Source organism: Carya illinoinensis, chromosome 1, assembly GCF_018687715.1.
Source record: "Carya illinoinensis cultivar Pawnee chromosome 1, C.illinoinensisPawnee_v1, whole genome shotgun sequence".
NCBI classification, from domain to species: domain Eukaryota; kingdom Viridiplantae; phylum Streptophyta; class Magnoliopsida; order Fagales; family Juglandaceae; genus Carya; species Carya illinoinensis.
The window spans coordinates 6,303,116-6,375,204 of NC_056752.1; the positions used below are offsets into that span (position 1 = coordinate 6,303,116).

The 72,089-nt window shown below is 36.8% G+C and overlaps 2 protein-coding genes and 5 long non-coding RNA genes across 12 annotated transcripts in view; 5 read left to right on the plus strand and 2 right to left on the minus strand.

Moving 5' to 3' along the window:
- The window catches only part of LOC122307968 (disease resistance protein At4g27190-like), a 3,735-nt gene extending 1,053 nt beyond the window's left edge, over positions 1–2,682 (plus strand). Inside the window, exons 1-3 of one of the 3 annotated variants that reach the window (XM_043121112.1) lie at positions 1–557; positions 648–1,544; positions 1,834–2,682. The exon at positions 1–557 is cut by the window's left edge and continues 1,053 nt beyond it. In XM_043121112.1, the coding sequence (XP_042977046.1) occupies positions 1–557; positions 648–1,544; positions 1,834–2,609 (2,230 nt within the window). In that variant the 3' untranslated portion in view covers positions 2,610–2,682. Of the gene's footprint in view, positions 1,545–1,833 lie in introns of all 3 variants that reach the window. The other 2 variants (XM_043121105.1, XM_043121121.1) reach the window with 2 other exon arrangements.
- A 6,981-nt stretch (positions 2,683–9,663) lies between these two features.
- Positions 9,664–12,137, plus strand: LOC122307984. 2 transcript variants are annotated; one of them, XR_006241882.1, is made up of 4 exons: positions 9,664–10,282; positions 10,407–10,495; positions 10,805–11,768; positions 11,895–12,137. It is a non-coding gene; the product is annotated as an uncharacterized LOC122307984 (long non-coding RNA). The 2 variants fall into 2 exon arrangements; XR_006241875.1 differs by lacking the exon at positions 10,407–10,495.
- Positions 12,138–14,192: 2,055 nt separating this feature from the next.
- Positions 14,193–16,385, plus strand: LOC122301615. The gene is made up of 2 exons (XR_006240212.1): positions 14,193–15,811; positions 16,164–16,385. It is a non-coding gene; the product is annotated as an uncharacterized LOC122301615 (long non-coding RNA).
- A 10,606-nt stretch (positions 16,386–26,991) lies between these two features.
- Positions 26,992–30,098, minus strand: LOC122307991. Of its 3 annotated transcripts, none has more exons than XR_006241887.1 (3): positions 29,029–30,083; positions 28,316–28,631; positions 26,992–27,713 (listed from the first exon to the last, which is right to left on the minus strand). It is a non-coding gene; the product is annotated as an uncharacterized LOC122307991 (long non-coding RNA). The 3 variants fall into 3 exon arrangements; XR_006241888.1 differs by having other exon boundaries at positions 28,578–28,631; positions 29,029–30,082; XR_006241883.1 differs by having other exon boundaries at positions 28,316–30,098.
- Positions 30,099–40,595: 10,497 nt separating this feature from the next.
- LOC122308001 lies at positions 40,596–42,478 on the plus strand. Its single transcript, XR_006241889.1, has 2 exons — positions 40,596–41,097; positions 42,161–42,478. It is a non-coding gene; the product is annotated as an uncharacterized LOC122308001 (long non-coding RNA).
- A 742-nt stretch (positions 42,479–43,220) lies between these two features.
- Positions 43,221–49,752, minus strand: LOC122308008. The gene is made up of 3 exons (XR_006241891.1): positions 49,356–49,752; positions 44,124–44,191; positions 43,221–43,610 (listed from the first exon to the last, which is right to left on the minus strand). It is a non-coding gene; the product is annotated as an uncharacterized LOC122308008 (long non-coding RNA).
- Positions 49,753–67,128: 17,376 nt separating this feature from the next.
- LOC122291574 lies at positions 67,129–67,965 on the plus strand. Its single transcript, XM_043099748.1, has one exon. It carries the CDS (start codon positions 67,129–67,131, stop codon positions 67,963–67,965), a length of 837 nt encoding a protein of 278 aa, XP_042955682.1.
- Positions 67,966–72,089: the final 4,124 nt, after the last annotated feature.

Here is a 72,089-nt window from a genome sequence, read left to right on the forward strand (position 1 = left end):
GTCCAAAAATTTGGACATAAAAATGGTCCAGATGAGAATAGCTTCCAGACTGCATTTGAATCTGGAAGAAAGTTCGGGAGCCGATGGAATGGCTATTCAACTTTATCAAAGACTAAAGGAGGAAAGTTTTCTTCTCATTCTCGATGATGTTTGGGAGAAAATTGATTTGGACAAATTGGGTGTCCCACGGCCTGAAGAACATAGGGGTAGTAAGATCATATTGACATGTAGATCTTTGGATGTATGTAGGGACATGGTTACTGATGTTGAAGTTAAAATGATGGTTTTGAGGGATGAAGACGCTTGGCAGCTATTTAGTCGGTATGCAAGGGATGTGGTTACTTCAGAACATATCAGACCACTTGCAGAGGCAATTTGTAGAGAGTGTCACGGATTGCCTTTGGCCATCGTCACCATGGGAGCTGCTATGAGAGGAAAGACGAAGCCTGAGTTGTGGAACCATGCTTTGAATCAGCTGCGAAGATCAGTGCCTTATGCGGCAGGAATTGAGGAGAAGCTCTATAAGCCTTTGAAGTGGAGTTACGACTCATTAGAAGGTAGATACTTGAAAAATTGTTTCCTTTACTGCTCTTTGTTTCCTGAGGACTTCTCAATTAATATAAGTGAACTGGTATGGTGCTGGCTAGTGGAAGGTTTAATAGATGAACGGGAAAACTATGAGGATTTCTTCAGTCGAGGAATTGCTTTGATTGAAAATCTTAAGGACTCCTGTTTGTTGGAAGATGGTTCCGGGGAGGGCACTGTGAAGATGCATGACGTTGTTCGTGATGTTAGCATATGGATTGCATCAACCTGCAGCGAGGATGGAAGTGAATTCCTCGTTCGTTCAGGGAATGGTTTGAAAGAGATTTCAGCTACTGAGCTATCAAATTCTCTTAGAAGAGTTTCTTTCATGAATAACGATTTAGAAAGACTACCTGATGACTCTGTGATACAATGTTCAGAGGCATCAACTTTGCTACTACAAGGTAATCGTCGCCTTGACCGAGTTCCTGCGAGATTTTTGGAAGGATTTGGAGCACTGAGACTCTTGAATATCAGTGGGACCCGCATCAAATCATTTCCTGATTCTCTTCTTCAACTGGATAACATTCGTGCTCTTCTTTTGAGTAATTGCCAGGATCTCGAAGAATTGCCCCCACTGGAAAGGCTCAGTAGACTTCAAGTGCTTGATCTCTCTTTGACTGGTATTAGAGAATTGCCAAGAGGGTTAGAGCAACTCAGCAACTTAAGGCATCTAAACTTAGGCAAGACTCGCCGACTGAAAGTGGTTCAAGCTGGAGTGATATCCAAGTTGTCCAGTTTAGAAGTTCTGGACCTGTCAAACAGTTGCTACATTTGGAAAGTGAAGGGAGCGGTACAAGAGAAGCAAGCATGTTTTGAAGAGCTCCAATGCCTAGAGCGGTTACAAGTTTTGTCCATCAGATTGATCCTGTGTTACAGTCCCCAAGATACAATTATTTCTTGGATAAATAGATTAAAAGCATTCGAAGTTGACATCGAATGGGGCTATTCCCATCTAGGTACTTTCAAGATATCTTACTTTTAAATATCATTCAAATAAAATTATTTTTAAATTTTTTATTTTAATTTGTTTAATTATTATCTTTTTATAAATTTTTAAATAAAATACAAAAAATTATAAAAGTTTTCAAATTTTAAAATAAAAATACTATTAAAAATTTATATTTGAATAATTTTTTAAAATTTTATAATATTTTTATTCAATATTTTCTTACCTCTCTCGAAATTTAATAAAATATATTGATTCAAAACATTTTATTATTATTTACTAACTACTTTTCACACCAGTTTTTCAGGAGTACAGGCGTTCAAAGTATATCAATTGTTCTAGCCTATACTCTCAATATTTACAAGTGCCATCTCTATCTCCACTCTCGGGTGCCCAAAGATGTGTGATTATGGAGGGGACCTATCTCTCAGGAGGACAGGTCGGGTGCTGGTTGAGTAAAGCAAGTTATCTATGCTTAAGTAGTTGTCGAGGACTGAATAAGATGCTACAAGACTTGATCATTAACAGTGTTGGCAGCTTTTCATATTTAAAAAAACTCGTGTTTTGTGACTCTGACTGCAGTTTTCGAACTGGAGGACGTGCAGCAGAGTATGACCTACTACCCAATTTGGAGGAACTTTGTCTAATACTAATGACATGCATTGAAAGCATTTCAGAACTAGCCAACCATCTCGGGCTGAGATTTCAAAGACTGAAAACAATAGATGTGATTTCCTGTGGGGAGATGAAATATCTTCTCTCCCTTGGGAACTCCATTCGCACAATGCCAAACCTAGAAGTAATCTGGGTACACAATTGTTCCAATTTAGAAGAGCTCTTCAATTATCTTCCATTGCAGAATATGACTAATCCAGATCCGATTACTCCAAACCTAAGGAAATTAGAATTGAATGACCTTCCCAACTTAAGGAGTCTTTGTAGTGACGAAAAGACTTGGCCGGGTATAGACCAGGTTGAGGTGATTAACTGCAATCTTTTTGAGACATTGAGCAAAAATAAGATGGGATTAAATGAGTTGGGGGAACGCATTGGAGCGGCATGCAAGCAGAACTAAATAATATTTTACGCAATTTTGTTGGAGTTATCGATGTGCAATATATATAAGATAAATTTTATGTATTTTGCTAGTGGCCAGCATTTGATGTAATGATTAGCTTTTTTATGTACATTAACTTTTGTTTTTAGAGTTAGGAGAAATGAAAATGCACCTCAACATATAGACGACGTTATAGATCTTAAATAAATAATAATATAGTATTTGCAACTAAATTAATATACATTGATTCATTAACTATGGAATAAATAGCATCTTTAAGAGAACTTGATGTCTAAATTTGGTTGAGCACCTTTTTTCTTCTGTTTTTTGAGAAAAATATCTACTTATATTAGCTGCATGCATGCTATAAAATAACGACTAATAAGTAAAAAACTTTCTCCTGGGCCAAACCGTATCAGTACCTTTCCCTTAGAAGTTAGAATACAACTCTTTTATAAACTTTTTACAATTATTATTATTTTTTTAATTTAGTGTTATCTTTACGACTATGCTTTATAAAAAAACAAAAATATATATATATATATATATATATATATCCTCGTTCCTTTTTATTTATTGATTTATTTATTGATAGTGAAACATTGTTTCATTCATTCATAAAATGAACAATTACAACTTCTGACCTGAAAAGTACAAACCAAATTCTAACATTTTCTCACTCGCCAATACACAAATTTCTTTATGGTTAACAGGTTCTTATTCAAAGCCTCCAGACTAACAGTCTAATAAACAAAAACTTTGTCTTTGACTACCGTTTAAGAAAACTCACACAACTCTCCATCTCATGGAGTGGAGTACAAACTTTATAGACCCTAAGTCCTAAAGACAATATTTCCTAATACTACTTATAACAAACTAAATAAATGAAAATACATGAAAATCACTCAAAAAACACACAAATTACACAATACATAGAAAAAAAACTAAAAACACATAGACTGAATAAAACACCTTGGGCCTCGCCCAAACAAAAAAAATCGAGCCTCTTTGCAAGTGGTAAGGCCCTAGTTTCATCTCTATCATTTTCGCCGCCCCCTTCCTTTCTTTTTTCTTTTTTCTTTTTTCTTTCTTTTCCTGCCACTCCTACGCCTGAGCTTCGTTACATTTATTTGCGTACCGTCGCCCGCCATGAGCGAACCGCATCCACCACCATAGGTTGAGCACGCAAGCCCAACACCCCTGCACGCCGAGAACCTCCAACTCCAAAAGCTGCCACCATCAACAGCAAGAGGAGTTTCCTACCGTAAAACATCAACCCCGACTGCACCCCAGCAACCTCTGTTTTTCTTAGTGGAACCAGAGCACTAGAAGGCATCTCTCTATGTTGCACTGCAACACCACTCACGCCGAGCACCACCATAGATGGACCACGCCACTCACTTTGAGGATCTCTAGCTCCATCAACGCTGCCACCCAGCCACCATTTCGGCTTCATAGTAGCAGAGTTGTTGCTCTCAGCCACAGCATAGTTGGTTCGTGGCGGGATGTGTTGGGAGCTGTTCTGACACAGAGACGATTCTAAATAAAGGAGGGACGAAATTTAACGTGATTCGGCAATTGCCTACGTCCACAGCTGCTGTAATTTCACTTATGAAAATAAATTTTACAGAAAAATTTTCTCTCTGTTCACCCACTCTCTTCCTCTCTTCTTTCTCTCTTCTGCGCTCCTTTGCTGCACTCTCCACATACTTAAGCTCTCCTATTTATAGGAGAGCAGATCAGTACTATGGAGTAATTTGCTGCATGATTTTAGGGAGGTGGGGAGGTGCCTAACAAAAGCACCGAACGGTGCCTTCGGTGCCTAATATGTCAAAATAGTAAACGGTGAGCCATGCACCGTTTACTTCTTTGTCTCCATCTGCAACAATCTCCCACTTGGAGACAAATGAGTCTACATATCTTCATAGCAATTATCACAGCAACTTCAAATCATGCCTTTAAGTACGGAGGCCAACTGAAGCTATACACAGCTTCAGTTTGTCAGCAGTAACTACTTTTGTAAACATCTCTGTTGGGTTTTCTGCTCCTCGAATCTTCTCAAGTATCAGCTGTCCACTATCGAGAAGAGATCGGATAAAATGGTATCGCAACTGTATGTGTTTTGTTCTGGAATGAAAGGCTGGATTCTTTGCAAGAAAAATAGCACTCTGACTATCACTGTGCAAAATGCCTTTTTCATTCTTCTTTCCCAATTCCTCCAAGAATGACTGCAACCAAACCATTTCCTTCCCTGCTTCAGTTATAGCAACGTATTCAGCTTCTGTAGTTGAGAGAGCAACTATCTTCTATAACTTAGAAGCCCACGATACACCTGTACCACCCAGCGTATACACAAATCCAGTAGTACTTTTTCTGCTGTCAACGTCACCTGCTAAATCAACATCTACATATCCCTGTAGTTTTAAACCTGCTTTTGTAAAGCATAGTGACGTATCTGAAGAGCCTTGTAGATATCTCAAAATCCACTTAACTGCTTCCCAATGCTGCTTTCCTGGATTACTCATGTACCTGCTCACAGCTCCCACTGCTTGTGCAATATCTGGCCTTGTACAGACCATGGCGTACATAAGACTACTAATAGCAGATGCATAGGGTATTCTGTTCATGCATTCTTGCTCTTCCTCCGTCTTTGGCGACTGATCCTTAGTTAGTCGAAAGTGACTAGCTAAGGGTGTGCTCACTGGTTTCGCCTTGTCCATGTTAAACCTTTTGAGCACCTTCTTCACATACTCCTCCTGCGAGAGCTTGAGAGTATCATTAGACCTGTCTCTAATAATTCTCATACCAAGGATTTGTTTTGCAGCACCCAAATCCTTCATCTCAAATCGCTTTGACAACTGCTTCTTCAGTTTATTGATCTCATCGATGCTTGACCCTGCAACGAGCATATCATCCACATATAACAGTAGGATAATATAAGAGTTGTCAAAGTTCTTCATATAGCAACAATGGTCGGCCTGCAGTCTTGTAAATCCATTACTGCACATGAAGTTGTCAAACTTCCGGTACCATTGTCGTGGAGCTTGTTTTAGGCCATACAAGCTCTTCTTCAATTTGCAAACTAGATTCTCTTTTCCCTTCATTGAGAATCCTTGTGGCTGGTGCATATAGATGTCTTCCTCCAAATCACCATGAAGGAATGCAGTCTTCACATCTAACTGCTCAAGATGTAGATTCTCTGCAGCCACAATTGCCAACACTAGCCTGATCGTTGTCAATTTTACAACTGGAGAGAAAATGTCTGTGTAGTCGACACCTTCTTTTTGTTAAAACCCCTTCACGACCATTCTGGCTTTGTAGCGCTTGCTACCATTGTGTTCTTCTTTAATTCTGTACACCCATTTATTGTGCAAAGCCTTCTTGCCTTTTGGAAGCTTAGTTAGCTCCCATGTCTGATTTGACATTAGTGACTCCATCTCATATTGCATGGCTTTCTCCCACTTGATTGAATCTTCAATTCGTAGAGCTTCGTCATAACTTTCCGGTTCACCACTATCTGTTAGCAAGATGTAGTATAGAGATGGTGAGAACCGCTGTGGTGGCCTAATTGTTCTTGAAGATCTTCGAGTAGCAGTGAGTGGTGTACGTTTTTCGATCTGTGTATCATCATTTTCTTGATCCTCGTTCTGATCAGTGTTGACTCAAGTAACATCAAAGTCAACAACCTCAGGTTTCTTTGGCTGTTCCTCAGATTCAGCTTGTGACTTAGCTTTGTACAGAATCTGCTCATTAAATATCACATTTCTACTTCTAATGATTTTGCGATTTTTATCATCCCAAAATCGATAGCCAAATTCTTCATCACCATAACCGATGAAAAAACATTTTCTAGATTTGGCTTCTAACTTGTTACGATCAGTAGAATCTATGTGAACATATGATAAATAGCCAAAAACTTTCAAATGGGAAAGATTTACCTTCTTTCCGCTCCAGACTTCCTCTGGTAGATCGAATTTTAAGGGAACTGAAGGTCCCCGATTAATCAAATAGGTTGCAGTGTTAATTGCATCAGCCCAAAAACATTCAGGCAATCCTGAATTCAGCCTCATGCTTCTGGCACGTTCGTTGAGAGTTCTGTTCATGCGTTCAGCTACGCCATTCTGCTGCGGTGTTCTGGGAATAGTCTTCTGAAATCTAATCCCATTTGCAGCACAGAATTCTTTGAACCCTCCGTCGATGTACTCTCCTCCATTGTCTGACCTCAGACATTTTAACTTCAAGCCTGTTTCATTTTCAACCATGGCTTTCCACTTCTTGAAAGTATCAAATGTGTCAGATTTATTTTTCAAAAAATAAACCCATACTTTCCTACTTGAGTCATCAATAAAAGAAACATAGTACCGCGATCCTCCAAGAGAAGCGACTGGGGATGGCCCCCACAAATCTGTGTGCACCAACTCCAACTTTGTAGATTTTGGAGTTCTACCATTTTTCAGGAAACTAACTTTTTTCTGTTTCCCAAAAATGCAACCTTCACACATGTTGAAATCAGTTGATTCCAACTTTGGTAACTTCCCCTTGGATAATAGTACTTTCATTCCTTTCTCACTCATATGACCAAGCCTTTGATGCCATAGGTTGGCATTTGCATCAGCAATTGCAATAGTATCTCTAATACTTGAAGTCATGTATAAAGTACCTGTTTTTGTGCCTCGAGCTACTACCATAGCTCCTTTTGTTATCTTCCACGTGCCACCGGTAAATAGTACCGAATGCCCATCAGCATCAAGTTGTCCTACAGAAATCAAGTTCCTCATGAGCTTAGGAACATGTCGCACCTTCTGTAGCAACCATGCACTTCCATTGGGCAGATTGATTGGTACATCTCCCATGCCTTCGATTTCCAACGCTTCACCATCTGCTAAGTATACCTTCCCGAAATCACCAGTGACATAATTCTGCATGATTTCTCGGTGTGCTGTAGTGTGGAACGAGGCTCCTGAATCTAACACCCAAGATTCAATTTGGTTGTCGACTGAAAGGAGTAAGGCATCTCGGAGCTTTTCTGTTGTGGCATTAACAGAGTCATGCTCATTCTTCTTCTTTGCTTCCTTGCAATTATTTTTGTAGTGGCCAATCTTACCACAATTCCAGCACTGTACTTGTTTTCCGGATCTTGATTTACTTCTGCCTCTTCGGGACTTCGATCTGCCCCGATTTGAACTTCTACTAGCTCCTTTACCTCTCGTCTCGAGGTTTAAGGCAGAACTGGAAGTTGATGCTTCTCCTGTATCTCTTCTGCGAACTTCCTCGCTAAGAATATGGTCCCGGATTTCTTGATACTTCATCTTTGTTTTGCCATAAGAATTGCTAATAGCTGTTCTCATGGCCTCCCAGCTTTTTGGCAATTGAGCCAGAGCAATCAGTGCACGTACTTCATCATCAAATTCAATCCCCACTGAAGCTAATTGATTGATGATGGTGTTGAACTCATTCAGATGCTGAATAACTGGAGTTCCTTCTGCCATTCTCAAGTAGAATAGCTTATACATCAAATGCACTTTGTTATTGGCTGATGGCTGCTCGTACATGTCCGATAGAGCTTTCATCAAATCCGCCGTGGTCTTTTCCTTTCCCACATTGTGTGCAACTGATCTTGACAGTGTTAGTCGAATGACTCCCAACACTTGTCTATCAAGGAGACTCCAATCTTCATTGCTCATGTCATCTGGCTTTCTTCCTAGGAGTGGAAGATGTAGTTTCTTCCCATAGAGATAATCCTCTATCTGCATTCTCCAGTAGCCAAAGTCTGTACCGTCAAATTTCTCGATACCAGCACCTTTAGCTTCTTCTCTAGCCATAACTTTACAAATGAGTTCAAATTTAAACAAACAAAGATCACCGCTGCTTCCGAAACACTCGAATTAGCTGGAAACGAGTCCGAAATGATCCAAATAGTTTGTCAGCACTATTTGATCGTCGCGATAGAACTCCAATTGGCGTGATCTAGTCCAAAATGATCTGCAACACGTGGATGGTTCAGATCCAATGTACTGATGCCGAATCTCAAATTTTCGACCGTACAGATGAGTCCGGAATGATCCAAATAGTTGGAAACCACTATTTGATCGTCGAAATCGGACTCCGAATGGCTTAGATCTAGCCAAAAACAGATCTGAAAAAAACGGACGGTTCTGATCTGTCTGGCGCGCGAGATACACGCACTGTACAGTGCGCGTGGGCAAGCGCGTGGCGCGTGAGATACACGCGCCTACAGTACTGTGCGCGTGGGGGAGCGTGGGCGCGTGTGTTACACGCGCCGAACCTCTCTAGGGCGCGTGTCACTCACGCGCCTTCAACCTCTGGCGTGCGTGGGGGCGCGTGAGCGCGTGTGGTGCACGCGTCTTCAACCTCTGGAGCGCGTGGGGCGCGTGGGTTGCAGCAGATGCACGCGCCTATCTTCTAGGGGCGCGTGTAGCCTCGTCCGACCTCCGTTTTCGATTCCGTTTGCGGCAACGGATTCGTCTCGACGCGAGGAACACCGTGGAGTTGTCAAAAATTGATTTTGAACAACTTGAATTTTTAGACAGCTCGAACCGGTGCTCTGATACCAGTTGTTGGGAGCTGTTCTGACACAGAGACGATTCTAAATAAAGGAGGGACGAAATTTAACGTGGTTCGGCAATTGCCTACGTCCACAGCTGCTGTAATTTCACTTATGAAAATAAATTTTACAGAAAAATTTTCTCTCTGTTCACCCACTCTCTTCCTCTCTTCTTTCTCTCTTCTGCGCTCCTTTGCTACACTCTCCACATACTTAAGCTCTCCTATTTATAGGAGAGCAGATCAGTACTATGCAGCAATTTGCTGCATGATTTTAGGGAGGTGGGGAGGTGCCTAACAAAAGCACCGAACGGTGCCTTCGGTGCCTAATATGTCAAAATAGTAAACGGTGAGCCATGCACCGTTTACTTCTTTGTCTCCATCTGCAACAAGATGGTCTTTAAAATGAAGCCTTTGGGGAAGTGGACTTGAGCCACGGTGCAACAGCCATGCAAACAGATACCTGTCGCCCTTAAGCCTCCATAACTGCAACCACCAAATGCCTTATTCTCAAGCACCTAAACAAAGCAAAAACAAAATAAACACTGGAGAAAAATCTGTAAAAAAACAAGGAAATAACGGGAAATGTGGGAGGGAGGGAGGAGCTGGGTAGCTTGAAAAATGCTACTCGCAACGGGGGTGGGGAACCCCCGCGGCAACGCCTCCTACGTGGCAAAATAGAAACGACGTTGTTTCTATTTTGCCAGCCAACGCTGTGTTTCAGCTCGAAATCCGTACTCATTTTAGTCTTCATCTTCTCCATCTCCACGATTCCGTATCTCGTCTTCTCCATCCCAAGCCGTATCTCGTCTTCTCCATCCCCACGAAGTGAAGTTCATTTTGATCTTCATCTTCTCCATCCTCACAAAGCCCCATCCCTATGAAGTCTTATGTTCTCCCACGAAGCCTCATTTCATTTCCCATTTTCCTTCTCCCCTGCTCATTCTCCCTTTATCCTTCACCTTCTCCTTCTCACCCTTCCTCTCTTTGCAAGATCTGTTCCTTCCCCCTTCTCCGAAATCCTAACCCTAACCCTAACCCCTTTATCCCAATCCCTAACCTAGCCCGTGGCTGTCTTCTTGGGTGTCGTCGTGGGTGCCCAGAGGTCATTCATGGGTGTCTTCGTGGTATGTTCATCTCACAATTATTTCCCCATTTTTTATTTCTTTATATTTTGTGTCTTGCAACAATGTTTTACAACCATTAGTTCTACAATTTATTTTTTTTAAGAAAAAAAATTCCTTCATACAGATGATTGAAAGTCTCAATACCGGATATTATTTTGATTGTGGCCAAAATAGTCCTTGTAGGTGGGTCAATACCAGCTTCTTGTGAGTAAGGTAGGGTCACAGAAGGATTTGTCTTTTGCTTGATTGATACGATTTTGAGATTATGTTGAGTTGATAGGGCTTTGAATGGAGGCATGCATCTTGACTTGCTTTTGGGTTCCCTAACTTCTTATATGTATAATGAGCAGTAATCATGCAACTTTACATAGGAAAGACACAAGCTCCATTAAAAAGTTAATGAAGGACTAATTCTTTTGTTTACATGCATCAACTTCGTGAATTATTGCTTGAGATTATGTTGAGTTGATAGGGCTACATGCTGCTATGGATTGAATATTTCTATTTAATTGCTCTGTGCAGGTTTGGGATCTGAGTTGTGAGCAGCTGCTTATAATAATATGTCCTCATAAATCATAACACAAATTTCTTTATGGTAAGATATTTGGGGGCAGGTATGCAAGTTTTGATCCCTTGGTGACTTTCAGTACACTTTTTGCATAGTTGGATTGTCCTGTTTAGATGATTGGATACTTGGATCAATGATTAGTTGGATTAGTTTGATTAGTTGGATTGCCATATATGCTCTCATTGATTGGATGCTTACACTAAGTGTAAGTATCAATTTGAGTAGTGTTTGTGTCACTTTGATTCTCACAGTGGGTTTATGAAGAGAAGCTTGTCGCACTTGAAGCCTGGACTTACTTGAAACCTGGAGTTTCCAACATTTTCTTTTGTGTTTGTGGTTCATTATCAATAAGGAGTTTCTCAAGGAGAGGCTCTTTTTCCAATCTACTTCCTGCCATGTTGTTTACCAGTGCTTCTAACATGGAACCCATGATAATGGCTCGACTAATGCATGTTGAAGGTAGCTGCAGAAGGTAGGAGTTGCAAATAACAAAAGCAATAGTCAAAATATCTAATAAATGTGAAGCTTCGGTGACAACACACCAATATAAAAGCACCTGCAAAAGAGGCTCATCCTCCTAGAGTAAAAACAGAATATCTACTTACCCAAGATATTAATTTCCCTTCCCAACTTTTTAAATTTCCCTTTTTTCCCACTTCTCCCTCCCTCTTTTTTTAAATTTCCGCTAAAACCAAAATTTAAGGTAAGCTTGTCATTTGCCATGTATATGTGATTTACTCTTTTTCGGTAGAAATCCACTTCATAAAGATTATCACAAAGAGGCAAATTTATAATATGAATCACAGCACATAACTGCAAGGAGAGAGGCAGAGACAGGAGATTTCAAGTTACCTGTGCATTCTGTGCAACCTTAAAACCAAAACTACTCTCTGAAACGCCAGTCGCAAGCTTATATAGGTAAGTCACATCTTCATGATCAGATTTTGAGTTTCTATATCCATGTCTTTATGTGAAGTCAAATATGAATTGATAGGGCTACATGCTGCTATGGATTGAATATTTCTATTTAATTGCTCTGTGCAGGCTTGAGATCTAAGTTGTGAGCAGCTGCTTATAATAATATTCTTGAGCAGCAAGCTGAAATAAGACTTTCACGCACACTACTCCTCACTACTCCGTATCTATTGGGCTTTTACCATTGTTGTTTCATGTTATTTGGTAGTATGTAAGTGATTTAGGACTAGTATTGATAGTATGTACTTCAAGTTAGATTGTGTATGTACTTCAAGTTAGTCAGATTGTGTATTTCCCCTGTTGTTCTGTGTATGTTATCTTAATCTTCATGTTTCCTAGAAACAAAAACATGACCCCCAATTCGATTTGAAGGCCAAAAAAAGCATCAGTAGTTTCGATTCGATGGCTGAAATTGATACATGAGTGAGTGGAGAGAATCTTTTAGAATTAAAATTGCATGACTTGAAGCAAGCAAAAATTTTACTTGTTAAAAAAAAAGCAAGCAAAATACAAGGTTAGGCTTTGCCGACCAAGGTAAGGTATCTGTGAAGAAATTTCAAAACAAAGAGGAAATTGCAGTTGATGCGCCTCTCACTGCTTTACATGTACTGGAAACAAACAAATGTCTACTTTTTCAAATAGTGGATGGAAAATTGAAGATGAGTATGTTACTTTGCAAATGAAAAACCATCTTATCAGACAAATAATTATGCAAAGATTGGTTTTGTAAATCTTCAGGAAATGCCCCAATTTTCCCTAATTCTGATATCACGCCAAGTGAGATGGAATGAAACCGAGAAACTCGTTCTCTAACTGCAACTGCAGTTCTATTCCCAAAAGATAGCTGCTTAAACCTGCAAGCAAATATTAATGCTCCGACAACTTAACTTTAAAAACCAAACTTTTCCGTGTACTCTCACAGTCTGCATTACTTTTTCCTCCATTACAACAAGTTGAGGGAGTTGAAGTTCAACCTGAATCTTTCTGCATATTATGGTTCATCCTATAAAAGTTTAACCTGAATCTTTTGGAGATTATAATACCAACATCATATTTCAACATATAAAAAAGTCTCATACCATCCAAAAATAACTACAAATAAAAAGCTATCCATCCAAAAAATAATTACAATAAAAAGCTATCCATCCAAAAAATACTTGCTTATTGACCAATATAATATAGCCATTGGTTGCAATAGCCTTTTAGATGTTCCAATACACAATACACAAAAATGTATATTTCCAATCGCTTGTTAGATGTGTCCATGAATTACATTCAAAGAATCCAAAAATAATTCTCGGAATATTTGCAACTAAACCATTTCATTACACCGATTGTGATCCATCCAGATCAACTTGCACCGGTTCTGATCCATCCAACCCAAATTGCATTTGTAACAAATAATATTTAAATATTAATGACGATATGGGTATTACTAGAGAATATTTTAAATTTTAGTGAACTTACACTTTCTTGACTCACAATCACGATATTGATATAAAAGTACTGATTTTTTAGGTTTGCAGCTCAACCCATGAATCTATTATTGCTCTCTTTTTAATTGATTATCAACTATTCCTATTTCTGCTACCCTTTGTAGAGTCAGTGAAATTATGGATTGAGCGAAAGGCCCTTAAGGAATTCAAGAATCAGAATGCAAAAACATCCAAAATACAAATGATAAAGAGAAATAGAATGCAATGCAGTTGGACCCTAAGGAATTTAAGAATCATGCAGAGGAATCTTTTATATGGAATATAAAAATTCAAATCATGCAGAGGAATCAAAAATCAAAAGTAGATGGACGAAATCTACATGAAGACGACGACGCGATCAGCTTCTGTCTTCCAGACCCAAAATCGCAGTTTCTCATCCCAGACCCACGCGATACAATATGTTGTCGCATGAAATAAACTATTCCGGTAAAAATATTTGTGGCCACAATATGTTGCCTCAAATAGAATATAAAATTTCAAAAAAAAAAGTAAAATTTATAAACTATAGAATCGATGAAATGAGAACAAGTCCAAAAATAGAAAAATAATGGCATAATATAAGCCTAAAAACATAAATATGAACGTAATGGAAATCTAAATTATGATATCCCATATTTACGTGTATTTTTATTGAATGATTATTTAAATTATTATAATTAATGGTTCTCTTATTTTAAATTAAATGTATTTTTTTTCGTTGTATTATTTTATAATTTTTAAATTGTGAGATTTAAATAATATACTTTATTGATATTAATAATTATTTTGTTTTTAAATTACTCTCTAACTTGAATTATTTTATTGTTGGGCTTTTAACTATTTTATAACTATTTTATCTTATTAATATTGAGTTGTAGTTGTTTTTAATTATCTTTTATTTATTTTATTGTGCATTTTTATTTCTTATATCCTTATTTTCGGATTTGCCTTTGTTTTAGTGGGTTTTTATCTTGTTTTGGGCCGAATTCTTTCATATTTCGGGCCCAGCCCATTGCACCCATGACCCAGCCCCCTTTCTCTTCTAAACGGCGTCGCTTTGCCTACCCCTCTTTTCTTCTCCTTCCTTCAATCTTCCTGCATGCCTCTTTCTTTCTTCAATTTCTTTTCCTCTTCTTCTCCTACACGCCGGCTGCTTCTTCTTCACTGGTAATATTTTCTTGCTTCTTTCTTCTTCTTCTTCTTCTTCTTCTTCTTCATTTGTTTCCCTTTTCTCCCCCTGCTGCGCCGACTATACTACTTCTTCCTTCGAAAATTTTTGCTTCGTCTTCGTGCTGTGTGCCAAAGCATCTTCCTCCATTTTCGTCCGGTATTGTTCCTCATTTCAAGCTCTTTAATTTTCGGGTTCCTCTTGCTGTAGAATCGTGTATTTCCTTCATTTATCTTGCATTTATTTCCTCTGTTTTTCTCCATTGTTGAGGTCTGGCTGAGCTTCTTTGTGTGTCTCATCCTCTTCTTTATTTCTTGTTTATTTCATGATATTTTGGTGTAAAACTCCTGCTATCTTCTTGGGTTGATCATGAATTTCTGCTCTGTTTTTATACCCGGAATTGCTCTGTTTTTCTTGGTCATTTTGTGTCCGGATTTTCCTCTTTTTATCTCTATTATTTTCGTGTACAAGATTTTGGGTAAAACCTTGTGATTTTCTGAAGTTTTTCTCTCCAACACCGTGATGTGTAGCTGGTCCTTGCCGTGCCCTGTTTTGCTCTTGTAGCCGAGGACTCCATTTATATTTCTTGTGAGCTTTTAGTTCAAACCGTGTGATACATTTCCAGGCATTTATCTCAAGCTTATTTTCAGTAAAAATCAACCCATTTTATTTCGAAAATTTCACTTTAAATCCCTTTGTTTTTTAAACCCATTTTAGTCTAAAAATATTGCAATATTTAGTCGTTTATTTTCAAGCTAGCTTTTGGGATTTAATCAGGTGCGTGATCTTTCAGAAATTAAAAGCATTGTAAGTATTTTCTTAACAAATTTTGTGATTTTGAATATATTTATGCTTTAACAAATAATCTGTAATTGGTTTGTTGTGCCGGACTGTGTCCGACGAGTTTGGAGGTCGGTTGGAATGGAAGATGGAATTGTTTGTTGATTGGATGATGTTGGGTTTGTTGGATATTTTTGTGTCTTGTCGTATGCATTACATGGTGCATGCATGTTCATGTTTGTAAATGAAAACTGGATTTTCATATGTTAAATAGATTTTTGGGTGCGTATGTATCACGACTCCAAGCCGAAATGTAGCATTATCTCAGTGGAGCTCCTCTGGTCACTCGTGAGTGGAATATACTGAGTGACATCTCCTGAGTTGTCGCTGGACGACAACGAGATTGGATGGGATAGTAATGCTCTCGTGCCGACTATGTGGCCCCTCTGTTGGCGCATGCTAGAGGATGCTGGGCTACGAACGCTTTGGGCTCGGAACTGGGCATCACTTATTACGAAGTCACACGCATGGTCGTTACCCATGGTGTGACGAAGGGAGCCAAGGTGTGCGGATTGTCCCTAAGGGAGATCATGGTGCATACAGATTAAATTTTGATATTGATTTTGATAATAGATAATGGGTCATTTTTTGAAAAATGACGAGATTGGATTAATGGTTTCTATGTTGGGCCATTTTCTGGGAAAATGATGTGACTGTTTTAATGGATTTGATTTTTGGCATAATGGAATTTTTGGCATGCGTGGAAAATTATTCATTTTTCAAGAAAATGATCATTTTTGGGGTCTCATACATATGACATCATATTCATGCATTTTGTTATTGCGTGAATGTATTTTTATCTTGAGATTTATTTGATTTATTACTTACCTGCGATACCATTTCTTGGTACCGTAGATTTTGTTGTAGATGACGAAGAGGTTGGGCCCGAGGAGGCGGCTTCATCAGAGGAGTAGATTGGCATCTCTGCTTATAATTGTTGGAGATTATTTTTTGCTTTTAAATTATGTATTTTGGATTATAACTTCATTACTTTAATTTGTAATATTTTTGGTACGCTTATTTTAAGCGACATTGTATTTAAATAATTTATTGTATTTAGTCGACTGACCTTATTTATCCGCTGTATTATTTTTATTGTACACTTCTTATATGTATGCACACTTGGCACTTGACAATGGGATACGTGACCCGGGTTGTCATCATTCCAACGTCTCGATTTCCACATGTTCATACGTGAGAGTTGGGAGCGTTACACAAATTGAGCAAAACGTACATCCTACAACAATTTCAAACAAACATGTACGAACTGTGCTACCAATTTCATCAACTCAATATTATCAAAACAACTTTGATCCATAAAAAAAATACTAAAATAACATAATTCACTAAGATTAAAGACCATGATAGGAGAATGATCTTCTAAAAAGTCTATAGCTGCCAGTAATCTTGTGATGTTCCTTTGGTATATTGCTCTTGCATGAACCGTGTTTATATTTGTATTGGCATCTTCTCAACACAAATATAAATTCACTTTGCATGGCAAAACATGACCTCCAAAATTTAGGAAACAAAGAGAAGCAATTACTAAATTGAGACATGCTTTATTTCTACATAGAGTCATTGAAAAAAAAGCACTTGGAGTAAAGACAAAGGCAACATACATACTTTATAGTCATTATTCTTGATCGGCATATCAATCTTGTGCAAAGAAAGCCAAAATCAAGTTTCCTAAAAGAGTGATTCTACTATTAGGCCACTTAAGTCTCCAACACCGCACACTAGCTGAGCTGGCTTTTATTTTTATTTTTATTTTTTTTAAAACCATTTGTTAGACTACTCTCCACATTTTCGACATTCTTCCCGAATCTTTCATTCAAATTTCTCCTCCCACATTCCCCTCTACACTTCCTTATTTGCTTTCCCCCCTCCCTTCCTTCTTTGCTCTCCCCCCTCCCTGCCGAAGCCCAACCAAATAACCTTTTTCTTGCATGACTTAAGATGCCAAAAACAAGCAATAGTAGAAAACGAAAAATAACGATTTCCTTTCATTGTTGTGCAGGGTTTCGTGTAACAGTTAATCCTTTAAAGAAGTTTTTATTCCCATTAAAAACAAAGCAGCAAGATGAGAATTTCACACCATATAGGCACCCAAACAACACCGTTTTTGTAGATTTTAAAGGGAAGGATGAAAGAAATTTTGGAGTTACCTTCAAAGTTTACACCTTTCGGAGAAAATAATCCATATGCAGAAGCCCAGAAACAGAGGAAAGGCACAAAACACACAGAAGCTTCTTTTCTTTTCAATGCCATTGATTTGAGATTTACTATGAGCAGAAACTCACAGATAGTAAAGCCTACTTATTTCTTTGTTCTCACTACTTCTTTTTAAGTAAAAAGTTCTAAGCGTGATAAAGATGAAAACTTTACGCTAATAGTTTCAGTGGTGTTCTTTTCTAGGTAAACCCAGACCAGTTGATTGTTCCATGTTAATGTCCTCCTCTTTCATCCCACTAGGTAATTTCTAATTGAAACTGTACAAGAGATTGGCAAGTGCAAGAGATTTGCCCCTTCACTACCCATGATTTAGGTGAAAAAAAAAGTCACAAAAGATCAAAACCACAAAAACCACCCATTTAAAACCTCACTAGTAATTACAGCTTGAACCAAAAAAATAAAATGCACAAAGGAGAAAACAGGCAACAAAAGAATAAAAACTTCAAACATTGTACTTGGGGCTCGTTTTCTCTCTCTTGAGTGATTGAGAAAGCAGGGGGTGGAAGAGAGAGGAAACTTGAGCATTAAATCGTTTTTAAGAAATCGGCTTTGCCGCATCATTAATATGTGGTGTTGGAGACAAGAACGGCCTAAGAGTAGATTTACTCTTCCTAAAAATGCTCCAAAGTTTTGTTAATCGAACAACTAAATATAAGTCCTAACTCTGTCTGCTATAACTTGCAATTATGCTCTTTGCTATGTTGTACTAGATTTCAATTATCCCCTGCATAAGAACATAAATTTATACATCTTATGGCACAAAAGAAAGCTATGAAAATCAAATTAACTAAGATGAACTTCTCAAATAACAAATGTTTCTGACGTGGTGTGTATTAAAAAATTATGGCAGCATGTAAGTTTCTAACATAGCAACTACAACTAACAAAAAAGAAACACTAGATTGTTAAAATTGTTAAAATATGATAAAAGATAAAGCCAGTGACATCATTTAAGAGTAAAAATGATGAAAGATATGCTTTCTATGAGACTAATGTGAAGATTGCCTCCCTATTTTGTTCAATTGGGTGGTTTGTAAAGCTCTAGTATTTCTACATCACACAACACACAATGTTTAAGGTACAATTAGAACTGAAACATATAAAAAAAAAAAATTGTCCAGGGTAACCATAACAACCAAGCCTTTTAAGTGATAAGTAACTCAAAAAAGGACATCTAACTATCACTTTTTGAGGCCACACTAAAGCTGAAGTTTCATGGTTAGTATGAATCCAAGGTCTAGACACTATACTAAATGAGCATATAGCCCGCGCAGTGCGCAGATCGTTATTTATGCTGAATTTTATAACTAAATGGTTCAACAACTACTAATAGAATGTATATCAATATATAAATTGGAACATGCATATATAAAAGAGTTCACTTTACCGATAAATATTTTATGGTCAATTTATAATATTAAAAATATAATATATATATATATATATATATATATATATGGTTGTTCAATATAAAACAATATAAAATAGATACAATTAGTATGAGACACGATTGTTCAATTAATTTTTTTTTTCTGGATTTTTCTCCTAATCTTGGATGATGTAGCCTGAGATTTATGATTCTCTTCCTTTGTATTTGAATTGATGTTGAGATCGATGTCTACAGTAATTTTTTGAAATAAAGTTAATATCGTTAATAAATGTCTATACATAAAACATTTTAATCATTATATTTCTAGTAAAGTATAATATAGCACTATACAGTTCACTAAATGATTGAACACCTTAACAAATGATAAATGATGTTAAATATAAGTCCACATCAATTCTACTAAAAAACAAATTATATAAGACTAAGATTCTAAATTCTATCAATTCTTCTCCTTTACCAAAGAAGAGTGAAGAGTCTCCTCTCTATTTTTCTCTCTAGGAAATAGAGGTGGTGTTTGATAGGGTTCATCAAGTTAGTTTGAGTGTGAGCGATGGAAAAACTTTAGGAGATGTGGGAAAACTTTTAGTTGAATGAAGAAGAAGGTAAGGCTATTGACATTGAGGGGGAGGGCAGTTCTGAGGTGCAGTGAAAGGGAGATCGTAGTTTGATTGGTAAGATATGGTTGGAGAGAGTGATTGGGAAGAACATAGTTGAGAATACTATGGCCAAGGTGTGAAGGCTTAGTAAACCTACAACTTTTACAAAAGTGAGACAGAATGTCTTTGTTATCACTTTTGCTACTCATTCAGATAAGAATCGAGTGGAGAGTGGGAGATCATGGTTATTCGATGGCAACATATTTGTCATGAATGCGTTTGATGGGTATACCCCATTGAGTAAGATGTCCTTTGATAAGGCTGCAATGTGGGTGCAGTTTCATAATTTGCCTTTGGTAGGGATGTCAAAGGAGTGTGGGGTACAGCTAGGAAGTTCGATTGGGGTGGTGGAAGAGGTGGAAGCGGATGTGGATGACGTGGGGTGGGGAGCGTTTCTTAGAGTCAAAGTTTTATTGGATTTGAAGAAGCCTCTGGCAAGGGTTCGAACCATCAAATTGCAAGGGAGTCAAACACGGGTCCCGATAACATATGAGAAGTTGTCAATATTCTATCTAAATTGTGGCAGAATTATCCACGATGATATAGAGTGCCAAAGTTCTACTGGGAACGAAAATGAGAATAAACAGTTTGGTAGCTGGCTTCGCGCGGACGGAGGAGGTCGCAGATTTCAGTACAACACTCGACGAGGGAATAGTATGACTGGAAGGAGTATTTTGTCGGAGAAAGGACAGCTGGCAGTGACGAAGGTGGGAGAAAAGACGGCAGTTAATATGAATGGTAACGATGCTGTATTTTCGAAACCTTTCAAAATGGGTGGCGGCTATTCAAGAGACGTTGGAGGTGGAGTAAAGGCTGATCATGTTCAAAATTTAAATATAGAGGAAGGAGGATTGGTGAATGAGGGAGGATTTTATGGAGATGATTAGGTTCAGATGGATAGGGGTGATTCTGGCATTTCAGTTACGCAACTTTTGGAAGGTGGCAGTAACGGAAATTTGAATGTTGTCCATGTGGATTCTCCTATGGTGGGCCAAGTGAATGTCGAGGCCTCTCAAGCCCAGCTACATTCAGTGATTCAACAACCCTAGAGAAGATCCCCTCGGTCAACTTGGAAAAAAACGTGCTAGAAACACAGGTACGAGTACTATCCCTCAAAGTACTAGTGCATGCAAGAAATGTCATGTTGAGGATGAGAATAATACAAGCTTAGCCCATGAAGGAAAAAAGAGGGTTAAGCTAAAAGAGATGGACGTAGGAGTGAAAGGGAAGGAAGGAGGAAGTATGGTTGAGAAGCTTGCTAATGATAATTTGATATCGGCAGAGGCTGTTGAATAGCCCTGCCGACCCCAATGATTCTCCTCAATTGGAACTCTCGTGGGCTTGGGAACCAACGAGGAGTTCGAGCTCTCTCTGAGTTAGTTAGGGAGGAAGGTCCCAAGGTCTTGTTTTTACAAAAGACCAGGTTACAAGATAAGGAAATGGAAAAACTGAAATATAGGCTGAGGTATGAGAATTGTTTGGCAATAAACAGTGAGGGGAGGAGTGGTGGTCTTGCTTTATTATGGAGGAATGATGTTAGTTTGGACATTAAAAATTACTCAACTGCTTGGCCACTGAGGTTTCTCAGATGAGAATTTTGAGTTTTAAGATTAAATATTAAAATATTATATTTTAATATTATTATTATTTTGAGATTTGAAAAAATAGAAAAAAAGTTGAATTGTTTATTATATTTTGTATAGGGATTTGAGAAAGTTGTAATGATGAAATGAAAATTCTATGTTTGAGATGAGAATTCTTTGTGGCCAAACAGTACCTAAGAGTCACATCCATGCTTCCATTCAGGATTCTTCAACTGATTGTGAACCTTGGTATTTTACTGGGGTGTATGGTCAACCTGAGGCTAGTAGGAGACATGAAACTTGGAGCCTTTTACGATCCATAAAAGTTCCAAGTGATCAAGGATGGCTTTTGATGGGAGATTTCAATGAGGTGCTAAGTATTAATGAAAAAACTGGTGGAAGAGCAAGAACTGATAGACAGATGCAGGAGTTTCATGAAGTGCTTGATGATTGTGATTTGTTGGACCTGGGGTATATTGGCAATCCTTTCACCTGGTGTAATAAAAGGGTACCTGAGCAAAGCATAAGTGAAAGACTGGATCGGAGACTAGCTAACCTTAAATGGAAGACCTTTTATCTTATGGTTAGTGTCAGTCATGGTAGTGTGGCATACTCAGATCATGTGCCAATCAAGTTTCAGTTGTAAAATCACAGATATTAGAGTAGGGGAAAAAGCTATTCCATTTTGAGGCCATGTGGGTGGAGGATAAAAGTTGCAAACCACTTATTGAGAAGGCTTGGGTTAGTACTACTGGGGAGAGAACTATGGTGGGAGTCATGAAACAGATTCAGAAATGTGGTCAACATCTAGCAAAGTGGAACCAAGCTAGCTTTGGTAATGTGCAGAAAAAGCTAAGAAAGGCAAAAGAACATTTAAAAAGGCTTGAGGACTCTGATCCTAGGGGTCATAGAATACATGATTTAAAGAAAGCTAGAATGGAGGTTCAGAATTGGTTGGAAAGACAGGAAATAATGTGGAGACAAAGGTCAAGGGCCCTATGGTTGACTGAGGGGGATAGAAATACAAGCTTTTTCCACCACAAAGCATCACAGAGAAAAGCAAAGAATATGATAAAAGGCATAAGGGATGACATTGGCAATTGGCAAGTGGATGAAGCAAGAGATGAAGTTATCCTGAATTATTTCGAGAAGCTTTTCACATCTTCAACACAAAGAGGCAGTATGCAGTTTTTAGATGCTTTGAAGGGTAGAGTTACAGATGAGATGAAGCAAAGACTAGAGATGGAGTTTGTTGCAACTGAAGTTGAAGTAGCTTTAAAGGAGATGAATCCAACAAAGGCACCTGGTCCAGATGGTATGACTTCTATTTTTTATCAAAAATATTGTCTATTGTTGGCAGGGATGTTACTCAAGCTGTTTTAAATGCGTTGAATACTGGCAGTTTTCCTTCACTGTTAAACCACACATATGTGACTCTGATTCCAAAGAAAAAAAAGGCTGAGTTGGTTTCTGATTTTAGGCCAATTAGCCTATGCAATGTTATCTATAAATTGGTGTCAAAGGTTATTGCAAACAGATTAAAGGCAATTCTTCCTAAGTTGATTTCTGGTTCACAATGTGCCTTTGTTCCTAGAAGGTTAATCACAGATAATGTGCTAATTGCCTATGAGTTAGTGCACATTCTTTGAAGGAAAAGGCAAGGAAGGAATTGGTTCATGTCTTTAAAACTTGATATGAGTAAGGCCTATGATTGAATAGAGTGAGACTTCTTGGAAACAGTTATGAACAAGATGGGATTTGGTGTTAAATGGACCAATTTGTTGATGCTTTGTGTGAGATCTATCTCATTCTCTATTTTGGTGAATGGGGAGCCTAAAGGTCCAATTTATCCCTCCACAGGGTTAAGGCAAGGGGATCCCATATCCCCTTATCTATTCCTTCTCTGCACTAAAGGCCTTATCTCTCTTCTTCAGAAAGCTGATGTCAAAGATGTAGTGGAGGGGATCTGTGTTTGTAGAGGTGCTCCAAAGATCAATCATCTTATGTTTGTAGATGACAGTGTTTTGTTTTGCAGGGCCACATCACAAACAAATAGAAACATTCTTCATCTATTGGAAGTATATGAACAAGCTTCAGGTCAAATGGTGAATAAGGAAAAAACTTCTATAGTCTTTAGCAAGAATGTCTCCACTAATACCAAAGCTGAGATTATGCAGTTTTGGGGTGTCCAACAGCATCAAAACTATGATAAGTACTTGGGTCTGCCTCCCATGGTGGGTAGAGGAAAATATCAAGCTTTCTCTGGGTTGCTAAACAAAGTGTGGACACAAGAGTGGAAGGAAAAACTGTTATCTCAAGGGAGTAAAGAGGTGCTCATTAAAGCAGTAGCCCTCTCTATCCCAACTTACACTATGAGTTGCTTTAAATTGCCTACTTCCTTGTGTTCTAAGTTGGAAAGTTTGATAGCAAGATTTTGGTGGGGGCAAAAGAAGGAGTAAAACAAAATCAGCTGGGTTAGTTGGAGAAAGATGTGTAAGTCAAAGATGCATGGGGGTATGGGTTTTAAGGATTTAAGGACATTTAACTTGGCCCTTTTAGCTAAGCAGGGTTGGCGTATCCTTAAGGAGGAAAGTTTGCTGTTACATAAAATCTATAAAGCTAGATATTTTCCTTCAACAAGTTTTAAAGAGGCCAAGTTAGGAGCAAACCCTTCTTTTGTGTGGAGGGGCATATGGGAAGCTAAGAAATACCTACTGCAAGGGTGCAAGTGGAGGGTTGGAGATGGAAAGGCCATTAATATATGGTCTGACTTTTGGCTACCAAATCATAAGCTGGTGCCAGTTTCATATTCAATTACCCAAACTTAGTTAAATGGGAAGGTCTCTAAGTTGATAGATGATAGAACTAGAAGATGGGATATGGAGAAGGTTAGAAGATGTCTACCTCCAAGGGAAGCTGAAGAAGTGCTACATATGGTGTTAGCTTCTAATAGCAAGCCTAATGATCTGGTGTGGGAACATGAAAAAAATGGTCAATTTAGTGTTAGAAGTGCTTACAGGCTATTCATGTCTGTTGCTGAAGATATTCAAGAAGGTGAGGTATCATTTCGAGAGGAACAGAAAACAATGTGGTGGAAAATATGGAAAATGCAGGTTCCTACTCGAGTGAAGATATTTGTGTGAGGGTGTGTAAGAATGGGTTACCATCATTGAAGAACTTGCTGGTAAAAAAAGTGGTGACAGAAGCTATATGTCCATGGTGCAAAGGGGAAGAAGAGGATATAAATCATGCCCTGCTCAATTGTGTAAGCTTCAAGGATGCATTATTGGCTCAGCTCAGATTCTTGCAGAATATCCAATCTCAGTTAGACTTTGTTCAGATTATGACTCAGCTGGCATCAAGGAATAGAGAGGGGGAGATGGAACAACTGGCTCTATGCTCATGGGGTTATGGAACAGAAGAAATAAACTACTATATGAACAACAAAAGTTGTCTCCTCAACAAGTATTGGATCATGCCTTTTCATTACAGCAAGAACATAAATCAGCAATAGCAGAGCAGGGAAAGGGAATGAAGCCAAATTGCAGCTGGACACCTCCACCCGTGGGGGTCTTAAAGCTTAACATTGATGGTGCTATTTTTTAGGATCAATGCAGCTCGGGTGTAGGCATGGTTCTTAGAGATGAGGGAGGTCAAGTGATTTTTACAGCAAGTAAACCAGAACATGAAGTGACTGATCCTATGGAAATAGAATTCTTGGCAGTGTTGAGGGGACTCCAAGTTTGCTTGCCTTTGGGAATTAATGAGTTGGAGGTGGAAAGTGATTCATTATTGGTGGTACAAGAGCTTACTACTGACCAGGAATCTATATCTATATGGGGGAATTTGGTTTTTGAGATTAGGAGGCTACTGCAAAGGTTTCCTAAGGCTTCTGGTCAGCATAGAGGTCGTATGGCCAATGCTGTGGCCCATTGTTTGGCTAAACATTCATGGCATATAGATGATCTAGTGATTTGGTGGAACTCTTTTCTAAAATTTGTTTCTCAAGTCATTTGGCATGATGCTTTGATGTAATTGGTTGATTTTGATGAATAAAACAAGTTCTTATGTTGATAAAAAATAATAAAAAATAAAAAAAAATAAAAAATAAAAAAAAAAACAAATCATATTACAGGTCATAGAGTATAATTTACTCACCAGACTCTCAAACTCACATTTGCCTAACCAACAAAAGCTTATGCATATCAACAGCCAATAAGTAGTGAATATCAAAAGGGGAAAAATGGATTAAAACTAAAAGGTGCAGAATGTGTTTAACCATTATATGTAATCTTGAAAAATAATTAAATAAAACAGAAAGAGATTGGAAAGTATATGTTATAAGTATAAGACGGTACCAATTTATTGCATATATTGTTCAGTATATGTCGACAAATATAATTAAATATGAGTTCTTGCAACCTACCAATTTTATAAGTAAAACAAAAAATATTTGAAATATTATAGAATAAATAATAAGAAGTAAAATGCGTTTGACAATATTCCACTTAAAGAAAAAAAATTTCCAGAATAATTGGACCTCTTCACTCTTTGCAAATAAACGGATTGAAACTTGTTAAAGTGTTAAACGGTTTGCTGGTTTATAAGGTGTACAAATTAAACTGGTTTGTAGCAAATCAACAACCATATCAGGCTTCAATTTTCAAAGGGGTTGAAAATGAATGGAGTGTTTGAAAACTATCTGAGGCAATCTGTTGAAACTAATCAATAAAAATCTTTTATTCATAATTTGTCTTTTTCTTTATGAGTAATTATTCTTGATTTGCCTACGCACCTATAAAGCATAAAAGCAAGTTAGATCTGCTTTTGTCAGTACCTTAGTCTCCCTCGGTAAACCATACTCAATTACTTGCTAAATTACGTTACAACCATTTCATTTTGGGATGTAAATGATTTGCACTTTCCCGGCACTTTAAAAGAATAACAGTAGGACTGTAGAGACCCTTGGCTCCACCTTCATCAAATTTCGTAGATGTCTGCTCATATAGAGGATCCACCGAAAATGCAACGAAAACATCAGGAATAGAAAACGGAGGGTTAGAAGGAGGATCTGCATAAGCACTTGCATGAGTTTGCAACAGCAGTTTAACCCACTAATGTCATGTAATAAAAAACCCCACCTTCTTCTCGGAATTTTTCTTAGAATGAGTCCTGTCCAGCCCATTGTCAACATTGCTTCCATCCGGAACAGTTTCTGTTACAAAAGCATAATGATAGGAATCCAAGCAAAGTGCTGAAGCATAGATCTCTTCGCCAAAAAATGCTGAATTTAGTACATAACATGAAGTGATAAAAAATTAGTAGATAACATTAATGTGTTAAAAGACGTTTTATAGATACTTTTGATATCGCATTGAGAGATTTAATATGAAGTGCAATTCTGCGATACTCTTAATGACCCAGTTACCATTTTACTTGACTACAACTAAACTTGATTAGTCGATACATGAATTGAGTATGTGAAAACAAACGGAACCAAATTATGATTGAACATTAACTATAGCCCTCAGCCAACGTTGTTCATCTTCTATGCCAGCTCGACTGATCCCACCCAAGACCTTATATGCCTCTCTGAGTGCACCGCATCCACCCTAGCAGAGTAAATCTTCAGCCCTGCCTCCAAAGCATTTCAAAATTTTTGAAAATTATTCTCTGCGTTGTTTTCTGCTTCAGCTTTGATAACCTCACTAAGATGATCTATGAGCCGATATTCCATTTCTACAATTAATGGCATCAACTATTTACAAAATTTTGCAGGAATGAAATCTGAGAACATCAACCCGTAAAGAGTAAAGAAAATCAACATAGAAACTTTACTCTTTATTATTTTGAAATATAGAAATATGGATAGATTTCAAAATCGAAATCTTTACACAATCTTTACTCTGCGTAATCAACATAAAGAGTAAAATCAACACAAATCTTTACACAAACTTCCACAAAAACTTCTACAAATTTAGAAATCATCTCTGCAAAATTTTTATGATTTCAATTTCGAGTTACGATTTTGTCAAACTAGATGAAATTAGAGAAAATCAGAAATCACTAAGCCTTCGTATGCCCATCCATAGCTCTGTCTCTGTGACCGTTCATCGTGACCGTTGGATAGAAGCATAATGCTGGCTATGAGGTTCCTCTCCTGTCGATGTTCAAGTACTTTAGCGGCCTTCATGAGTGCATCATTCGGGTAAGTTCTGTTCCCGATACAACCCATAGCCTTGACGATCTTTCTTGCCGATCTCCGACCTTTCGCAAAGTAGAGGCGAGGATGAGATGGGTTCAAAGATTCGAGATATGTTGCTTTCCAGGAAGTCAACTGAGAAAGATGATGATGATTCCGAGAAGGATGGATTCTTTAAGCGGCTTTTGAGCGCTCCACTTGACCATTTGTTTTGAAGCATGTCAACAAACCATTGCACGGTTTGCAAAGTAACCACCGCTTGACTTCGCATTTAATGGTTTGCTGGTTTGTAAGGTGTACAAATGAAACTTGGCTTTGCAGTTAGGCCGAATGGTGCGAGCTGAATGACAAGTCATCAATTAAAAATTTAGATTTTATATAATTAAATAGATATAACAGTATAAATCAATTAGTTGAATTTATATATATATATACACACACATACATATAAAGCAATTAGGCCATAAAGAGAAAAAAAAAAATAGAAGACAAACTGAGAATCACAATGAGTTAATAGTCCCACTGAATATAAAATAATGGTGCTCATAAGTTTTCTTTCTCCACAATAAGAAGCAATAATCCCAAATTCAAGGCTTTAACCACTTGAGTCAACCCCTAAGGGTTCAAAGGTGGATTATAGTCTAATCATGACCATTAATTCAGCAGGAGAGAAGCCAATTATGGCAATCCTTCATTTTGAACAACCAAGGAGATATCAGTATAGGCAAAAGTGCACAAATTTTAGGATCTTCTCTTTGAAGATAACTCAACTTGATACTGATGATTCATGTTAACTAATGGCCCACACAACAAAGCTCAACAGACACTCAGAAACAAAATATTATTCATAAGTGAAAAGTTATAAGAAACATATTGAAATAAGGGGAACTAACCCAAAGGAGTCATCTAAAACAAAAGGAATCATGTCGGTTCAATTATTACCAGTATCAGTCCAAATGTGGCTGCTCAAATAAGATAACGTTTTGAAACCTCCTCATGCTAAAATAATCATTTGGCTTTTCCTCCGTTAAAGGTGAATTTGCACATAGAGCTGTTGCTATCTGTTTTATTTCTAATACTAGTAAGTTGCCAAACATTAGACGATAGAGTTGTTGATATATGGATATATGAATTATAAAACCATGTAAAGCAATTGCAACTGAATTCTAGAGTTAATAAAAATAGAAAGCCGATGAATGCACACCTTAGTAGAGATCCATAACCACCCCCCAAAAGAAAATTTTCCACACAGGGAGAGCTGTACCAGTGGTTAAAAAAACATGTAACAAGCATATTTATGCAGCTATATAGAGAAAAAGATTTCCAAACAATATGCAACAACAACATATCCAACATCAAGAAATTATAAGGAGTTATATAACAGAATTAGTTCAGAAAACCATAGACAAGCATGACAACCCATTCACATGCTTGTCTATGGATTTAGGAGCATGAAGGCCCATAGATAATACTTGCATATGTATTTATAAGCATGACAGCCCATTCATATGTTCACAAATACCTAAGAATAAAACCATTAATGTAGACAAATATAATATTAAAGTAAAACAAAAATGATCTAGTTTGGAACTTTATCATCTATGCATACATCATGCTAAAACTATGGGATGTGAAAACCAAGAAGAGGAACTTACACAACATATTCTGGACCATTTTCACCAACAACCAAATACACTTGGAGCATTCAACTAAGACACCTAGTTGCTTTGTTCACTTCAGGGCTCTATAATATCCCACATAGATCCAGAAGCCAAGAAATTAAATTAAAATTATCAAGCAGCGGTAAATCACAGTATGCATATTATCTGGAAAAGAAAAAAACAATAAAATGAAGAAGTGGAAGGAAAGAAAGCATATCTGCAAGCATCTGATTTTTTGCTATTACAACCCAGTTTGCCTCGTCAAAGTGAAATCCAATTCTATGATTTTGTCAAATAACAAAGTGAAACCCACATATTATTCTTCCTTTTTTTTTTCGGTACTAGGAAGACACCAAATTTTGTTCAGCCTGAAATTCTAGAACTCAATAATATCAAAATAAAACCCTAAGACTGAGATTCCAGAACTCAATAACATCAAAATGAAAAATTATTGTTCTTTTACTGCCTAGATATAGAAAGAAACGGTGCTATAAAATAAAGTCAAGTACATACCCACACCATTATAAATCCCAGAATATTTCCAAAACAAAATATGCAAGAGTAAAAAATACACAATATTTCAATAGCTAGACAAAAGAAGCCCAAAATAACACTACGAAATTTGTAAAAGCAACAGGATTCGAGGTATACAATAACCAATAATAATTGGATGAATATAAATGAGGGTTTAAAAATAAGGGCATAGGTGACAGAAATTTCATGAACAGGATCATGAGAACTTCAAATAGAGATTGTATAACAATAGAGAACAACAAAATTAGGTCTTGAAGTCAAGGAGTAGCAGGTCTCGAAGCCAAGGAGACCTACGGCCAAGGTTTGCCTTCCCTTAGAGGATATCCACGGCCATCAATCGACACCTCGTAGGTTCTTTGGCTGTGAGTTTTTTCAAAGCAAAATTTCCGGCATGGAAGTGGTGGCTTCGATTATCAGTAGAGTAGTCGTAGAAACTGCTCGGTTTCTCTGTGGCTCCAAAATAATTCAAATCTGCGTTTTAGTTGTGTACCATGGGTTACGGTGTCCAAAAATATGGGTGTAAAAATAACTGGTGAATCGGTAAATAGGACCGAACCGGACCAAATCGGTAGGATCAATTTAGTCTCAAGTTTGGTTCGATTTGGTATCGGCTTTATTTTTCTTAAGACCGGTAAAAATCAGTCTAGTTCTGATTTATTTTTCTAAAATCAGATCGGATCAATTCATATAATATTTTTTAATTTTTCTATTGTATATAATTTTTATATATAATATATAATTATATATAAAATAGTTTTGTATTATATGATAAATTACTAATTAATATAATATTAAATTTTAAAATCTTATATCATTTTATTTATTATATTAATAGTTATACTAATATTATATATTGCATATTAATAGTTATACTAATATTATATCACGATATGTTATAATATATTATAATATATCACTATATTATATATTATAATATATCATTATAGTCTATAATACAATTATAATATACTATAATATATTATTACTATAATATTATATACTATAATATGCTATATTATATAATATATAATATAGTACATTAAAACCAAAAAATTGGACCAGAAACCAGTAAAATTGAGGTATCGGTTTGGTAGGGTAACCGGTACATAATCGGTTTTGAAAAATACAAAACCGGTGCATACAGGTTCAGTCATATATTTTGTCCAAAACCAGACCGATTACACCCATATTCAAAATTTTGGACATAAAACTATTATTCATTACCTTATCATTAATTTTCACATATTTTTTATTATTATTCATTACTTTTTATTACTATTCAATATTCTATTATTATTTTTCACTTATATTTTCACTACTATTGACTACATATCTCAACACTTCTCAACATCCAAATTCAACCTTAGTCGATATGAAGGGATGTGGTTAGTTCGGAAGAAATCGCCCCATTTGTGAAGGAAATTTGTAAAGAGTGTGAGGGATTACCTTTGGCCATCATTATTGTGGGAGCTGCTATGAAAGGAAAGATTAACAAGGTTGTTTAGATAGTGAGATGATGTGAGACGATTTTAGATAAAAGTTAAATAAAATGTTATTAGAATATTATTTTTTAATATTATTATTATTTTGAGATTAAAAAATACTGAATGCAATCGTCAGTTACAACCGGCCTGTAATTGCTACATCATTTTAATGAAACAGTGTGTTTCATTAAAATGAAAGACAAAAATCAATAGAACAAATGGAAAAAATTGGACTGAGTGAAATGGTGTGTTTCAATTAGTTTTTCAAAACACACCGTTTTGACACAATGGGGGCCTCTCCCACTTCTCCCTTCCCCGTGCATCCCCTTCTCCCTAATCCTAATACCATCGACATCCCTCTCCTTATTAAAGCCAGCGACCTCTACCCCATACCATGTGGGGGAAGGGTTTTCAACCCCACCCGCCACCCTGGTGCCGGGGGCGGGATCAAAAACCTCATCCGCCCCACCCCTCGCCTAGGCCAATCCATTGGGTATAAAAATTATTTTTAGGTCCAAAAAATTATAATATAATTTAAATTATAAAAAAAAATTTATAAAAAAAAAAAATTTAAACTCATTAGAGTTATATTTTGAATTACCTTGACCTCCTATGTCAATCTTTATATAGGAGGTCAAGGCAATACAATAGTCATATTTAAGTAAATGACTATTGTATTGTCTTGGCCTCCTATATAAAGATTAGCCTAGGAGACCAAAGCAATCCAATAACTTGAATACAATTTCAAGTTTTTAACAAATTGTTTATACCTATATGCAATATGTTTATGTATATAAATTTTATATATATATATATATATATATATACACCCGTCATTTTGATTTCACTAGACTAGAAATTTTATAATATAGCAACAGCACACGCATATGTGAGAATCTGCTGCACACACATTAGGTAGATATTGATTCTTAGAATTGCCTTTGGTCATTGTTTTGTAATAATGCTATCATTATTTGTGAGAATTTGATTATTGAATACACAAATTTTCTTCAAGATAGTAAGAAGGAAAACTCAAATTTTGTGATATCTAGGCCGATGGGATGGATTTAGAATCCCACTTCACTATACCGAATTCAATCTTCAATGCCTCCAATGGCCGGTAGCAGGAATGCTTCCTAATTGTGTCTTGACCTTGAATATAACTATGTCATGTCAATGAAGAGTATATTTTTTTTTAAGGCTTGTTTCAATACTAAGAATATCTGTAAAAAGTAGTGAATTAGTTTGAAAATATCAACGGTTGTTTCCAAAAAGCAATAAACACAATATATGGGAACTAGCTACTCGTATGTTCTTGTGCTTGATAGCTAATATAAAACCAACCAATCAACAAAAAAAAACAAAAATAGCAGTACTAATGTAATATTCTTCTTATTAATACTATACATCACACTATCATCTTATTTGTATCCCACTATATATGATGTAGCACATTTATTACTATTTGATGATAAAGAAGCATGTAATAAATGATCATTTAATAATGATAAATGTGACGCATCTTATTTAATGAAATGTAAGTAGAATAGTAATATGGTATATAAAATTTTCCTATCCTTCTACTTGCTTAGAAAAATACAGAAATATTCTTGTACCGAGGAAAAAATTACAAGAAAGAAAAAGAAGCAGCAGTGAAATATTATTGTACTGCAGAGTCGTCATTGCTGTCATCATCATTAAGGTTTGCAGTGGATTGGGTAGATTGTAAGTTGTGGTTGGAAAAAAATATTAGCTCTTTCTGCCTATCTTGTAGCAAAGAAACAAATTTAGATGGAGGCAAACAAACCATGAAAAGGATTTCCTTTTGTTTTCTTGCATAGATGTAACTGCCATAACCTTAACTTTTTTTCCTGTGCCGCACGTGGGCAGGGGGGGATGTGTTCTATGTAACTGATGAAGTAGATTTATGATCATGATTATTGACTGTTTCCTTTATGGTAACTGGTGCAAGTTTTTTTTCAGTCACTCAACATATTACTTAACTTGAGAAGGAACCTGTGGTTAAAATGTTATATCACTCCTGAATTAAGATTAACCGTTATCTTCTTAACTATCTTCTTACAGCCACTTTGACAGGTGAAAGAAATCTGTTGTAATGACTTTACAAGTTGAATTTCTGGCCGGAAAGAGTTTAATGGAGCCCTTAGTTGTGGGAGATTTAAATATAGACTGAATATTATTGAAAATATTCTAATGATGCTGATTTATGCTTGACTTTATTGATTATATATTCTTGTTTGATTTTTCTTGTAACCTTTTGAACTGAGTGACTGTGATATGATGATCACATCATCGTGACTGGAACCCATCTCTCTAGTATTAATGTACTACGAAAAATGCTCCAAGCAGGGTTTAAAATGAAGAACATTGGCTCCATTTAAGTAGTAGCTTTGCAATATTAAATATTTAACACGACACAATATTTCTTTAGTATTTCTTTAGTATCTCTGTGACTACCTGTACAGTTGGAGCTATGTGGCTTGAATTTAGGGTGTCTTTGCAGATGCTAACAACGATATGAGAATAATCTCACCTTTTTGGGTATCTAGTGCCTGCTACTTGCTTAGAAAAGAAAAATAGTGCCTGCTACTTGCATAAATATAACTTAAGTAGCTCATAACTTACTTCAAATTCTAAAAAGAATCTTGTTCGATATCATGACACTCTAAATAAGAAAGAGCCATATATGATATGCATGAATTAAAAAAAAATTGATGGAAAAATATATTAGTATGGTCCAAAGTGAGAAATATATTCTTACCTCCATTTTTTTTTTCAATCCTCCATGAACTTTGTTTTATTCTTGTATTGTATTGAAATTTGCACAGGATTAAAAAAAGGACCGGGCTACTATGCCGCCTAGTCAAAAAAAAAAATTCTTTTTTCTTTTCACATTTGTTTATATATTTAAATATTTTAAAAAAAACACCAATACACTTAAAATCACTTTTTAATCACTAAGTAAAAAAAAAAAATTTCCCAAACGGTACACTTGAGCAGGTAACACCCAGGCGGCACACAAGCTTTTTCCTTAAAAAAAAATTGATGCTTAATCTGCACAGCCAATGACAACCACATCAACTTCTAGATGTCATATGATTAGTAGTAAATGGTAGAGAAGAATGACCCGCATTTGTCTCCACCCTCACCACCAACATTCAACCCCATTTCATCTTCCAACTTGTTCAAATCCCTCTCCAACCTATCGCTACTTTTTATAAATGACATTCCTTTTTGCCGTCATTTTGGGCAAGAGTGTTCCAGCAATTAAAAAAACTCTCCTCCCAAATTACTCAGGACATATTTAACTTCTATGTTCTATTTTGATAACCATATTAGTAATTATTCATCATATTTATTCTTACTTTTTGCAGATGCATTTGGGAGTCAGGTTGACCCGCGTCTGGTGATGAAGGTGATGTGCCTCCAAATGCTACCCTCTAGATAACCACTGAGTTGGTCTCTTGGAAGGTTGTTTCTGATATAACCAAAGACAAGAAGGTTCTGAAAAAGATCTTGAAGGAGAGAGAGGGATATGAATGACTAAATGATGGAGCAATTGTCCAAGGAATTATAGCTGGAAGCAATAAGTAGATCTATGGCATTTACGTTCCTCAATTTCTTTGTGCAACTGTGCCAACTTTTCAGCTGGATGATGGGGCTTTGCCATACTCGAGATGATGAAGCAACAAGCTGAAGTGTGGCATTCAGGCACACGACTTCGGGTGTACTGAGATTTTGCTATACTCATTTCATGTTATTTGATAGGATTGTTGTGAACGCAATATTTTCTTGTGTTTGTATGAAAAAATGTACAATGATGTACTGTAATATGGGAACCCACTTTTTTAACTTCTTATAAGATCTTTGTGATGTTATTTTAGCAATTGTCTATCCATGGTGATTTTAGCAATTGTGCGACTTTATCTTATTAGCAATTGAGCAACTCTGTTCAAGATCCAATGTAATACACAACTTTAGTACCAAAATACATAGCTTACACTGTCAATGTCATACACAATTTGCATTTTGTCAACAGAATTCTCATTGCAAATTGGGAAAATCACATTTTACACTATTGATTACATTGCCAACTAATAAAAAACTACCCAATAATATGAATTGTCTCCAAGAATTACAATAGATCCAATACAAGTTCAATACATGAATTACTTTTCAAGAACTTCTTTCTTGATTAGGTTGTGTCCTGTACATACTCTCGGGCTGTGTTCCATCCAACCCAAGTTGCATCTGTAATGAATAATATGCAAATATTAGATGCAAATATTAGATGTGATATTTATGTTGGTGAGTATATATATTGTTAAAATATGTAAATAATGAAAGAGGCAGTTTCTTAATGGTCCAAATAATATGCAATATGTTTTAAAATTTTTAGTACATTTTCTTGCGTCCCAACCACTGGTGGTCTCCACTAGTGTCCAAGTTTGTGATGTCTTGCACACTCTGAGCATATTAAATAAATTTTATTAATGCAATAATAACATGCTCGAGAAACATCAAATATGATTGAAATTATTAAACTCATTAATGGGCCAAATAAATTCATGCATGGGTCTAGAACTGATGTATCTTGTCCGGGCTGCTAAGAATGGAGGAATAAAATTAGTTTCAGCTAACAATAAGTAATAAATATATAAATATATAGGCAACAATTATTAAAAAATTATACCTGTCTATGTTTGCTCGCTGCAGTAGCTTTCTTCTTCGTGGCTTTTACTTTCCTCATATCTTTCTCCATCCTGGATGCCCTCTTTAGTGATGGTGGTCTACCTTTTCCTCTCACAAATAGGGGACTAAGTACTTGCTTTGAACTCCCAACTATAGTTGTGTCAACTGTCACACAATTGACATTGGGTTCTATTCAAGTTAGAGATGGGGGTATATTTGTGCGATATAACTCAATCATCGTGTATAAATTTTGACTAGCATCCTCAGTATGCTCATCGCAACCTGTTGCATGGGTTATCATATCCTAACATATATTTAATAGATGGTCATATGTGTGAGCGTCGGGCCTGTTATCGAATACATAATTTGAATTAGAGTGTATCTCCTTTTGATGTCCTTCCTCCAACAGTCCATGATGTATCAGTCTAACAATAATGTTTTTTGTTGACTTTGAAAATAGCAAAAATATGCCTACACAATATCCCCCTCATCTGAAATAACCCACATGAATACTTTGCAGCTCACTCGGCCTCATTAAAGTCCACCGTATGTTTAACCACCTTAATGAAATCTTCAACACAAGCCTCATCCTTTACCAGATATGTTGACATTATACCATCCTTTTATATGTAGAGCTGGATCACAAAAGAGCACACCCATGACTTCTTGGCTGAACCCCCTTAAATTTAGCTCTCATGTACAGCTCTTGAAATTTCTTTTTAATTGGAGAAACAAAGAGACAGGGAATTGTTATGTTGAATGAGTAGAAATCCAGCCCAGTTTCATTCTCAATTTTCTTTTTCAACGCATTGTCAAACTGGTCAACAAATTCTTTCGGGTTTGTCTATGCATAAACATACCCATAAAAAAATATTCATACTCTCGCTTTACTGGGTTGTACTCATTCCGACCCAAAAGAATTCTTTTAAGAATATTGGTACCCAATACTCATGCTCAATGTACAAACTTTGCAACTACCCATTATCATGCAAGTTGTACGTGTTAATTAACTCGTCCCCACAATTTTCAAACTCTTCAATACTATGAATGTCATAGACACACTTCATCAACTGATTTTTCAACCTACTTTTGTACGCAACATGGGAATCAAGCTTCTCGGGCACTTTTTTTAGTATGTGCCACAAGCAAAATTCATGTCGACTCTCCGGAAAGACAATTGCAATTGCATTTTTCATTGCTCTATCTTGATCTGTGATAATAGCTTTCAAAACTTGTTCATCTATACATTGCAACCAGGTTTAGAATAACCATGTAAAGGTCTCTGTATCCTCACTAGAAATCAACCCCGCTCCCAAAAGAGTTGATTACCCATGGTGGTTTACACCAACGAATGGTGCAATGGTTATCCTGTATCTATTAGTCAAGTATATGATGTCGAATGTGACCAAATAATTAAAATATTTATATGCTGCCCTACTACATACACCTGCCCAAAAAATATTTTATAACCTCTCGTCATCATCTATATTCATCAGTGCAAAAAATCCATCATTTTTATACTACATTCTAACAAAATACTCTTGAAGTACTACAGTGCTACATTTCCCAAGTCGTAGATGTCATGTCTTACCAATGTAATTGCGACAATCTTTCTCCAAGAATGGGAGCTGCTCGAATCCACCTGTACAAATGACAAGAGAGCCGACACTTTTATTCATTTGAATGCTAGACAAGTCATTCATGTCTAATACTCTTTTTGCGGACTCACTTACTTCTCTATTACATTGAAAGAACTGTGATTTATGTGGGCTTAGGCCATGGCTATGGATATTACTAACCATTGTCAACCGCAACATCCCCTTAATTTTTAAGGCATTTATCTTTGCTTTACAGTGCATCTTTCCAGTCGGATGTGGCTTGGTGACATTTAACGTCCTATTTCGAGCTTTCCCACCACGACCATAACCAATGGTGAGATATTTGACACTCTCATTGTCTCCCCTCTCACTCCTTTTTGTTGCCACCCCAAACCCGCATTGCTTAGTATATCGTTTCTAATAAGTGATTAATTTTTCCACTGAAGCAAACTGCATCCCTAACTTTGGCTCCTCAGTACTATCACTCCCATCAATTTCCATTACCTCATGTGTCCCTGAACTAGTATTGTCAACGTAAGTTTCACTAGTATTACCCAAAGACGAACTGCAGATTACTTCAATTTCTCTTAAATTTGGTGCGACCTCTTTATTTTCTTCAACAACCCTTGAGCTTGAAGCAAGTGTCATGGCATTGAGCCTAGTCAGATGGCTAATTGTATTTTGAAATGAATGTGCAATATTTGGCTCCAAAGCTGCTCCATGAATATGGATTCGCATTTGGACTAGGAATAATAGGTGGCTGTAGTTTAGAAAAAGAAACATCAGCATTGCTCATAACATTGACACAATTTTTTAAGGCACTATTTTATAGTGGTGAAAGTTTAAACTGAAAAATCGGCTCGGACCAGATCAGTTAGTTTGGTTTGGACTGGTTTGGTCCGATTCCAATTTTAGGATTTACGGGATCGGATCGGACCGGACCAGATCTATTTGTGTTTATATATAAAATTAATTTTTAATATTATATAAAATATTATAAATATAATATATATGATATATATAATTATATATAAAATAATTTTATAATATAATCTATAACATAAAATTATAATATTAAACATGAACATTTGTTTGATCAAATGTTATTAATATAAAATATATATTAATTACATTTTTAGACATAATAAATTCTCAACATATTCCTTTGAATCCTTTTGATAAATACATAATATATTAGTAATACTAATATTCATTACTATATTAATTACATTTCACTTTAATTAATTGGTATATATTAGTATACTAAAGTATATTAATGCTAATAATATATTAAGTCACTATAACTTATTAATATTAAATCACTTTTATATAATAATATTAATACTAGTACTATATTAATATTCATACAATACTAGTACTTAATGATTTAATATTAATACTAGTATTATATTAAATTAATTTTTTATATAACATATATTTTTTATACAATAGATTTTTTTTTATAGCTTCTTCTTTTCTTTTCTTTTTAATGAAAATAGCACTTGATTAAAATCGAAGAATCAGACTGGTAAAACCAGAAGTATCGGTTTAGGACAGTAACAGGTGCAAAATTGATTTTTGAGAATGGCAAACTGATATAATCGGTTTGTTTCCAAAAATTGTACAAAACAGGACCAAACTAGACTGGTTACATCCCTACTGTTTTATTTAAATTTATTTCGCACCTGGATGTGGGTTAAATATAGGTTCACATCTGGAAGAGATATAAAGGGTGGTAACCATCCATGTGGGTAACCTTGCATGTAGTTTGGAAAGTTTGAATAAATAAGTCTTAGTATGTCCTAACGCCAAAATATAATAGTAACAAATGCAATGATTTTACACTTAAAAAAAAAGACAACTCGACATGCATATATTGAATATTTGTAACAATATTTTCATACCTCAGTTAATGGATTTAAGATTGGAGGTGTTTGAGGAGATGCGTGTTCTTTTCCTTTCTCCATCTACATGATCCCAATAACAACTAGATCACAAAGGGGTACATCAAACAAAATTATAACAAACTACATAGATAATGACTTCAACCAAATAAATAATGAAAGGAAAAATTATCTATGGCAAATGAATCTTCACATAAATAAGTAAAATTCCTAACTCCACACAAGTTGTGGTTAGCATCAAGTAGCATCACATTTAATTTCATCACTACATGTATTCATTCCACAAATCAACACAATGGACAAGACATATTTCTAGCAAAACCCTCACATCAATCTCCCTACTGTTAGAAGAAGTTGCAGATCATCTGCTACTATCGCTTTGCATGTGAAGAAAAACTAAAGAGCATCCACATTGGCTTTGTTAAAGCCATCTTCAAAATTTGATGAAAAGTACATATTTTCTATAAATCCAAAACCTCCGTATTCATAACCCTATATTAGATTAGCTATTAGATTCATCAAAATAATAATATAATATTATTTTTTTAATAATAATTTTGATTTTTTATTATTGAGAGAGGGAAAGGAAAACTTCCCACTCATGCTCGTGCCTACGCGCAACAATGCTTGCATCCTCTAACCGTTAGAGAAATAGATAGGAATAAAAAATACATTTGGTTGGAGAATAATAACCCATCAAATTTGAAGGAACCTATAGATTTATTGTAACTTAAAACTTCACACTCATCTATTTGATTAATCCAATACAACTGTGTTTTGATAAAATTCATCCTATTTTATATTTGATTAGACTTTTAATAAAACTAATGCCAATGCTCTAAGCAGCCCACTAATTTTTTTTTTTTCCAATTCAACGTACAACACTTTATCTCTTACTCGCATTTAATATTAGCACTTTATCTCCCCTTCAATCTATTTAATTAATTATTTTATATATTCGACTCATTCAAATCTTTTTTTTGTAAAAAAACAATTTAAACTTTAAGTACTATACACCTCACTTTGTTTAACGCACGACCAATGTCATGCTAAAGATCCAGCTACTTTCAATAATGCTACGGATGGTCAATTTTATGCACCCGTGCGCACTCCCCGCTGACCTGGCGGGAAGTTTAGTAAATGAAAAAGTCTAATTGTAATTATATTTGTGCATTAATACGTGTATTAATTTATTGTGATTAGTTAAAAAATAAATTTTATTAAAAATAGTGCTAATTTAACTTTTAAATATGAAAGAATCAGTATTAGTACACATATTAGTACGCGATTTTGATTGTAAGTAAGAAAACTCTTAGTAAATTATCATATGTTGCTTAATCTTAAGGAAGGGTTTTGGTTTCCCGCTCAGTGCAATAATGAAGAAGGCAAGGCAGAACGTAACCCAGTCCCTTTCGTCCGTCTCCGCCATCGGCATGACTCTGCATCGGCATGTCTCCACCACTGGCACGTCTGGGCACGGCTCTCTCGCCACCGAGACGTCTGGGCAAGGCTCTGTCGCCACCGGCATCAGATTCAGATTCAGGTTTCGCAGTCAGCCAAACGAGGCCTTTGATGATCTCTTGTGCCTTCCAAAGCCACCTGCTGTCCTTTGCCACGCACTTCTCTCTCGAATCCGTAGCCGCTTGCTCTCCTCTGACATCGATGTGAGCATTGGGTTGTCATCGTGGGACGGTAGCTCCTCCCCACTCCTCAACGTCATCAGCAAGCCAATGTATCCAAGATTCTCGACGCAGGATTGGAGTTTCTGTTGGATGATTCAATCGACACGAGATTCTCAAGGAGAGAGGTGATAAGAGGATGTTGGTTGAGGTAAAATTTATTTTTACCTGCTAATTATCAAGGAGAGAGGTGATAGGTTTTTCCATTATCAATTTCTGGTTTTTGCTTGATAATTTGATTAGTTGGGTTTCCTTTTATTTTATTTTATACTTTTTCCTTCTTTTTTATTTTGTTAAGTTGTCGGCTTTTTTATGGCTGGGTTGCGCATTTGTTTTTTGTTGTTCCTTTGTGCTTATAAACCCCCCTAATTTTTTGGGTATTAGGTTTTGATTGGTGATTGTAGTGTTTGTTTGCGGCGTTGTGTTGTTAATATTTGCTTATTTATGTTAATTTTGAGTTGTAGCTGCGTAGGATCTGTCCTATTAACTTTATTCTGCTGGAGATACACCTCATCCCGATAATTAGCATAGAAAACTCGAAGCTTTCCTTCTTGATCTTCAGGCTTCTAAAAGTTGCAGTTCTTTTGGATTATGTTGCCGGTATATGCCATCTTTTGGGTGTGTGCTTCCAACTTCATTAGTGAAGGATTTTCATAAATCATTACAAATGTTGCATTCATTCTATATGAAGTTTTAGTGGAGGAAAGTTGTGTAATGATGAGTTAGTGGTTTGATCAAATATTTGACCTTGAAAGCCCAATTGATTATAATTGGATTATCTGTTGCATATCCCTTTTCTACGCCATGGAACTGTTTCGTGAGAAATGTAGATTTATATTCTTACAGTAGCATTTATAGAAAGAGCATCATATTGATATTTAATGGGCCGTATCAATGTGGAATGTGAGGAAAGTACTTGAATATAAAATTTGTAATGAACTCCCTGAGAAAGAGGATCTATGCATCTTAAAAAATTTAAATGATAAGAGAAATTATTTGTGATAAGAGAAACTATCAAACATGTTTGATTGAATGAACTAATATTATACTTTCTTAGATATTTTATTTCCTTGTTATTTTCTCCAGAACAGGTGACTATTGAGTGTTTGTGAAAAACTTCATTACTCATGCATCTAAAAGTAATTTTTTACAACTGTGCATGTGCCAGTTTGTTTGAAATATCTAAATTTTGTTCATTTGTGTGTGTATGCCAGTGGGAGCATGTGGCAGTTTGATGATGGCTCATTCTTCACCACTCTCACTTGCGGTTTGTAGACCAGTTTGTTTGGAGTATTTATAAAAGTGGAATGCATTCAGTAAAATCAGGATATCATTTAGCTTAGGAGTTGTTAAAACATGGAAGAAGGATTTCAAGTTCACATTCACAAAGCACTTCTGAGTTTTAGAGGAAGTTTTGTGGAATCTGAAATAAGGTGTTGGTAGACATTTATGTAAAGAGGATTGTGTTGGTATTTATGTTTACACCAAAAACAATACTTTGCTACCAAATAAAGAGGAATTAATTTTGGTTACGTGTTGGTATTAATTTTGTTCCCACATAGCCAGATGGTAACATGTTGGTATTAATTTTGTTGTTTTAATAAATAGCAATATAGCCAGGTAGCACCATCTTAAATAAAAATTAAATTATTAATTAATATGAAGTCTATTTGCAAAATAAATAAATAAAAATTATAACTCGGGATTCTCTGTTTCTCTATTTTTTCTACAGAATTAATGATGTATATTTGTACAAAATGGAATTGGACAGCACTTTGGACAGTTACAGCCTTGAAGATTTATGGAAATACTTTTGAATGATAGTTTTGTCTTTTGTTGGGGTATTTGTTTACACTCAAGTTAGAGATGTAACATTGATTATGTTTTGGGGGGCGTGGGGGGAACTAAATTGGTGTATTTCATTCCATGAAGTGCTGCTTGACTATATTTTGTTGAAGTTAAATCAAGTAGTACTTGAATGAGATTCTGATTATATGAAATGAGTGGAGGAATTTGCCATGTAATTACAAGATGGTCTTTTTTGCCATGCATCTTCCCAGCTTGCTACAGAGTTTAGCAAACAGCTTAATTTTCTCACAAATATCACACTTCCCAGGTTGATACAAAGCTTAGCAAGCTTAGCAAATATATTAATTTTCTCATCATCATTATCATCCACAGTTCACAAGTGCACCCAATTAAGGTCCTTTTCCACATATTTCACACAAGGAAAAGACACAGTATCTCAGATTAGTACAGTATGTGCACTTGTGATTCAAACACTAATTGGAGCATATATTTAAGCATGTAATATCCAATTTCTAGAGCAAAATCAACAAGAGGTGGAGGTCTAAATATTTAAGCCGGCCACCCAAAGTTCTCTTACAAGAATAAAGCACTACATGCAGAAGTGAAATTTGATACTAAAAAGTTAAAAACTAAAAAATGGGATAATTGAAAATGATCGAGGTGGTTGTCCAATCTAAGCTAGGGGCTGGCTTGAACCTTGTACGTCATGCTGCATGCGTCTTAGACATCATGTTCTGACTGAGCTAGTGATCCGTTTGTGTTGGATTTCTTTTCTTGGTTTGGTTTTGGGAGTCCCATTTCCAAAGACTTCTGCATTAGTACTAGGTGGTTTCTTCACCCCCACCCTTTTTGTTTCTATATATGAAATACAAGATCAGAATCAGCATTTGCTCATATAGCACATGATTCTTGTTGGGAGAAGGACATAACCTTCATTGTAACATCCTGTAACAACCAGAAGGAATATAGGAAACGTAGAGAAGTCCAAGACAAATTAACACTAATTACTTGCCAAGTAGCAGACAGTCACCATAAAAATATTTCAAATAAGGAATTATTGATTTCTTAGTTCTAGGGTTCACACACACACATATATAAAGGGATTTCACAAGCTCGATGTCATAAATTTTCGTAAGTATTTTGTAACAGTGTTGGCAACAGTTTCTACATAAGCTATATATCCATGTGTCTAGGAATAAGAAACTTTATGCCATTGATAAGACCTCCCATTTTAAACATACCATCTGGCACAAAACAATAGTTAGAACCACAATCCAACAAATCCCTAACGACGAAATCAATCATTGGAAATTGGAAATTTAGCAACCAACACCAGGTTTCATTTCACATATATTTTTCAGGGCATACCTCACCAGCATTAACAGTGATCACATGGGGAGTAAAATTTGCACCAACAGAGTATGCAATTCTCTCACCTACAATACAAAATGCTGAAAAACAAATCAGTAAAACCACAATGGATCTCTCATTTTCTTATTAATATAGATCTTAGCTCTTCAATTCTAGATCATTATTCACGTAAAAAAAAAAATCCAAAAATAGCAGCTGACCAAATTATGTTGTTATTTTTCCTCATCAAAAATTACTTCTTCATTTTCGTTTTGAATTTGATTAAAAAGCAAATGAGCATCTCATTTAGTTATCAATCTAATGAAGCAATTTATTTTTTCTGATGAAGCAATTTGACTAACAAACAAATGAATCTCTCATTTAGTTATCAATCCGGCGAAGTTGGCAAACTGATAGGATCACAATTTAAGAAGTCTAATGAACGGAACACAATATAAGAGATAAGTAAGCCTGGAGAAATGTTTCATAAACTAATCCAATGAAAAGTTGAAAATGAGAAGACCAGCCACAAATAAGCTAGGAAAAAAATAAAGATTTAATATTTCCTACTTTTCTCTTTCCTAATCATTCAGCTGGCTACAGTTAGTACTTCAATACTTCATGATAGGGGTGTAAAAAAAAACCGGAAAACCGGACCGGACCGGTTGTGCCGGTTTTGGACCGGTCCGGTCCGGAACCGGTTTTTATAACTAGGAAACCGTCCGGTTCCGGTCCGGTTCCGGTTCCTCTTAATAGTGGGCCGGACCGGACCGGACCGGCCCGGTACTGTTTATATATATATAAATATTATATATAATATGTTTTATATTATATAGACTTTTTATATAAAATAATATAAATTATAATTATATATAAGATAATGGACTTATAATTTATTTTATAAATGTTTATTGTTTAATCTTGAACATAAAAATTTAATTCATCATATGCTTTTAATATATAATATTATAAATATATATTATTAATAACATTTTATTATAAGAAGTAAGAACTAAGAAAAAAAAAATTACTATAGTCTATTAATAATATAGTTATAATAATCACTAATATTTATAATCATACTAATAGTCTAATATAGACTTATAGACTTATAGTATTAATACTATATTGCATTGTTATATTCTTTAATTTATTATGTATAACCATGTAGTCTATTATATATATATATATAGTCTATTATATTAATACAACTTAAATTGTATGACCTAATACTAAATACTAATAATCTAAAACTATATTACTATTAGTATTATACTTTAAGTCTATGTATAATTTTATAATCATATATAAAATAATGATATAATAACACTAATACTAAATTAATATACTAATACTATCAATATAGTCTATCAATAATATAGTTATAATAAAACAAACTCACTATAACAATTAACAAATATTAATATCATTATATGGTAGTTATAATCACTATAATGAATACTAATATTTATAATGATACTAATAGTCTAATATAGACTAAGTTATACTCATACTGATATAGTTATACTAAATCACCAATTCACCATAAGGTCCATAACTAATACTAATATATAGCTATACTAATAGTTTACCATTAATACTATTATATTGTCTAATATATTATATAACTATAACTAATACTAATATAGTAATATATATATACTAATACTAATAGTCTAATATAGACTTATAGTATTAAATATTAATACTAATAGTTTATTATACATATATATATACTAATACTAATAGTCATATTTTATTTTATTTCTTAATTTGATAGGATAGTGGTCATATTTCAAAATTTCTTAACAACAGCTCATGTTCTAAACTTACTTACAAATAAAATGATTATTTTGAATATATTTAAGATGTGATATCCTTCGTTTAAATGCATGGTTTGAACTTTTTTATACTTATATTTAGAATAAATATAAAAAAACTTGTTCAAATATGATTTTTTCAAAATGCTTGCCCGTATTTTTATTTTTTTAAATTTTTTTAATAGTAAAGAAAGTAATTACTAATGACTTTGTTTTTTTTTTAATATTTGAAGATGTTTAAAAAGATATAATTGCATACAAGAGAAAAATCACGAAGGATATATTTAAAGATGTTTACTAACAAGGGGTTTGTTGGTGGTTTTAAATAAAAAGTTACAAAATATAAGAAAAAAAAACTAATTGTTTGTTGGTGGTTTTAAATAAATACATCTTCTACTTTTAGAAACTTTTTTTTTTTTATTACAAACCACTTTGGTTAGTAAAACCGTTTAAATATAAACTTTGTTAGAAGAGTTAATTTTATTTAAGTTAAAATTTGTTCAAGAATACTTTAATTTTATTAAAATATCGTGGGACAAAAGAATAATTGTGTTTTTGCTATTAGTTCTTTCTTTCCCATACCCCCTCCCATTCGTATCAACCACGCCGCAAGCCCCCCCCCCCCCCCCCCCCGCGGCGATCCCTCTTCCCTTCGAGCAGACAAACCCTAGCTTCCCCCGTCCCTCCCTCTCTCTCATCTCTCTCTCTCTCTCTCTCTCTCTCTAATAGACGAAACAAGCATGCCGTATCTCTCCTTCGTTCTTCACTTCTCTCTCTCTCTGCTCTTCGATGCCCTACCCACTTCCCCCCCATTCACTTTCTCTCTCGTGTGTGCTCCGACGGTGAAGCCCTAAGTTTCTCAGCCGTCTCTATCAATGATCTCATCGCTAGCATTTCGGTAAGCCTCTTCTCTCTCTCCCCATCTTTGAGCAAGCATTTTGGTAAGCCCTAAGTTTCCGATTTTTTTTCTTCCTTTAACATGGGTCGTTTTCCACTACTCTGCCCAGATCTAGCAGTAAATGATTTGAGGAGTTTTCTGTTTATGGGTTACATCCTCGTGCCATCGTCTTCATCCCTGGGTATGTTTTCCTCTCTGTGTTTCTTTTGTTCTCTGTTTGTTGATTTTGATTTTTTTCTTTTTGTGCATTGGGTATTAGAGTATATCTTATATAGATCTATGTTGATTTGGGTATTAGAATTTATATTGAGTTTGGGCAAAACTGGTGTTTTTAAAAAAAGATGTACGTGTTTAATACTTGGGTATTAGAATTCAATGTGTGCACCAAGATTGCTTTGTTCTACTGTGATTGGAATGTTGCATTGAATCCTTCACTGTTCCAAATTTGTACTGTGATTTGGTCCTGATCTGAGCATGCATTCTGTGGGTTAGAAAGTTGTTATGATTGTTAAATACTTGAATTGAACTGGGTAATTATGGTTGGAAAAACTGTGTGATAGTTTTATTAGAGATGTTTTATGGTATAATATGGTGAAATCTATCTCTAATGGAGGTGAAATACTTGCAGATAGCAAAGAAATCTGGAACTTATAATCCATCTAGGTGGGTGAGATATTTTACTTGCAGATCTGAATTGTTCTTGTTATTGATATTTGATAGTTTTTTGGTGATCAATATATCTTTTTGTTTTCAGTTTATAGATTGGATCTGTGATTGGAGTTTTTATTGGATTCCTAGATATGTTGATGGTTTCCATGTTTTGAGTATGTATGTTGTGAGTTGTTTGTAGTTTTGGTGAAAATGTTTTTTAGATTTGTAATTTGGACTTGTAATTTGTTGAACTTTTGGACTTGTAATTTGTTAGACTTTTTTATTTGTATTTTAGACTTTTGGTATTTGGATTTGTAATTTGTTAGACCTTTGGACTTGTAATTTAGACATTTGGAATTTGGACTTGTAATTTATTGGACTTTTGGACTTGTAATTTTGGACTTATTTTATAAGCTCAGGACATATTTTTTTTACACTAGATTTCATATTTCAGTTTTTGTGTTGTAACAGTTTTTTATATAGTAGAATTTTGTTTAGATAGCATATTAACAATTTATAAGGCAGATTTTTCGTAACAGATTTTTTTTACATAACAGATTTTTTTTATAAAGCAGATTTTTTATAGCAGATTTTTAAAACAGAATTTTTAAATCAGTTTTTTTTTTTTAAAAACAGAATTTTTTAATGACAAATTTATATTTTATTAAAACCGGAAAACCGGACCAAACCGGACCGAAAACCGGTAAAACCGGAATACCGGTTTATAAGAAAAATAGGTGCGTAATCGGTTTTGAAAAATACAAAACCGGTACCTATCGGTTCGGTCCTAGATTTTGTCTAAAACCGGACCAAACCGGACCGGTTACACCCCTACTTCATGATAGAAAAATTTTGAATTTTTTATTTTAGTAAATAAGAATGGTTTTGAAATTGACCATCATTTGTCAAAGATTTTCTACCTAGAGTCCCATCAATTCTAGTTCCCAGTTGAAACACCCAATAGGATTTGTAATAGCTTGTAAGAAGAATCTGGTCCAGATAACATGTGCATGATTTAAAACTCATGATTAATAAGAAGTTTAAAATTGTTCACTTAGTTTTGTGGTCATTAAACAAATAGTAGTCTTCGTTTCAATTAGTTATGGCTTTCAAATCAGTTTTACGTTTAAACTCAAGTTAGTACTTTGAACTAACCTTTTCAAGAAGCTAATTTCAGAAAGCTTTGATTTTTCCTTTTGATAAGTACTAGGCCAGAAATTATATTAATTGTTTACAGTTGAATTATAACCCAATCTTTGAAGTACGTTTCAGAAAAGGCAAATTATATATTGCAATTATTCAAAAATAAATCTTTTCCATTCGTCATCTTTTTCGCCAACTGCTACTTGGCAATCCCATATTATTTCCCAATAATCTTTGCCTGGGATTTTCTTCAATCCCCACTTCCTTTGTATTTCCGACAAGTTAGTGTGATTTTTTAAACATCTTGTAATTGAGTCAGTGGGTCATTAAAATTTAATTACTAAGTGAAGATCACCAGTTCAATCTCGGTCACATTGGTTAAGTACTGGAATTCACCTAGTCAACAACATTGAAGCTTATATTTTTACCTATGCTATATGCCCCTCAGAAAAGGCAAGAACTTATTCTAGTAAAAGTGGAAAACTTCTCTTGTTTTACAGCAACCCAACAAAACCCAACGCGATCTGCACCAGATCTCTCTTTCTTCTCCATAGATACATAATAATTAATCACAGAAAACAAACCCAAAAACCTTTCAAAAGCTTAAAGCCCTAAAAACTAGAAACACACCAAAGCCTACCCATTAAAGACTCAAATAACCAAAAATGGGAAAACAAATGCATGAACTCCCCAGAACAATTGGTTTCAATAAAAATAAAATCACAGAAAGAGACATACCAATGGTGACTGAATTGGCTTGCAGAGTGAGGATGTAGAAAATCACAGCAGGCTGAGTCTATGGCTTGCAGAAGCTACAGGGGGAACTTCGCGTCTTTGACAAAGGAGGAGGTTCTAGGGAATGGGAAATGAGAAGGGTATAACCCAGCACCATTTCATTTTTCTCTTTTTCCTTACCATTTTCAATTTCGTCTCCAGACGAACGCGATCTGCACCGTTTCATTAATCCATTCCATGTCTTCTGTCGTGAGCAAGGTTGCGCAAATTTGACTACGAATAACATTTTCCTTGGGGAAATTCATTTAAAGCTTATCCTTAAGGTAATATTTAAGTTCCTTTGATCCATATTTAGGGCCGGTAGCCTTACTGCATGTAATCTTCCAATCCTTTTCCATTTCGCTAAGCAGCTTGTAGAGTTGCCGGCCTATAAAATTAAAAAACAGCTTAATTATAAAGTAGCGGATCAATATTTTCCCAACAAAACTTGGTTGGCAATGCCAATGATGTCATTAATGCAGACTTAAGGGAAAGCAACTGGATGTTTAGCATGACATTGATCATGGGTTAAATTGCAGAACAATTATTTAAATAAAGTGAAGTCTATGTTACTTCAGATTTGAATGACTTAAATGTATAGATTAATTAAATAGATAAAATGTGGAGCTAAGATTCAAGATCTTTACTAGATCATCTAATACAATAATAAATCACTATTTCATACAACGTTAATCTAATAGAAAGATATATATGAATTAAACGGAGAAAATATACTTTATAGATATGAACAAGGAAGAGCTGGATTACAACATCTGCTGACCAATCACATTAATAAAATGTGTATAGAATACCAAAAAAAAAAAAAAAAGTCAACACCCTCTCTGACTGTTATAGATCGAATCTATATATATACATGATATAATTAAAATTAAAATCATTGATCTAACCATATAAATTAAAACGCGTAATATATTTATATCCAAAAGATATCATTCCTTACGTATGACGTGTAAGTTGGAACGTTTCAAATGTCACTAATTATTCATGATGGACAACGTCAACCTTTTCAAATATATACTTTGTTGGCAATTAATGCCATCCACCAACATATATATGTCTCATTTGTTTTTTTTTTTTTTAGATAACAACATATATCTATCTCCTTGTGAAACATAAATTAGAAGGTTTCAAATATCTGAATTAATGTAGCAAGCAAGCATGCACAACAAGTCAATATATCATTAATGGACAATACTAGGCATGCAATTATTAAGTCCTAACGCATGAGTTTGTCAAGCACTAGACAAAGAAGTCAGCAACATTGTCTTCTCATGATGGGAAGAAACTATATATCTCTGTGTAAAAATGAAGGTTTCTTGTATATTCATTCACCTTGAAAATGTTCAATACAAAGTATGCTATTTAAAGGAAAATGTTGCTCAGACATAGTCTCGAGCAGATTGCATGGGCTGGCATTTCTAGCCTAGCTCAGAGTCGGTCACAACAAAATGCAATGCCTCAGTACAAGAAATAATTCTCAAAACAGAATTACATGATTATTCTAGAAGATACTACCGAGCTGGAGTCATTGTTGGGACCACTTCCAATTTTACTCTTTTGTGGAGCCGAGCTGGAGATGTTATTGGTCTTCATGCTTTTACCCTCTCACAAGTCCAGCAAGGGAACCATGGTGAGACTCGTATGAAGTTACAAAAAACGAGCTGAAGCCAAAGGCTTTGTGAAGACATCTGCGAGTTGATCACGAGAGGAAGTGAAGGCAACATTCAATGTCTTTGCTGAAACACGGTCACGCACAAAATGGAAATCAATTTCCATGTGCTTAGTGCGAGAATGAAGAACCGGATTTGCTGACAAGTATGTTGCACCAAGGTTATCACACCACAAGGTGGGAGATGCAGAGAGAAAAATTCCAAGGTTCCTTAGAAGAGATTGAAGCCAGAGGAGTTCAGCTGTGGAGTTGGCAAGGGCCTTGTATCCGGCCTCAGTACTGGAGCGAGCGACAGTTTGTTGCTTCTTGGACCCCCATGAGAGAATATTTGACCCGAGAAATACACAAAAACCACCAGTTGAGCGGCGATCGTCTGGGCATCGGCCCAATCTGCATCTGAAAAAGCATGTAGAGAATAATTTTGAAAGGGCCTAATGTGAAGTCCAAGCTGAGCAGTGTGCTTGAGGTAACATAAGATGCGCTTCATTGCTTGCCAGTGAGGGACTTTGGGTGCATGCATGAACTGACACACTTTGTTGACAGCAAATGCAATATCCAGACGAGTTAAGGACAGGTACTGAAGACTACCGACAGTGCTTCTATAAAGAGTGGGATCAGTGAAGGAGGGGCCATCAGTAAGAGATAGATGAGTGGATGTAGACATAGGAGATGAGACAGGTTTTGCAAGGCCCATGTTCGTGCATTTTAGGAGATCACAAATATATTTGTGCTGAGATAGATGCATCCCAGTAGGAAGCATGTTTATTTCAAGACCAAGAAAAAAGCGTAGAGGCCCAAGATGTTTGACTGGGAAAGACGTGTTTAGGGACTTCAGAACAGAGGACATAGCAGCTGAACAGGACCCAGTAAGGATTATATCGTCAACGTAAACTAGTAAAAACAGAGTGACATCTTCATGCTTGTAAACAAAGAGAGATGGATCAGTAGCAGAGGAATTAAAACCAAGATCAAGTAGTCGAGTGCTTAGCTTAGAGAACCAAGCTCTTGGAGCTTGTTTGAGGCCGTATATGGCCTTGTTGAGCCGGCATACATGGGTTGGAAAATCTTGATTTATGAACCCAATTGGTCGAGTCATGTAGACTTGTTCGTGAAGATCCCCATGCAGAAATGCATTGTGAATATCAAGCTGTCGTAGGGGCCAACGTTCAGTGATAGCGATGCTGAGGATGGTCTGAATTGTTGTTGGCTTAACAATCGGGCTGAAAGTCTCGAAATAATCCATGCCGGCCTGCTGGTGGAAGCCCTTGGCCACTAAACGAGCTTTATGACGCTCAATCAAACCATCAGATAGTCTTTTTGTCCTGAAAACCCACTTACACCCAATCAAGTTAGTGATACCAGATGAAGAAACAAGTGACCAAGTATTGGTTTGTAAGAGTGCTTGAAATTCCTTGGACATGGCTAGATGCCAGTCATGGTGTTTGGCTGCTTCACTATATGAGGTGGGTTCTTCGGGTATGGAGGTGGTAATGGTGAGATGGCTACGTGGTGGTGGCCAGAGCACAGTCCCATCAGTGAAATGGCAAGGATGGAGAGAATTTGTTTTAGAACGAGTGATGATTTGGTTAGAAGAGGAGGGATAGAGAGAAGGTTTTTGGAGCTGAAGAAGACGATTCTGAGAGAGAAGGTAAGGAGGAAGGAGATGAATTTGAGCTGTCAGGCTGAGAGGAAATGGGAAGTGGAGTGTCGGGCTGAGAGGAATCTGGATTTGGACTGTCGAGTTGAGAGGAAATGGGAAGTAGAATATCGGGCTGAGAGGAATTTGAATTTGGACTACCAGGCTGAGAGGAAGTAGGAAGTGGACTGCTGGGCTGAGAGGAAATAGGTAATGAAGAGGAAATAGGAAGTGGACTGGTAGTGGTGTTGGGCCGAGTGGTCTAGGTTTGTGAGGATGAACTAAATGAAGGAGGTAGAGGTATTGGGCCCAGGACTGACGGAAGAGTTGAGGGAATGGGTAGAGAAGTATTAGAGTAACAAAAAAGGGAAAAAGGTGTTCATCAAAGACCACATTGCGAGAAAAATAAATTTGTCCAGTGGGGACGTGCAAACATCTGTAGCCCTTGTGAGAGTCACTGTAACCTAAAAATAAGCATTGCATGGATCGGAAATCAAGTTTGTGACGGTTGTAAGGCCTAAGATGAGGCTAGCAGGCAGTGCCAAAAACCTTAAGACAAGTGTAATCTGGAGACTTCGGGAAAAGCTTTTCATATGGAGATTGATTTTGAAGTACTGGAGTGGGAAAATGATTGATGAGATATATGGCAGTATGAAAAGCATCTATCCAAAATATTTGAGGTAAGGATGCTTGAGCCATAAGAGCAAGGCCCGTTTCGACAATGTGACGGTGTTTTCTCTCCACAGCCCTATTTTGTTGGTGGGTATGTGGACAAGAGATTCTATGAGAAATGCCTTGATTTTGAAGGTGATTATGAAGGGGGCAGTATTCACCACCCCAGTCACTTTGAAGATAGATTATTTTAGAATTAAACAATAATTCAACATGTTTCTGAAATTTAAGAAAAACTGAAAAAACTTCAGATTTTTGAACAATCGGGTACCACCATGTATAACGTGTGAAGTCATCTAAAAAAGAAACATAGTATTTAAATCCTTCTCTAGAAAGGACTGGAGCACGACACCATACATCAAAGTAAAATAATTGAAGAGGCCTAGTTGAGTGCTGATGGGAAGACCAAAAAGGGAGCTGGGAGATTTTGGCTTGACAGCAAGCTGGGCAGACTTGAGGAGTGTCGTGTTGTGAAAATGGAAGAGAGTGGGCGGTGATGATGCGATGAACTAATTGAAGAGCTAGATGCCCAAGTTGTGCATGCCACTGAAAAGAGGAAGTGCGCTTGCCAACTGGAGCTTGAGGAGAAGATGGAGTGACAGCTGAGGGGAAGGAATAGAGACCATCATGCGTTTGCCCACGAAGGAGAGTAATCCCTGTCTTAGAGTCCTTCACAATGAAAAAAGAATTAACTGATATGAGATTTTTTTGTAATATTAGGGACATGTAACAAATTTTTGAGAAGAAAAGAACGGGAAGAAGTAGAAAGAGAAGAATTAGCAATATTGGAAATTGGAAATGCTGAGCCATCACCAACACGTATCTGATCACTACCACTATATGGAGCCGAGTGCAGGTTGAGGTTGGCTAAGTTTGAGGTGATATGGTTTGTAGCTGCTAGCTTGGTTGCTGTATTAGGATACCAAGCCATTGAGGGAGAAGAAGTAGAAGTGGTATAATGAGCAGTGAGTGCTTTTGGAGGATCACTTTGATACGAGTGATCAAACCGATAGTAGCACTTCAGTGCAATGTGGCCCACCTTACCACAGACTTGACATGTTGGTTTAGAGTGAGGGAGAGATGGAGGCAAGTTGGTGAATGAAGCTGGGAAAAAAGTTGGAGTAGACCGACCCCTGCCACGACCACGATAATTACCGCGATAAGCGCCAAGGTAAGAACCATGACCACGAGCAGAGGAGGTGGTGATATTAGTTGAAAGATCAGTAGAAACAGAGAGATGGGTGGAATGAGATAAACGATTTTCATGAGTTAACAGAAGACCATAGAGTTCTTCAGGGGATAAAGGATCAACTCGAGCAGTGACAGACGTCACAAAGGCATCATACTCACTGCTGAGTCCAGCAAGAAGATACGAGAGAAATTCTTCAGAGGACAAAGGGGTACTAGCAGCACTCATGGTATTAGAAAGGTGTTTAACCTTCCGAAAATAGTCTAAAATCGAGCTGGAGCCTTTGGAAATAGTGGCTAGTTGATACCTGAGTTGAATGACTCGGGTGTGGGAGTGAGATGTAAAGAGTTTGTCCAAAGCTTTCTAGACATTACGGGCAGTAGAGTGACCTACGACCTGAGCGATGAGATTATCGGAGAGAGAAGAAATAAGAGCACTTAAAATAAGTTGGTCAGTTTGAGTCCAAGCAATAAATTCGGGATTGGGTGTGATTTGATCAGAAAGATATGGAGCTGGAGGAAGAACAGACCCATCCACAAAATGAAAAAGCTGCTGACCACGAAGATATGGAATCATCTGGGTAAGCCAGAGTAAAAAGTTGCCATGGGTAAGTTTGACAGTGACCAGATGAGAAAGGTGAGGAAGAGTAGGGGTGGGTGGTGGTGGAGGTGGTGGGGCATTAGGAACTTTTAATAGAGACGACTCTTCCGCCATTATTTGACGTTAGTCTTCTAAAAGCTCTGATGCCATGAAAAAATGAAGGTTTCTTGTATATTCATTCACCTTGAAAATGTTCAATACATAGTGTGCTATTTAAAGGAAAATGTTGCTCAGACATAGTCTCGAGCAGATTGCGTGCGCTGGCATTTCTAGCCTAGCTCAGAGTCGGTTACAACAGAATGCAATGCCTCAGTACAAGAAATAATTCCCAAAATAGAATTACATGATTATTCTAGAAGATACTGCCGAGCTGGAGTCATTGTTGGGACCACTTCCAATTTTGCTCTTTTGTGGAGCCGAGCTAAGATGTTATTGGTCTTCATGCTTTTACTCTATATCTTCTAATATCCATATCTATTCCCATTTAACATTACATACATATCAAGTTAAAAACCAAGTCAAAACATGACCCAAAAACCGAGTCACAATGATAAAGGGCTAGCTAGCTATACATTCAGAAGATTGATCATGTACGTGAGAGTACTTTCTTGATGATCATCGTCATTAGTGTGACATCATGTGCACGTATATATATTGCATTATTAAGAAAACATTAACGTATAACTTCAGTTAAAAGGTAATTTAACACTGAATCAAAATGTTTCTCTCACCAATAATATGCTTTATAAGTATTGCCAATTTCTCATGCAGCTAGTTGTTCGATGATGGTGTTAAATGTAAGATAAGATCATTGGTCGAATTAGTTTCCCATTGAAAGGTAGGTGCAAGATGATGGATTGTAATAACTAGGTCTCCAATCGTTTTTGAAGATGATGTCTGAGAAAACAGGATCAGTGGGGCTCGCTAGCTAGCTGCATGGACCTGAATCATCTCCAAGTTGGTGGTGACATGAGAGGAAGGCGGGATGTCCACTTAAAGTGGTAACTTTGGGACTGTTCTAGCAAACGAAAGCTGCAATTAGATTTCCTAGCTCTCAGTTTTTATCGAAATTTTTTAAAATTTCAAGTGAGACACAAATTAATAGGGCTAAAGAGGGATATATCTAATTAAGGTGAAATAACGTGAGAGACTTTCTAGTCTTTGTTTTGTTCTTTTGTCCTTTTCACATGATCAAGCTTTTAATTTAGTCTAACCTCTAATATCTCAGCAAACGCGTTAATGAAGACTTAAAAACTTAACTACAAAAGGACGAAATATCGAAAACAAAATATATTAAATACAATACCTCCTCTTCTCTTTTTTTTTTTTTTTTTTTTTTTAATTTTTCCTTGTCTTTTTTTTGGCTAAAGGAATTTTCAAAAGCCAGCCCCTTTGGTTGTCTCTTTGACTCCCATTATGCTGACTTGTAACTTTTGATCTTTCCTCGGTCAAAATAATACATATAAGTAATAAAAATTCAAAGCCATAGCTTAGCCGCCGCATGCAGAGCCATATTGAGCGAGTCAACCACCAAATAGGGCATCAAGAGCAATTAATGGACCCTACATCCAGTAAGATGCAGAAGACTTGACATGCATGCATTCATATATTATATTATGTTAAGGGGCCGGGCGAGCATGTGTCCCTGCAACCTCAAGTTGGACCTGGGAAAGTTAAAAGCATGCATGCAGCCAGCAGGTAAAAATTTCATCAAGTGGGTTTGATTTCTATCTCTACATTAGGACTGTTTATCTGGTCCAGATAAACGGTTTGGAATTATCGGATTCCAGTTTCGGGTTTCGACCCGAATTTAATACAGGCCGAAACTCAGATAGTAAAACCCAGAACTATGCGGTCTGGATACAGATTTAAAAATTTGGGTACCGGATTAAAAACCCGGTACATGGTTTCATTTATGTTTTTTTTTCCCTGCTACATATCCCCTCCCCCCCCTCTCTCTCGTTCATCTGAGATTCTGAAACCCTAGTCGCCGCTGCTTCTCTCTCTTCCTCATCAGTCGTGTAAACATTGGCTTCTCCAGTCGAAATGACACCCTCAATTTATCTTAGCTTGGTGTGTAATTTCCTTGATACGTTTCTATATTTTGGGACCCCGGCGCAAGTAATTGCAGTGACGAACACCCTAGGAATACGGATACATAAGTGATATGCCCTAGCGATAAGCTTTTTCGGAGCAATTTTGAGTATGCAGGAAGAGGTGATATGCCCCCGAGTTCTTCAACAAACCGGCTGATATGAGCGGAAGATCCATATGCATAGGGAGGATCGACGACTTTGGGAGTAGGGGTGAGTTTGGTCCGGTCCAGGGAGGTTTTATGGACCGGACCGAACTCCCTAAGGGTCCGGACCGGTCAGTCCATTCGGTCCACGGTTGACTTTTTTTTTTTTTTTAAATCCTATGACATTTTGTTTAATACTTATGTAATTATATTATGATATATTTAATATATATATAGTATACTATTATATATATTAATATATATTAATAATATGCTAATACTATTAGTCTATTAGTATATAGTAAATTAGTAATAGTTATTAACTTATTTGCTATAACTAATAATACACTAGTACTAATACTATAACTAATAACTATATGTAATAATAGTAATACTATATGTAATATACTAGTATTACTATATCTCTTCAAACACCACACATTTATTAATACTCTATGTCATACTAAATTAAATAATAGTAATACTCTTATTACTAATACTCTATGTAGTTATAGTGATTTAATACTAATATATTACATATTTTTTTTTTTTTTTTGATAACCACAAATGCACTTTATTCAAATAAGCAAGAAACAAGCATTACAAAGATAAATCTGCCCATATAGCTTGGGAGATACATTGTGGGACCGAATCCCACCAAACAACCATATCATTAAGATTCCATGCATATCTTGCCAAAGAATGAGCCACTCCATTTGCTTCCCTCCCTTTATGTTGCACTGTCCATGATGGGAATCTGTTAAGAATAAGCTTAATTTCATATACAAGAGTACTCCACAAAGTTGAAGAGTAGTCCTGTTTTTGCAACTCCTGAACAACCAATAAAGCATCTGTTTCAATCTGTAAAGCTGATATGCCTAAGGGAATACACAATTGCAGGCCCCTTAACATAGCAATTAATTCAATTTCCATAGGATCAGCAAGTGCTTCTTCTGGTTTACTAGCTGCAAACAAGACCTGTCCTCTATCATCTCGTAAAACCACTCCAATGCCTGACCTGAATTGATCACTAAAGAGTGCCCCATCAACATTAAGCTTTAGCATGCCCGAAGGAGGTGGTTTCCATCTGCATTGATACCTCAAACCAAGTTTCAGCCCTGCTGCAGTTGCCTTATGCTCCTGGTATAAAGATAAAGCATGCTCTATAACTTGGTTTGGTGTCAAAAAATTGTCATCATACAACCACTGATTTCTCCTATACCAGAAACCCCATGCCATTAGAAAGAGCTTCTCCAAATCACCCTCAGATTGTCCTCTGATAACAGACATAACAAGTTGTAAAAAGTCCTGTCTCTGACTAGATGTTTTGAGGGAAGGAAAGAGATGCATCCAACAATCTATAATTAAAGGGCAGTAAACCAAAGCATGGTTGACATCTTCCATTTCTTCTTGGCACCAAATGCAGCTGTCATCCACAAGTAATTTTCGATTTTTCAAATTGCTAAGAGTAGGGAGTATATTCTTGCATACCCTCCATGCAAAAACTTTAATTCGGTGAGGAACATGAAGCTTCCAAATTTTCTTCCATATCAGCTTCTGATCTGCAGCTGTTGAACTCTCAGCTTCCTGACTATTTTGCTCCACTTGAGAGAAAAAAGAGTATGCACTCTTAACACTATAGATACCACTCTTCTCATGATCCCACACAAGTTTATCTGCCATATTTTCTGAAGGAATTCTGATGCTAAGAACCTCAGTGGCCATATTAACTGGTAATAGGCTTCTGACCTTGTCAATGTCCCAGCTTCTTTGATCATCACGCATCAGGTAAGCCACTGTATAATCCCTTAGGTGTTCAAAACCAGGTTGATGAGATATGAGCTTGTGATTTGGCAGCCAGTAATCAGACCATAGTTTTATAGATAAGCCATTTCCCACACGCCACCTGCATCCTTGAAGCAAACTGTTCTTTGTTTCCCAAATACCTCTCCAAACATAGGAAGGGGCACTCCCTAAAGAAGAGTTCTGAAAACTAGTTGTAGGAAAATATCTTGCCTTAAAAACCCTATGGAGAAGAGAATCCTCATTTGACAAGATTCTCCAACCTTGTTTAGCAAGGAGAGCCTTGTTAAAAATCTGTAAATTTCGAAATCCCATACCTCCTTCAGTTTTAGGACTACACATTTTATGCCAACTCACCCAGCACAGCTTCCTTTCTTCCTTCCTTTGCCCCCACCAAAAATTTGCCATCATACCCTCTAGCTCAGAACATAGGGACTTAGGTAGTTTAAAACAGCTCATAGTGTAGGTAGGAATTGAAAGTGCCACTGCCTTCAACAAAACTTCTTTCCCTCCTTGAGACAACAGTTTTTCTTTCCACCCTTGCAACTTAGACCAAACTCTGTGCTTCAAAGCTGAGAAAGCTCTATATTTCCCTCTTCCAACCATAGGAGGAAGGCCTAGATACTTTTCATATTGATGGTAATGTTGAACACCCCAAAACTGCATAATTGCCTCCCTTTGAGAAGATGGTACATTATGACTGAATACCATAGAAGTTTTCTCACGGTTGATCTTCTGACCTGAAGCTTGCTCATATATTCCCAACCTATGCTGAAGAGTTAAACAGGTTTGCAAGTTTGCTTTACAAAAAATGACACTATCATCTGCAAACAACAGATGATTTAACTTTGGGGCTCCTCTGCATACTCGGATACCTTCAATTTGTTGGTAAGTGTTTGCCTGATCCAACAGTGAAATAAGACCCTCTGTGCAAAGCAAGAAAAGGTAGGGTGAGATAGGATCCCCTTGCCTCAACCCACGGGAAGGAACAATATGACCTGTTGGCTTTCCATTCACTAAAATAGAAAATGATACTGACTTTACACACAGCATGATCAGACTCAGCCATTTTTGACTAAAACCCATCTTCTTCATCACTTCTTCAAGGAAAGTCCATTCAATTCTGTCATAAGCTTTACTCATGTCCAACTTCAAAGACATATAACCATCTTTTCCACTTCTCTTCCTTCTCAGAAAATGCATCACCTCATAAGCCACTAACACATTGTCAGTGATTAATCTGCCAGGAACAAAAGCTGTTTGAGATGAGGAAATGATAGAGGGCAGTATCCTTTTGAGTCTATTAGCTATCACCTTGGATATAAGCTTATAAATCACATTGCAGAGACTGATAGGCCTATAATCCGAGACAAATTCAGGTTTGTTTTTCTTTGGGACAAGAGTAATAAAGGTATGATTTATCACAGCAGGAAAATGGCCAGAATTAAGTGCACATAGGACAGCTTCTGTAACATCTTGACCAACTACTGACCAGAAATTCTGATAGAATAATGGGGCCATACCATCTGGGCCAGGTGCCTTGGTAGGGTGCATCTCATCAAGAGCTCTTTTCACTTCCTCCTGTGTAAAGCTAGCATCCAGATTCTCCACCATAGCTGGGGTTACTCTACCTGTTAGTCCTTGTAAGAACTCCATATTTCCCGAGGCATCAGATTCTTTGAAAAGATTAGAGAAGTACTCTATAATAACTTCATCTCTAGCCTCATTAGTCTGCCACACCCCATTTGAGTCCTTAATACCTTTTATCCAATTCTTTCTCTTTCTTTGAGATGCTTTATGATGAAAAAATTTGGAATTTTTATCTCCTTGAGCTAGCCATAAAGCCTTAGATCTTTGTCTCCACATAGTCTCATTTCTTTGTAGCCATTTCTGAACCTCTTCTCTTGCTTCTTGCAGCTTCTGTTTATCATGAGAAAGAGGATCCATCTGATGAGCCAACTGCAATTTCTCCTGTGCTACTTTTAAACTTCTCTGCACATGCCCAAAACTAGCTTTGTTCCATACAGTTAACTTCTCTCCACAGCATTGAATCTTCTTCAGGACAGTACCCAAATCTCTCCTACCATTAACTCCCCTCCAAGCTCTCTGAACAATCTGTTTACAATCTGGAGCCTCAACCCACATGGCCTCAAATCGAAACAATCTTCTCCCCACCTGCCTTTGAACTCTTTCAGTCAGCTTTAGTATGATAGGCACATGATCAGAATATGCCACAATACCATGGATCACAGTGGCCATTGGATAAAGAGAATGCCACTTAAAATTCGAAAAAAACCTGTCTAGCCTCTCACTTATAGATTGTCCCCCCTCTCTCCTGTTACACCAAGTAAAAGGATTCCCTTCAAAGCCTAAATCATGTAAGTGACATTCCTCAATAACATCTTTAAAGGCTTTCATTTGACTTTCAGATCTACTTCTACCCCCACTCTTCTCATCATTGCTCATTATCTCATTAAAATCACCCATTAATAACCATCCCTTATCACTAGGGACTTTGATAGATCTCAACAAATCCCATGACTCATATCTCCTACTAACATCTGGTTTACCATATATACCAGTCAACCACCAAGACTCACTATTCTCCCCCTCCTCAGTAACCTTTGCATGAACATGGAATCTTGAAAAGCTTTGTATTTCTACTGTAAAATTGTTCTTCCAGTAAAGTGCAATCCCACCACTCCTACCTTCACAACTTACTGCTAAGCAACCATAGAACCCCAGCTTAAACTTTAATCTTTCCATAACTTTAGAATGAAGTCTTGTTTCTTGAAGAAACAAAAAATCAGGATCTTGTTTTCTGACCAAGTCAGAAAGGGTTTGAATTCCCAGTGGGTTCCCAAGCCCACGGGAATTCCAACTTATACAACTCATTGATCTCGGCAGGGCTGGTGCACAGCCACTGCCGATACCACAACATATTAAGTTAACTATACTAATACATTATAAATTTATACATATATGATATATTATAATTTATACCATAACTCTTATAATATGTTAATATATTAATATATACTAGTACTATATATTATAGTTAATAGTTATACATTAAATAGCATAATAATACATTGATACTAAATATATATAGTTATAGACTTATAATGATTTAGTTATTATGAATTTACATATATATAACCCCAAACGGCGCCGTTTCAGTATTAGATTTTGCCTTCCCCCCCTCCCCCTTCACTTCGGTTTCTCTCTCTCTCTCTCTCTCTCTCTCTCTCTCTCTCTCTCTCTCTCTCTCTCTCATCACAGAACTCAAAAGAATTCCGAAAACCCTAGCCGTGTCGTGCGCATCCCCTCGGACCCCTCCAAACCGTAACCCATTGCCGTGTGGCGTGCCGTTGCCCCTCCGTTGTCGTGCGGACCGTTGCTCCGTACTCACCTCTTAAGCCCCTTCGCCTGCAATACGAGGTGTCATCGTGCCAATCTCTCTCTCTCTCTCTCTCTCTCTCTCTCTCTCTATCATATAATTTTTATATCTTAGGTTCTTACCTATTAGTTATTATTTTTGTTAATTTGGTTGATAGTTGTGGATATTAGGATTATTTGTGTGCTGGATAGTTGTGAATTTTAGGATGGTTTGTGTGCTGGATGGTGGTGGATATTAGGGTTGTTTGTGTGCTACGGACCTTCAATGTTTGTGACTTTCAATTTTCATGGCTTTCTAGCTGATTGAACAAAATAATGTAGGTTTTTTTTTATAAAAATATATATGATGTTCGTTGGATATTAGGGTTGAATTTCTATACTCTATTGTTCGGGAGATCCCAAAAGAAGAAGAAATAGATTAAGTTTATGCTATTATTTTTTTTAAAAAGTTGGATGGCCAGATTTGGAGAGATAAAAACATTTTTTTTGGATAAATAATAAATATAGCCTTAGAATTGATCTGAAAAATAATAAATAATATTTTTTTAATAAAACTTATATATTATAAGATTGTATTTAACCTTATTTCTTACTTTTTGTAAATAAATACTTTAAGGTCCAATATATTTTTTTTCTTTAAGGACACATTGTAAAATCTATTTTTGAGCTGGACTCTCGGTTGAGGTTGGGAAATAAATTCAAGTTGTATATGGTAGGGATAGAGACATCCCTAATTCCCTACCATATACATCTTGAATTTTTTATAAGATTCAAGTCTATATGACTTGATGATTATAAGTCCTAGCAACGCCAACCTTCCATTAAATAGTTGTTACTAAGTTAATTTCTTTCGTGCATGAAGATGGCAGTTGTTTACTTGTTTCCATGTACGGGATCCAATGCCCCATGTGTTTTTCTAGATCAATTAAAAACATATTGTAAAATGAATTAAAACCATAGAGATCATCATCATCAACGAGTTAATTAAATTCATTGTAAGTTGTAACATATATAGTACTATAACATTATCTATAAAATAGAGTTTTATGCCATGAGTTATGTTATATATATGTATATAAATATATTATATCTTTATTTATTTTTTCATTCTATTCAGGCCATCAACCTTAAATAGATTTTCTGTTTCTTGAAAAATAAAAAAGGATTGATGAGATCAAAAATAAAAGTAGGATGAAAGTATAATGTTATGCAATAGTTTCTGTTTCTGGCCATTTGCTTTCTTTTCTTGAGTTCTACCTAAAAAATTAACCCCTACCTCATATATACTTGTTTAATAATGTTAGAACAAATGTTTTAAGTTAGGGGTAAATGATATGGGTTATGATATTAGAACTTAAATGATATTTTGTAGTCTACTCAAGTTATTGGGCTATGGTATTTTAATTTTTTTTTTCTAAAGTCACTAAGTCATATTGAATGTAGCACTTTATTGTTGAATTTGCTTTCTTATATTTTTTTGAAAGTATTGTTAAATAGTCTTTAAGTGAGATTGAATTGGTTTTAAATTTTAATATTTATTGTTCTATAGAAACTCATTACACTAATTGTTGGTTGTTTATTTTTCTAGATGGATTCTTCAACTTCAACAAATGATGTCCAAGAGTCAAAACAAAGCCCAAATATGCCTCCGCCTCCACTCCCATCCAATGTAAGTGATAAATCTAACATTGGTGGGTCACAAAGTGGTAGAGTTAGGTCAATGGTTTGGGATCACTTTACAAGAATACCAAAAGGTGATCCCACTAAACCTAGGGCTGCATGTAATTATTGTGGTGCTTCATATGCATGTGATACAAAGATCAATGGTACAAAATCTATAAAGCATCACATTGAGAAGCAATGTAAGAAAGACCCTTTTAAGAATACGGATAAGTCCCAGACAACTCTAGGTTGGAAGGTGGAGGGAGGTAGTGGTGGTGGGGGACTTGTGCCAATTGCATTTAGTGTTGAGGCTTGCCAACAAGCCTTAGCTGAGATGATTATTGTTGATGAGTTGCCATTTAGGTTTGTTGAAGGGGAGGGTTTTAGAAAGTTTATGCTTGTGGTTTGCCCTAAGTTGGTAAGGATTCCATCTCGTTGGACGATTGCGAAGGATTGTTTTAATTTATTTATGAGGGAAAAAAATAAATTAAGGAGTGCTCTTCGAGGGCAACGAATTTCCCTCACCACAGATACATGGACATCCATGCAAAACATTAATTATATGTGTCTCACGACACATTTTATTGATGATGACTGGAAGCTACATAAGAGGATTATTTCCTTTTCTTTGGTTGAAAATCACAAGGGTGATACCCTTAGTAAGGGCATAGAGTTGTGTTTGCATGATTGGGGGCGACCGAAAATACTTGCAATCACTCTTGATAATGCAAGTTCTAATAATGGGGCCGTTTCTTATTTGAAAAAGAAAACCAAGTATAGGAGGGATACGGTCTTGGAACATGAATTCTTGCATGTTCAATGTTGTGCCCACATTTTGAATTTAATTGTACGTGAGGAATTGAAAGAATATGAGGAGTCTATTGCGAAGGTGATGGGAGTTGTGAAGTATGTTAAATCCTCCCCCCAAAGGTGGAGTACATTTAAGAAATGTGTGGGGTTGGAAGAGATTCAATGCAAAAGTCATCTTTGCCTAGATGTGCCGACTAGGTGGAACTCCTATCTTATGTTGGAGAGGGCTGGGAAATTTAGGAGGGCTTTTGATCGGTTGGAGGAAGAAGATATGTGCTTTTTAATTAGTATTGGAGATGATGATGATGACGATGATGAAGGTGATGTGGTGACTAGGAGAAAGTCAAAGAAGTTAGGGCCTCCCAATGCATCCGATTGGGATAAGGTAAAATTGTTTGAGAAGTTTATTGCATTATTTCATTATGCAACTTTACGCTTTTCGGAGGGTGAGTATGTAACTTGCAATACTTTTTTTACGGAGTTGGTTAATATTAAAAATGCCATCAATATAGAGTGTGAAGAAGGAGGACCCGTGGTGGGATTAATGGCCACAAATATGAAGAGAAAGTTTGAAAAGTATTGGGAGAATATAGATAATCAGAATATGTTGCTCTACGTTGGAATTGTTCTTGATCCTCATTACAAGATTCAATATCTTGACTTTGGGTTGAGAAAAATGTATGCATATGATCAATCAAAAATCATTGATTTGAGTTAGAAGGTGAAAAATACATTTATCCGCATGTATGAGGCATACATCCAAGATGAAGAAGGGAATTCTCCTCAACACACGGGTTCCCCACGTGAAGATGCAAGTCCTCCCACAACTCAGTCTACGAATAAACAGGCTGCATTGATGGCCCAATTTAAGCAAGAGTTACAGTCAGAAGATTCTTTGGAAAGCAAGTCAGAGGTTGATAGATATCTAGCTGAAAAATGTGAGGATCAAGGTGAAGGTTTTGACCTACTCAATTGGTGGAAGGTGAATTCAGTTAGATATCGCGTACTTTCGAAGGTTGCACACGATGTACTTGCGATACCGGTATCTACTGTGGCCTCTGAATCTACATTCAGCACTGTGGGTCGTGTACTTGACCCTTTCCGAAGTAGTTTAAATCTGATGAGGGTTGAGGCTCTCATATGTACACAAAATTGGCTTCGTTCTTCCTCTACTCCAATAAGCCTTAGGACTTTAATGGATGAAGTGAAGGAATTTGAGAAACATATAGATATGGGTATGTAATCATGTTACTTTTGATTTAGTTTGTGGTATATTTTGTTTTATCTTCTATATTATTTTAACTTTATTTAATTTGTTTTGTTTTAAATTTTTTTGGATTGAAGGAGAACTTGTTAGGGAATTTGCTGATTCTGCAGAAGGATCAAATTCAATGGCTACCAACTCTTAACCCAATGTTGATGTAAGACCAAAAAGGTGAAACCGTGAGAAAATAGAATGATTGTTTTGTGCTCAAGTCAAATCTGTTTTTTTTTTTCCAGTTTTATTTCTTTCTTTATTACATTTTCTATTTGTAAAATCTGATGATGATCTATGCAGCCTCATGTCTCCATCATTTGTTTGTAAAATCTGGGCTCTCTGTTTTCCAAAGTAGTAGCTAGATTATTAATGTTAAAGAATACTATTCTAGCTAAACTAATGTTGAATCTGCCTACACACTTATTAATATTACAAAAGTGCCATTTAATCCTTGTCGTGTAGTATTTTTGGGAGCAAGAATTATTTTTAGAATGATTATGTTTGTACCCTTAGTGTAAAGCTTCTTAGAGTTCACGTGGGCCTTGTTGTTGGACTGGGCTTATTTTCGGCTTGGCCTAGGTTTGATTTTATCGAACTTATATTTTGAGTTAAGTTTACTGTGAATAAATATTAATTTAGACCTACCTTATATTGACTTAAATTTTTATAATAAGCTGATTTTAGGTATATTTAGGTGGTCCTCTCCTCTCTGGGTGAGGTTTCTCTCTACTATAGAGTGGGTCTCTTGAACTAGTCTCTACTGGTTCGAAGAGTCAGTGATGGAGGAAGATTTAGCAAGACAATGGGAGGGACTTTGCCTTACTGAGAAGGAGAAAGAAGGGCTGGTTCTACCAGCAGAAGTACTGCACAGTGCATTACATTATGGCAAGTACTGCCTATTAGCAATGATAGTGGCGGAGAAGTTTATAAACAAAGAAGCATTCAAAGTCACTATGACTAAGATCTGGAAATGTGATAGCTGGGTCCAGTTTACAGAAGTTGGATTCAACAAGTTCCTGATTGAGTTTAACTTGGAGGAAAACATGAAAAGAGTAACTGCAGGAAGACCTTGGTCCTTTGATAGATGGCTGATATGCCTGCAGCCCCTTGATAGCAGCAAGTCAATTGGAGAAACCACCTTCACTAAAGAGGAGTTCTGGATCCAAGTTTTCAACATGCCTTTTGGGTGTATGACACGGGAGATTGGAATGCAGGTGGGCAATAATGTAGGAAAGGTGCTAAAAGTTCATGTTGACCAACGAGGCATTGGATGGGGGAAGTTCTTAAGGATAAGAGTTGAAATGGACATAACAAAGCCTCTTCTCAGGGGGATGTTCATATCAGTGGAAGGGAAGCAAACTTGGATCCAGTTGAGGTATGAGAGATTACCATCCTTTTGTTTTAACTGTGGCACAATCAAGCACACAACACAGGGGTGCATTTCTAGTAGAAATGAAGAAAAGCAGCAGTATGGAGCATGGTTAAGGGCAGCTGCTCCTAGAGAGAGTGACTTGCTGTTCAAAAAGTATGGCAATAACATGAACCCAGAAGCTGAACCAGAGAGGCAGTCATGGAGGAAAGAAGAGGAGGTTGGGGATGAAGTCCAATCGAGGTAACACAGAAGTCAGAAGGTAGATCAGAAACTGACCAGGGAAGTCCAAGACCCACTTTTGGCTACTGCTACACCTACAGCCAAAGGACCAGAGCAGAGTAGACAGCAGAATGACAGGCTTCTGACCTCTCCAAAAGCAATCATCAAAAAGGAAAGTCTGACACCACCTTTCCAAGAGAGGTTGTCTACTACCCAAATAGTGAAGGAACAGAACCAAATGTTACTGCCACAGACAGTTGAAATGAAAAGCAAAAAGGCTGGCTCAGCACCCTTTGTTGTTGTAACCTCGATGGACCTTAAGGCCCAAGCAGAAGCACTGAACCAGCTTATGACTGAACATTAAGGAGTTGGAACAAACTACAAAAAAATCCAGCTGGAAAAGAAGAGCTCGGGATAACTGTTTTGTAGGCCTCAAGTTAAGCCCAACAAAGATACATGCAGGCATCCCAAACCACAAGAAAAGGCCCATCAAATTGCTCCAGGGAAGACAAACTAGATCCATAGCCAAGAGAGCAAGAGGGGAGGAGAAGGTACCAACGGAAATACAACAATTAGATATGGTGGAGGCTGTTTTACAGCCCCACCAAGAGTTATGAAGTGCCTAAGCTGGAACTGTCGTGGGCTTGGGAACCCACTGACAGTTCAACACTTGCACCAATTGGTGCAAACAAAGATCCCAACCTTTGTTTTCTTGATGGAAACAAAGGCTAGAAGGAGCAATGTTGAAAGGCTCCAGAGGCAATTGCAATTTTCCAGCAGTTTTATAGTTGAAAGTAGGGGACTTAGTGGAGGTCTAGCCCTGTTCTGGAGTGAGGATGTGGTTGCTGAAGTTTTGTCATACTCTCAGCACCATATATCTTTACTGGTTCGTGGGGACTCAGGTGGTAGAGAGTGGACTCTTACAGGATTCTATGGAAATCCTGACACAGCAAAGAGAAGGGAGAGTTGGCAGTTACTACAAGCCCTCAAGCCTACCATGGAGATGGGATGGATGTGTATTGGTGATTTTAATGAGGTACTTAGCTCAGGAGACAAGAGTGGAGGTAGACAAAGACCTTTCAACCAGGTGGAAGCCTTCAGAGCAGCAATTGAGTCATGCTCTCTCTTTGATATGGGGTATGTTGGTAATAAGTTTACATGGACAAATGGCAGATCAGGACAAGCTTTCATCAAAGAAAGGATTGATAGAGCTTTGTGTAATGTGGCATGGTCTGAACTATTTCCTTTTTCCAAGGTCTACAACTTTCCAATTTTAAGTTCAGATCACTGCCCCATCCTCGTTTCTGTGGAACAATTTGAACTTGACTCAACCAGAAAAGCCAGACCATTCAGGTATGAGGCCAGCTGGGCCTTGAAGGAAGATTTCTATGAAGTTTTGGAGAAGGCATGGAGTACACCAAGAAGGGTTGATGGCAAGCTATGCCAAGTCATAGAAGGACTAAACCAGTGCAGATTGGAATTGGTAAGGTGGAACAAGCAGGATGCTGGTAATTACAGAGTTGAACTAAGGAAACTTTGGGATCAGGTGACTGAACTACAAAGGGATAATGAAGGCCACCTAACAGAAAAAATAAAGCAAGTGCAAAGTAAGATAGAGAAACTGCTTGAAGAAGATCACATCAGGTGGAAACAAAGGGCCAAACAAAAGTGGTTGAAAGAAGGGGATAGAAATACAAAGTTTTTTCACCAATGTGCCACACAAAGAAAGAAAGTAAACCAAATCAAGAGGCTAATCGATGAAAGTGGGCAAGAAATCACATCAACAGCAGGGATATCTAATCTATTCCAAGAATATTATCAAGACCTGTTCTCCTCCTCTAACCTTGTGAATATTGCAGATTGTCTAGAACCAGTGGAGGCCACTGTCACAGAAGAACAAAATGGAATGCTGATGAGGCCTTACACTCAGCAGGAGGTAAAAAATGCTCTCTTTCAGATGGAAGGGCTTAGTTCACCTGGCCCTGATGGGTTTCCTGCAAACTTTTACCAAAAGCATTGGAACCTAGTGGGTGACCAACTCAGCACTGCAGTACTGCATGTCGTAAATGAAAATGGAAGCCTATCTGAAATAAACAGCACCTACATCACTCTTATTCCCAAGAAGAAAAACCCAGCCAAAGTCTCTGAATTCAGACCCATCTCACTATGCAATGTCTTATACAAGTTGATCTCCAAAATCCTAGCCAATAGACTCAAAAAAATACTCCCCTCCGTGGTGTCCCCATCTCAATCAGCCTTCGTACCAAACAGACTAATCACAGATAATGTTATTGTTGCCTTTGAGGCTCTACACACAATGAAGGCTAAGATGAAAGGAAGGGAGGGTTATATGGCCTTAAAACTCGACATGAGTAAGGCTTATGATAGAATAGAATGGGAATTCCTTAGAAAAATCATGCATAAGATGGGCTTTTGTCACCAATGGGTGGACCTAGTAATGAAGTGCATAGAAACTATCTCTTATTCTATTTTGGTAAATGGAATACCACAAGAAGCCTTTCAACCTTCAAGAGGGATTAGGCAAGGTGACCCCATCTCACCGTACCTTTTTATCCTATGTGCAGAAGCACTTAGTAAGCTTATTGGTAGAGCTGAGGCAACTGGTGCAGTTCATGGAATACCAATAGCAAGAGGCCCCCTTCGAGTGTCTCACCTCTTTTTTGTTGACGACAGTCTCTTGTTCTGCAAGGCCAATGCTTTTGAGTGGGGAAGGTTGATTAACCTACTGAGAATCTATGAAGAAGCTTCAGGGCAAAGGCTAAATATGGACAAGACATCCATAATGTTCAGCAGGAACACCTCTAGATTAACCTAGCACTACATCCTCTCTGTTGCAGGAATGAGGACCTCTGTGACTTATGAAAAGTATCTCGGTTTGCCATCCATTGTGGGGAGAAGCAAAGCTAGCTCTTTCAAAAACATTCTGGATGCTGTCAGAAGAAGGGTGAGTGGATACAAAGTGAAAAGTCTATCTCAAGCTGGGAAAGAAGTATTCATCAAAGCAGTGGTCCAAACACTTCCCACCTACACAATGAGTGTCTTCAAGTTGCCCAGGACCTTGCTGCAATCCATCAACAGTGTCATCAATAATTTTTGGTGGGGCCAAAGGGAAAGGGAACACAAAATCCATTGGATTTCATGGAAAAATATGGGAAAAGCAAAATCTGAAGGGGGCATGGGATTTAGGGACCTCGAGTGTTTTAATATGGCAATGTTATCAAAACAATGCTGGAGGATTCTACAGGAGCCTGACTCACTTGCAGCAAGAGTTTTGAAAGCTAAGTATTTTCAAAATAACTCTTTCATGTCAGCCAAACTGGGGTCAAAACCATCCTTTCTGTGGAGAAACTTCATGGCAGCAAGACAGGTGGTGAAAGCAGGAACTTGTTGGAGGATTGGCAATGGAAGAGAGGTCCAAATTTGGCAGGAAATGTGGCTTGGCCATCCAGTGCCCAGGAAGGTTACAAGTCCAGTAGCATTACTTGACAGCAAGGCAATGGTCTCTGAACTAATTGACCAACCCTCAGCTCAGTGGAAGGAAACACTTGTGAGGGAGGTTTTTGAGGAGAGGGAAGCAGGTTTAATATTACAAACCCCTCTAAGCTCAATGAATGCTAGGGATAGAGTAAGTTGGCAAGGGACAAAGGATGGCAGGTTTTCAGTGAGGAGTGCTTATCACATGGAAAAGGCACGGGAGCAAGAAGGGAAGGGTCAGACATCTTGTAGCAACAGCCTCAGACAAGTGTGGAAGCAACTGTGGAAGCTGAGGGTACAACCAGGTGACAAGGTGTTTGTGTGGAGGGCATGTCTGGAGGCTCTCCCAACTCGAACCAACTTACAGAAGAAAAGGGTACTGGATCACCCACTATGCCCTGTGTGCCATCAGGAGGCAGAGACAGTGGTGCATGCAGTTTGGAGCTGTGTTTCAGCTAGAGATGTCTGGAGCCTAGCCTCTAAGAAGCTTCAAAAAAGGAGTCAGTCCCCTGTTTTGTTTGTGGATCTCTTTGAATCTCTCTTGCAAGGGTTGGATGAGGTATCTATTCAAGAATTTGTTGTGGTGGCTAGGAGGGTTTGGTGGAGGAGAAACTGTTTTATTTTCAATAATGATTTCAAACACCCCAAGTCAGT

What these genes read in the sequence shown, in the direction of transcription:
- LOC122291574 (XM_043099748.1), top strand. Translation starts at nt 67,129, where the DNA reads ATGGAGGAAGATTTAGCAAGACAATGGGAGGGACTTTGCCTTACTGAG.